General features: G+C 35.2%; 9 protein-coding genes across 13 annotated transcripts; 5 read left to right on the top strand and 4 right to left on the bottom strand.

Annotated features, from left to right (window-relative positions):
• Positions 1-16,536: 16,536 nt before the first annotated feature.
• On the top strand, positions 16,537-18,069 carry LOC141717371 (zinc finger CCCH domain-containing protein 40-like). 3 transcript variants are annotated; one of them, XM_074519435.1, is made up of 4 exons: positions 16,537-16,633; positions 16,728-16,856; positions 16,934-17,148; positions 17,295-18,069. In XM_074519435.1, exons 3-4 carry the CDS (start codon positions 16,946-16,948, stop codon positions 17,833-17,835), a joined length of 744 nt encoding a protein of 247 aa, XP_074375536.1. In that variant the 5' UTR covers positions 16,537-16,633; positions 16,728-16,856; positions 16,934-16,945; the 3' UTR covers positions 17,836-18,069. The 3 variants fall into 3 exon arrangements, with proteins under 3 accessions (XP_074375536.1, XP_074375535.1, XP_074375534.1); XM_074519434.1 differs by lacking the exon at positions 16,728-16,856; XM_074519433.1 differs by lacking the exons at positions 16,537-16,633; positions 16,728-16,856 and having other exon boundaries at positions 16,898-17,148; positions 17,295-18,068.
• A 504-nt stretch (positions 18,070-18,573) lies between these two features.
• Positions 18,574-19,482, bottom strand: LOC141720241 (uncharacterized). The gene has a single exon (XM_074522588.1). It carries the CDS (start codon positions 19,480-19,482, stop codon positions 18,574-18,576), a length of 909 nt encoding a protein of 302 aa, XP_074378689.1.
• Positions 19,483-19,999: 517 nt separating this feature from the next.
• LOC141720240 (zinc finger CCCH domain-containing protein 40-like) lies at positions 20,000-20,513 on the bottom strand. Its single transcript, XM_074522587.1, has 2 exons — positions 20,175-20,513; positions 20,000-20,068 (listed from the first exon to the last, which is right to left on the bottom strand). Exons 1-2 carry the CDS (start codon positions 20,511-20,513, stop codon positions 20,000-20,002), a joined length of 408 nt encoding a protein of 135 aa, XP_074378688.1.
• Positions 20,514-22,961: 2,448 nt separating this feature from the next.
• On the top strand, positions 22,962-25,902 carry LOC141721841 (uncharacterized). Its single transcript, XM_074524969.1, has 2 exons — positions 22,962-25,240; positions 25,570-25,902. Exons 1-2 carry the CDS (start codon positions 24,100-24,102, stop codon positions 25,602-25,604), a joined length of 1,176 nt encoding a protein of 391 aa, XP_074381070.1. The 5' UTR covers positions 22,962-24,099; the 3' UTR covers positions 25,605-25,902.
• A 7,274-nt stretch (positions 25,903-33,176) lies between these two features.
• On the top strand, positions 33,177-37,377 carry LOC141721840 (protein IQ-DOMAIN 24-like). Its single transcript, XM_074524968.1, has 4 exons — positions 33,177-33,865; positions 35,790-35,990; positions 36,123-36,194; positions 36,305-37,377. The coding sequence occupies exons 1-4, from the start codon at positions 33,536-33,538 to the stop codon at positions 37,088-37,090; spliced, it is 1,389 nt and encodes a 462-aa protein (XP_074381069.1). The 5' UTR covers positions 33,177-33,535; the 3' UTR covers positions 37,091-37,377.
• A 1,276-nt stretch (positions 37,378-38,653) lies between these two features.
• On the top strand, positions 38,654-44,031 carry LOC141721839 (E3 ubiquitin ligase BIG BROTHER-related-like). Of its 2 annotated transcripts, none has more exons than XM_074524967.1 (8): positions 38,654-38,791; positions 39,309-39,507; positions 39,611-39,839; positions 41,337-41,377; positions 41,459-41,515; positions 42,345-42,463; positions 43,159-43,267; positions 43,730-44,031. In XM_074524967.1, exons 2-8 carry the CDS (start codon positions 39,373-39,375, stop codon positions 43,790-43,792), a joined length of 753 nt encoding a protein of 250 aa, XP_074381068.1. In that variant the 5' UTR covers positions 38,654-38,791; positions 39,309-39,372; the 3' UTR covers positions 43,793-44,031. The 2 variants fall into 2 exon arrangements, with proteins under 2 accessions (XP_074381068.1, XP_074381067.1); XM_074524966.1 differs by having other exon boundaries at positions 41,319-41,377.
• A 613-nt stretch (positions 44,032-44,644) lies between these two features.
• LOC141721838 (putative transcriptional regulator SLK2) lies at positions 44,645-51,433 on the bottom strand. 2 transcript variants are annotated; one of them, XM_074524965.1, is made up of 11 exons: positions 51,300-51,433; positions 49,133-50,249; positions 48,821-48,952; positions 48,554-48,602; positions 47,688-47,902; positions 47,542-47,610; positions 46,933-47,033; positions 46,599-46,692; positions 46,439-46,508; positions 44,860-45,799; positions 44,645-44,670 (listed from the first exon to the last, which is right to left on the bottom strand). In XM_074524965.1, exons 2-10 carry the CDS (start codon positions 50,054-50,056, stop codon positions 44,889-44,891), a joined length of 2,565 nt encoding a protein of 854 aa, XP_074381066.1. In that variant the 5' UTR covers positions 50,057-50,249; positions 51,300-51,433; the 3' UTR covers positions 44,645-44,670; positions 44,860-44,888. The 2 variants fall into 2 exon arrangements, with proteins under 2 accessions (XP_074381066.1, XP_074381065.1); XM_074524964.1 differs by lacking the exon at positions 44,645-44,670 and having other exon boundaries at positions 44,685-45,799.
• Positions 51,434-56,729: 5,296 nt separating this feature from the next.
• On the bottom strand, positions 56,730-61,921 carry LOC141721836 (putative methyltransferase At2g41040, chloroplastic). The gene is made up of 8 exons (XM_074524963.1): positions 60,861-61,921; positions 60,005-60,105; positions 59,774-59,914; positions 59,484-59,565; positions 58,568-58,761; positions 58,303-58,414; positions 57,186-57,290; positions 56,730-57,067 (listed from the first exon to the last, which is right to left on the bottom strand). Exons 1-8 carry the CDS (start codon positions 61,350-61,352, stop codon positions 56,939-56,941), a joined length of 1,356 nt encoding a protein of 451 aa, XP_074381064.1. The 5' UTR covers positions 61,353-61,921; the 3' UTR covers positions 56,730-56,938.
• A 2,350-nt stretch (positions 61,922-64,271) lies between these two features.
• LOC141717370 (uncharacterized) lies at positions 64,272-65,784 on the top strand. The gene is made up of 5 exons (XM_074519432.1): positions 64,272-64,479; positions 64,590-64,642; positions 64,726-64,813; positions 65,329-65,396; positions 65,504-65,784. The coding sequence occupies exons 1-5, from the start codon at positions 64,416-64,418 to the stop codon at positions 65,639-65,641; spliced, it is 411 nt and encodes a 136-aa protein (XP_074375533.1). The 5' UTR covers positions 64,272-64,415; the 3' UTR covers positions 65,642-65,784.
• The last annotated feature ends 4,174 nt before the right edge of the window (positions 65,785-69,958 follow it).

The raw sequence follows: 69,958 nt of genomic DNA, 5'->3' as shown, positions 1-69,958 counted from the left end.
CACACTATGTAGGGGTTCTTTTATTGATATTCTGAGATCTTATTAGTACTCTATATGGTATATAAGTGTATGTCTAATCGTGAGAATCCAAATTCGAACATTTTGATTTTTCCCGAAAATCCACCTGATACAGAAAGAAATGAGTATAAGGTAACATGATTAAAAGGATTTAAATTCAAGGATTATAAGAGAGGGTCATAAAAGGAATATAATGTATTGAGAAAGGTTAAGGGAACCCAAGTAATAAGATCTCGGGTATGATCCCTCAAACGAAAAACGAGAACGAAAGTTAAACGAACCGTATAACAGATCAGCGGTCATTAGCCAAGTAATTAGGGGTTAATCAAAGAGGTTAATGGACGATGATGTCATCACACCAACAAGAGGAAGAAAAGTGTAACAAGATGACATAAGTGGATGACATAAGTATGACAAAAAGGGAAGGATTTGTTGGTTGATTGTAAGCCACACAATTTTTACCATGGTAACAATTTAATTAACAACAAAAGGAAACAACCAATTTAATTTTTACCATGGTATAAATCTTGGTAATCGCGTAAACATAGCCGTCGTAATGCCCGATTTACCTTAGACTGCTTTTGTTCTTAACATCAGGACTCGTGAACTCACTGTTAGGTTTTGACCATTGCCATGATTAGATATTTCATGTTACGAGCTTCGTTTTGATATGTGGTTCTCCTGAATCCGATGCACGGTTTAGGAGAAACCACCGTTTTAAGTAACGGCATTTCGCGAACGAACCATTACTCCTCACCTTAATTTGAAACCTTGGTTAAGGTCCTTAAATGACTAATTGGAGTATGAAACAATTTTGTAAAGTGGATTAGGCAGTTGGTAGGGTACTCGCGAAAGAATTGCCGTAAAATTCTTAATGGTTAATTTATTAAAAATGGTGGAGCCGAGGGTACTCGAGCGGCTTAAGTGAATCGTTAAGCGCAAAAACGAACGTTAGGGTCTAATTGGTTAAAGTATAGATTCTTAAGAGGCTTTGGTTTAATTTCAACTTATATGTTGTTTATAGGTTATCAGACTCGTCCCAGCCCTTTTATCACCCCCAGTTGCTCAGGCAAGTTTTCTACCTGTTCTACTGTTGTTGTGATGTATATATGTATATGCATTATCTTGTGATAAATGCATGATTGTTATTAGCAAATCTTGCGATATATTGGAGCATGCTGATATGGTATATATGCATGCCTGTTTCGTAATCTTGATATCTAATTGTTGATTCAAATGCTTATAAACTGCATAATACCTATGCTAGAGATAAGGAGTAGTTGCGTATACCCTTAGTATTGGAGACCCAAAGGTGAACATTTTCTAAACCGGGAGTCGATGTTCCCGAACCTAATATATATATAAATATATATATATAGATATAGTTTTCAAAACTATTAATCGAATAAGATTTATTCGATAACTTTATTTTATTTAATGAATATTAGTTGAATATTCATTCGAGGACTAATGACTCCGTTTATTTTATTTAATGAATATTAGTTGAATATTCATTCGAGGACTTATGACTCCGTTTATTTTATTTAATGAATATTAGTTGAATATTCATTCGAGGACTTATGACTCCGTTTATTTTATTTAATGAATATTAGTTGAATATTCATTCGAGGACTTATGACTCCGTTTATTTTATTTAATGAATATTATTTTAAATATTCATTCGAGGACTTATGATTCCGCTTATTTATTAAAGAATATTCTTTATTTTATTAAAAGAATAATGTTACAATATATCAAACTTATTTTCGATTATTCAAATAAAGATCGTACTTTCGTATAAGTATATCTTTTGTTATTTATTATTCGTTTCAAGTATGAGTTTTTAAAACTTCTACTTCAGTTATTTTTATAAGGATTATCCTGATGGGAATATTATTTAAATAATAATATTCAGATATTTTCTAATATATCGGGACTGATTTATTTCATTAAATCAGCATTACTCCAAAAATTCTTAAAAATGTTTTCGAGTCTTCAAAATGATTTTTAAAAGTTAGAGCGGATCCCAAAACTCATTTTTATATTTAAGATCTTCCTTTCGAAGGGGATTTCAATACTCGCTCAAAACCCGAGGGATCTGGTTCAGTGGTGTATTTTACATTCGCAACGAGGTTGCTGTTTTGAGAAAACATCTTGATTACTTGCCCATCATTTGGGAAGTATGTTCATCTATTTGAGTCGGCATAAGCAACATGGGCTCAGTGGGCGTCCATGAAAGTGTAAGTGGTTCAGTGGGAGTCCATCAATGCGTAAGTGGCTGAGTGGCAGTCCAGCATAGGTCCTAATGTGGCCAGGGTGATGACCAGTGGGGAATTCGTCCATCTACTACTAGAAAAGGTTACTTATTGGTATCTTTGCCTGATCAGCAAGATATCAGGTTTATGCCAAAGTTTCTTCCTTCCAAAATTCTTGGGAATGACAACTCTGCTTATAATTATCATAGCAGAAGAATGTATGGGAGATATATATGGATATATATATCGGGGCTTACTGAAGTATCTCGTAACTTCATTTCATTCAATAATATTTCAAATATTGAATCTATTCAAGTCTTGTGTTGTAGTCCCACCTATGTGATGAACTTCGAAAACTTATTATACTTTGAATGGTAGTAGTAGTTCAGGTAATTTTATAAAAAGATATAAGTATAGTGAAGTATTTGGTAACTTCATCTTCCTTTATGCTTATATCCAGTAAGTAATTATCTTACACTTGATAAAGGTTTTCAGTAAGTTATCTGTTTAGATACTTGCATTATTGATTACACTATATATTATCTTGTGAGCTGTAATGCTCACTCTTGCTTCATTTCTTCATCACACAATAACAGTTAGGGAAGATGGCCAGACTCAAGCAGACCCAGCGCAAGAGCGTGGGAAGCGTCCCGCGTCTTCCCGTTGATATCGTAGCTGTTATATCTGCAGAGGTAGATCTATTTGTAGATCAAACATTCTACTTTTGGGAATCAATTATGTATAATTATAACTTGTGGCAGATAATGGCAATTAACTGTAAACTTATCAAGTGATCATTTTGGGTTGTAATAACTTTTAAATTGTGGATTCAAGGACTTGTACTTATTTCAATTTCATCTCTGAGACTATAACGGGTTGTGGTGTGTATTATTGTGGGGTCACAGCATGAGGTTATTTATTTTCAATTAAGTTAAGTGATAATTATGGAATGAAAGACCGTGACGACCCGGATCCCCGAGCCCAGATCTGGGGGTGTTATAACTGAAGTATTATTTACAAATAGTTTATCTTGACTATTGAATAATACTTTTGTATATTGAACGAGATCGAAATAGTTCTTTCTTTTATTCTGACAATAAAGAAGAACTAAGATTCTACGATATTATAATTGCTTAGGTTCTTAATCCAGATATAGTGATTGACACTTGTATTTAATGCACATGCCTCGATACATACAATAAGTAATTTATTTTAAATTGCGAATTTATGTATTGGGAAATGACATTCTATACAGAGTGGGATATTGACTATAAAAGGAAACCGTGTCCGAAGATTATATTCGGGTGATGATGTCCTCTTGAAAGTTCACAAAGATAATTGTGCTTTACTCCTGCAGGCAGATTTGTTCGTGCACAATTATAAGTTTAAGTGGATGATCAAGGATAAAAGATGTTGATTAAATTAATTGTCAGAAATTAATTTAATTAATAGACATGCGATATCTTAAACATGGGGAATTTAATAAGCAAATAATATGGGAGCCAAATTAAATAAGTAATTTACGGAATTAGAAATGGTAGTGCAAATATTAATTCTTTAGTGGATTGAATTAATATTTAATGACATTGGGCTTGGCCCAGAATGTCATTGGGAGGCCCGACCTAATTATCCATGATCCCTACTATAGCCTATAAATATTCTAATTCTCCTGAAGCCGATAAGAAGGCGTGTGCGTGAGAACACAAAAACACAGAAACGAAAATAACATATTAGGGTTTGAGAGAGGCAAACGTTTTTCTCAAGGAGTCAGCTAGGGTATTGGATTTTTCGAGCTTTAAGGAGTGGTAAACCTTGGGAGATCGAAGCCCATACTTCTTCCAAGGAGAATCGATGAAAGATGTGGATTTGAATCGCTTGCACCGTAGAGATTAAGGTTAATGTTTTGTTTGAATTCTCAATAGAAATTTATATCGTAAAACGCAGGGCTGAGATCCGTTGTCCCAACAGTATTTACTCCTAATGTCTTATGTGATTCGTTCTATAAATTCAAACAAAGGAAAACATCAAGAGTAAAACTGAATCCTTAATTTTTGAACCATATCACTTACTACATATTGATCTCTTTGGACCAGTGAATGTAATGTTTATTACAAAGAAGAGGTATGCTCTTGTTATTGTTGATGAGTATACAAGATAGACATGGGTGTATTTTCTGCACACCAAGGATGAGACACCATTCATTCTTCTTGATCATGTAAGGGAACTGGAGAAAGGATCATCTCACAAAGTTAAGATCATTAGAAGTGTTAATAGAACTGAATTCAAGAACAACGCTATGGAAGAGTTCTACAAGTACAAGGGAATCAAATAGGAATTTTCTGCCCATGTAACTCCATAATAAAATAGAGTTGTTGAAAGAAAGAATAAAATACTTATAGAAGCTACAAGGACCATGCTTGAGGAAGCAAAATTGCCTACCTACTTTCTGGGATGAGGCTGTGCAAACTGCATGCTTCACACAAAATGCAACGTTGATCAACAAGCATGGTAAAATACCATTTGAGATGGTGAAAGGAAAGAAGCCAAATTTGAAGTACTTTTACATTTTTGGTTGCAAGTATTTCGTTCTCAAAACTCATCCTAAAGAGCTTACAAAATTTGATCTAAAAGCTGATGAAAGCATTTTTTTTTTGGATATCCATTGTCAACAAAAGCTTTCAGAGTTTATAATCTGAGAACAAGGGTGGTCATGGAATCTATTCATATATCTTTTGATGATAAGAGGATTACAGGTCTAGAGGATGCAGATGACCATGAAGAATTGAGATTTGAAAATGAAGTACTATATGCTGAATAGTTAAATCCTGATAGTCTGACAGATCCTGATAATCTGACAAATCCTAATACAACAAATCCTAAAATTACTCTAAACTCTGATGAGTCATATGACAGTGGCAACTCTGCAAGAACTGAAGCACATGTTAAGTGGGAGAAAAATGATTCACATCAAGGAACAAGTGATTCAAATCAAGACACATCAGTAGATACTCCATCAAACTCTAATTCATCAAAAACAGATAAAACGAATACTGATAGTACTGGAAATACTGATTCAGGGAGAACATCAGGAAATAATAGTGGTACAAGGAAAAATGAAACAAGAGACTTTATGGATCAAGGGGAGGTTCTATTTCAAGAAGTCAACTTCCTTCTGCAAGAAAATGGACTAAGTCACATACACCTAACTTAATCATTGGAAATCCTGATAGTGATGTCAAGACTAGAAGAGCCACTGAGAATGAATGTCTCGATCATTCTTTCTATCTCAAACTGAACCCTAAAAAGTTGAAGAATATCTATAAGATGCTAATTAGATCACAACAATGCAAGAGGAGCTAAATGAATTTGAAAGGAACAAAGTGTGGACTCTAGTACCAAGACCTAAGAACATATCAGTAGTTGGTAAAAGGTGGGTGTTCAGAAACAAAACTGATAGTGAGGGCATTGTTATAAGAAATAAAGCAAGGCTGGTTGCAAAAGGCTATTCACAGCAAGAAGGTATTGATTATGATGAGACTTTTGCTCCAGTTGCAATACTTGGGGCAATCAGAATTTTTCTGGCCTATGCTGCTCACATGAAATTCAAGGTGTTCCAAATGGATGTGAAGAGTGCATTTCTAAATGGTAAAATTGAAGAAGAAGTTCATGTTGAATAGCCTCCAGGGTTCATTGATCCAAAATATCCAGATCATGTCTTTTTACTAGATAAAGCACTCTATGGACTAAAGCAAGATCCAAGAGCCTGGTATGAAGCACTTGCTCAATTTCTGTTGGAAATTAGTTTCAAAAGAGGTACAATTGATAAAAATCTATTTTATAAGTACCATGGTAAGGACTTGTTGTTAGTACAGATATATGTTGATGAAATCATTTCTGGTTCTACTAATGATAAACTCTGTGAGAGATTTGCAAATCTAATGCAATCTAGATATCAGATGAGTATGATGGGAGAATTGAGTTATTTTTTGGGTTTACAAGTAAAGCAAATAGATGAAGGGATATTCATAAATCAAGCAAAATATACCAGATATCTGCTCAAAAGATTTGGAATGCAAGACTGTTCAGCTGCAACAACTCCCATGACCACTACAACCAAGTTAGATTTAAATATTGGTTCATCAATAGATATAACTAACTACAGAGGTATGATTGGCTCACTCCTATATTTGACTGCTAGTAGACCTGATATGATGTATGCTACCTGTCTCTGTGCAAGGTTCCAAGCTGATCTAAGGGCACCACATCTATTAGCTGTAGGCGCCATGAATCTTGGATTATGGTATCCTAGAGATTCAGACTTTAAGTTAATTGGATATTCAGATACTGGTTTTTCAGGATGCAAAAAAGATAGGAAAAACACCTATGGAAGTTGTCAATTTCTTGGTGGTAGATTGGTTTCTTGGTTTAGCGAGAAACAAAAGTCATCAACTGCTGAAGCTGAGTACATTGCTGCAGGAAGCTGTTGCGCTCAAATACTTTAGATGAAGAATCAGTTATTGGATTATGGGTTAGAATATTCTCAAATTCCTATATATTGTGATAATCAAAGTGCTATTGCAATGACAGGAAATCCAGTACAACATTCAATGACTAAACACATCAACATAAGGTACCATTTCATAAGGGAACATGTAATGGAAGGTACAGTGGAATTGCAATTTGTGCCTATAGATCAACATTTAGCAGACATCTTCGCCAAATCACTATGCGAAGCCACCTTTACCATATTGGTGAATGAATTGGGAATGATCTCAGGATAATTCTCGAACTCTGATGAGAAATTGTGATCTGGAGTTGTTAATTAGAGTGTGGTATCTCTATCTTATGTATCAGTATTTATTAAACCAGATATGCCATGTATTCATGCTATTTGTTATTAAATTATCAAGTCAAGTTTAAATCCTGATATTTAAACTTTGACAGCAGTTGCATGATAAACTCTAATTATGTGAATAAATACTGATATTGGTCAAAGTGAAGTTGACTGATAAATCCTGACAGTAGCTACTTAAATACTGATATTGGTCAAATCCTGATTGACCACTATGTTCTGATAATATTTTGAATTTATTCAAAATGCTTTTCGTCAGTATTTTAATTAGAATTGTGATGTAGTAGAATTAGTGGGAAAATTTAAATTGATTACAGTGTTAATTGATGGCGTGAGGATATGGAAAAATGATTGAGTTATCTACAAAACAATATTTTGTGTAACCGTGCACGTATTTATTGTATATTAAAACACGCACCATGATTGCTTTCCTAATGAATGATAACATGCCACGTGTCCCATTAAGTTGAATAGTCTGTGTGATTTAGAATACAGTGTTAAACAAAATCACTTTTTGATTTTCAATTATCACTTTATCAAATTCTAATCACTCTCTTACTCTCTAACTCTCTTTCTCTCTCGAGCCTAAACTCTGAAACCCTTTTCAATTTTAATCTTTTTACACATATCAATCATGTCTTCATCTTCTACATCGACAATGTTTGTTCATGGTGGTGCTAAGTTCATCACTAACAATTATGTTGCTATTCTGGAAAACAATGGGATCAATATTGATTTTCAAATCTTCCAGGATTTATTGAAAGCCAGTGAAGTGGGTTATGCTCTAACTGAACCCATGGTCATTTCTGGTGACCAGGTTCTCACTCTCTGGAGAAATGGCTTATACGATGATGGAGGAGAAGCAGGCACTCCAAACATCATCTTTGAGTTTGACAATCAGAGGAGGGTTGTCTCTCCTCAAACTGTTCGAGATGCTCTTCATCTTCCCGCTCACAATTCTTATGCAGCATTTGTTGGAGATGCTGAGATGAGAAGATTCTTCACTAAGATTGGCTATGACAAAGATATGAATAATCTTGGTCAATTAAAGAGGAATGGGTTAAGGAAAGAGAGGAACTTTTTTTTATTGCATAAAAAGCGCATTCAACAATAAGTGCACAAACTTTGATGCACTTCCTATCATGACTCAACAAATTGGGTACTCTATGATCCATGGTTCTCATTATGACTTTGGTAGATTAATTTTATGTTTTATAGGGGATAGATTAACTGCTGATAGAAATATAGTATATTATGCTAGATTTTGTCAGTTGATTTTTAATACTTGTTTCCCTCGTACCCCAATCCCTGCTAACCAAATTGTGTCAGTTTTTAAGCTCACCAAGAGAGATTTCTCTGATTTAATTTCTAAGGATAAGGAAAAGGTTGCTCTTGCACCTTTAAGGTTACCACTCTCTGCAAGGAAGTTGCTAATTGCAAGGTTTCATGTTTATGGATTGCAGAATCTTCAGAGTGCTAAGTTACAGGAAATAACAGTTGGGAACCCCCTGTAGCTAACCCAAGTACTACAACCTAAACACTTTCTCAAACACAATCCACCTCAGGTGCCTCCCAAAAGACACCTGTTGTAAAAAGGAAGAAACCAGCAAAAGCTGATGTCAGGATTATTGTTTCAATTGAGAAACTAGCAAAAGGGGTTCTGTACATGCTTCTCATTTTTCTAAGCCTTCAGACCTTGTTAATAGAAAGCTTGTACTAGCCGAGTCAGATCAGAGGATGAGGACAATGTTACCTTATCTTCTGAATTCAAGAAGTTAAATCCTGATTCTACTTAGAATCCAATTGTATTATCAACTGATGAGGGCAGTGATGCTATTCAAACTGATTCGAGCCCAAGACTAAGGATCAAGAAGAAGAAATTAGTCAAAGCCTACATTGCTCAAAGTATGATGCCGATCAAGAAAGAAATTGATGAGGAGAAACAGGATGCAACTACTAGTACTGCTCAGTGGACTATCCAAATTACTGATGCACCTATGATAATTACTGATTCTCAAGAAAAGAAGAAAAGAGTGAGGGAGATCATTCATGAGCAAGTGGAAGAATCTGTTAAGAGGCTGTAGAAACAAAGATTGTTTCCTGGATCAAGCACACAAGAACCTGTATCTCAAAGGGGTACAACAGCCACTACAGATCCTAATCCTGTCACACAAGAACCTTCACTTCAAAGTAGTGGAGTAGACTTTATTCAAGTGGAGCCTCTTGCTGAAAAGTCCATTCAAGAATGGCATGACGCGACAACTGCAAAGGTAACAGCTGAAGCTGCAAGAGTCAAACACATCTGTCAGTCTATAGAAAGGCATACTTCAAAGCATAGAGATGGTTTTCCCTTTGGAGCAGCTCGGGAGTTAGAAACTGAGGAGAGGAGTACACAAGCACCTGAATATCAAAGTCAACCAACAACTCCTGAATCTCCTGCCCCATAAGAACCACTACCTCAAAGTGGTAGTGAAGGCTTAACTCCTGGTCCAACTATATTAGCAGTTGATTCTGAAAAGAGAATACATTTAACACCTACATTAGTTGAACTTCTCTCTGTACAACCTCTCGATGTCTACAAAGAATTTGATCCTTCAAAAGCACAAGGTATAAATATTGATTTATCTTTATCATCATTTAATTTAAATACTGATTTTGTATTATCAATATTTACTTCTAGTATAAACCCTGATGTCATGAATGTGATTAGACCTTTATCAAGGAATACCTCTAATCATATGATCACATACAACTTTTCTCAGCAACCTCTTATTTCTGTAGGACAAACTTATCTGAGCCTTTCATGTGAGAATGAGAAAAAATATTTAGAGGAAAACAGAAATAAAGAGAGGCGGGTTCCTTACCTGGAAAAAAGAAAGGTAGGTGAGTGTTAGGATTTAGTTAATCCTTGTAAGGAAACTCTAACTATTAAAAGTCATGAGATGAGTGGTGTGAGAAGTAGTGAGACTAATTTAAAAGAATATACAGATTTAAGTATTTTTATTGAAAATTTTGTAGGTGCATTGAGTATTAAAGATACAGCTGCTGAACTAAAGTCTGTAGACCCTCGGATAAACTCTGATGTGCCAAATGCTGATATTCTCCCTCTAGGTCTAAGTACTGATACTTTCCTGCAGTCCACTCACATCTCTATGTCATCCACTACAACAATCCATGTTCTTGCTGAAGGACAGTCCACTTATTACATTATTCCGCCATCCATTATTCTCCATGTCACTGCTATTGATGTAGATGCAGGATAGTCCATTCAAGATGAACCTGTCATTGCAGAATCACCACAATACTCCACTGGTACTGAGGTCTTGTAGATAAATATTGAAGCTCCACCTCATATGGCCACTATTCTTGAAGATCTGGAGTTAAATGCTGATGACATGGCAGTTTCTGAAGTAGCTGATTCTCACACGGCTCCAATTCTTAATGATTTGCTAAATACTGATGATGGAGATGAAGTAGCTCATTTTATTTAGGAGCCAGTTGCTGATGAAGAATCTGTACATGAAAGTGAGTCTACTGATAGAGAAAATGTTAATGTAGCATTAGATCCCGACAAGGATCTTGATGAACTTTTCTTTCCTGAAGATATGCCTAAACATGAAAAATGAAGGAGATTTGCTGAGCTTGATGATAAACAGTAGAAAGTTTTCTGATGCAAAATGGAATGCTAATTGGAAGGATGCCTCATATCCTATCTCTGTTTCTAATGTTTCTCAACATCTGGAGAGAGCAGAGTAGAATATTGCAAATCCTGATATTTTGTCACGTCTCAAGGCTTCTACACTATCGATCAAATCAGTTCAGCATATTTAGTCTCAGGCTAATACTCAAATTGATAAACTTAAGGACTCTTTTCTTGAGACCAAGATGACCACAATGTTCGCACAAAACCACGCAAGCGTACGCGATCACAAATAGTATAAGATTAAGTTAAGTTCGATCCCACAGTGATTGGTTTAAACAGAATATGCACTTATGCAATAATGTATGGTTATTATTCACTGCTAAGACAAGTATCAATTTTTAGTTGATTAACTAATTAAAGTGATTATACTAGCATGCATTAACTAAGAGAATAACACGGATTTACTTATATGAGATAAAACATGGGATTATAACTTCATTGAATACTTCATTTAAAGTTTATGCCTTTAATCTTAGCATGTGATGGTGATGACAACTAATTAGATAACACAAAATTAGTATATGCTATCTTCCGATATATGTATACCCAACTACTAAACATCCACAAATAAGATAGAAGTTGAGTAGACACCAATTATGCTTACACCCCATATGTTTATAAGATTTGAAAACATAATGGTTTAATGAGCAAGTTATCTATTGAGATTACATAGGGCAGCGTAAGATGGTTAAAATTACAATACGAATCATGCCTGATAACATACATAAACCTATGCTAGCATGGCAAGTTCTAAACCTCTATATCCACTTTTGCTTCAATAAAGATTTACAAACGACTTAGATGTTAGCTACACATCTAAGAAGAATAAGTACAACCATACTAGGAAATCATAAATCACCACACACTCACGATTTAGAATAATCAACTATTGAAATTCATAAATAAATCTGCCAGAACCCCATGACAACGATTAGTTCATGATTGATCACATCCTCACCATGGGTTCCGATGAAAACATGATAATAAATAAGTTCTAAATACTACGAGATAATATAAAATACTAGGGTTTAGAACAAATCAAAAACAAGCATCCAAAAGTATCGCCTAAATCGAAGAATACAAAAGTGAAAACTAAATATTCTTCTCGTTAGCCGTCTTGTGTACTTTAGGTCTTCTCTATGTACTCCCTGGCTTCCTTCTCCTTTAAAAACATCTTCTTTTATTTATATTTATAGCCCTGGGTGACCTGGACTCTCGCAATAACCAAATTATAATCAAATCAGGATTCTGCAAAATTTGTCTGGCGTGGGCGCGCCTGCTTTCTTTAAAATTTCTGCAGCTTTCTTCTTTTTACGCTCCGACCTTCGTACAAACTTCCACGACTCCTTCCCTGATCTCTTATCAAAATATAATCATTTAAAAGCTCATTTCTACCTCTGACTAGTACCCTGCAACGACTCAACATAAAATACATCAAAAACATCAAATACTTGAGTCCAAAACACCAACTTAAGCCAATATGAAGCGTTCCAAGAAGATATAAAATCCACTTATCACACCCTCAAACTGGGTCCTCTATTTCCTAGAAAGGGATCACAACAAGTGATCCCCTCTCTCAGTATTTATTCTTATTGTGTGTTGAAGCGCTTTTCCGAGCCATTTGACAAGCGGAAGCAAATAACATCATTCATAGTAAGTCGCTCAGCTCCCTCGATAACACATTTGCTCTTTGCGGGTGACAGTTTTTTATTTTCGTGAGCTGACCAAAATGAAACTTGTATGGTCAAGGACATTCTGAACAACTATGAATCAATGTCTGATCAGGCTGTTAATTTCCAGTAATCTGGGATCTTTTTTAGTTCAAATGTCAGACGGGATAAGCTACAAGAAATCTGAGATATCCTTGGGGTGCATACTGATCTATCGACGAGCAATTATTTTGGTATACCTTCCTTAGTAGGGAGGTCGAAGAAATTGAACTTTAAATTTTTGAAGGATAGAATATGTAAGCGGGTTCATGGATGAAATGTAGAGCTGCTACACGGGGCTGAAAAGGATGTGTTTATTAAAAATGTTAAATCTGCAATTCCGTCATGCTGTATGTCATGTTTCCTCAGTTCTAAGTCTTTGTGTTAGGAGAATGAGCGCATCCTGAATCGATTATGGTGGAGTTCAAACTCGACTGATTCCAAAGATATTCACTGCTCTCTTGGAATAACATTAGTGGGTTTATGTGATCTATATGATTTTAATCTAGTTATGTTGGGGAAGCATGTCTGAAATTTTGCCCAGAAGCCATATACACTAGCTGCACACGTATTTAAAGCTAGGTATTATCCTAACTCTTATATTTTAGCAACAAAATATAGTGGAGGATGCAGTTTCATTTGGCCTGGCATTTTTGAAGCTAAGAGGAGGTTAAATGGGGTTTTAAGTAGGTTTGGGGAAATCAAAGTGATATTTGTGTTGGATCGGATCCATGGCTTAAGGGAAAAATAAATTTTATGCTTGATGGTAAATATGAGATTTCCAGAATTATGAAGGTGGTAAAACCGTTTCAGTAGAATTCAAAGGCCTGGGACGAAGGTAAAGTCACTAGTTTGTTTTCTGAGGGAGATGCTAGAGCCATATTGGACATTGTGATTCCACAGCACAACACAAGTGACAGAATTGCTTAGGTTAACACTAAGGATGGATACTATACGGTGAAATCTGGGTACCAAGTGTGGCAAGAATGTAACAATAATCAGGTGCCTAATGAGAATTCTGGTGGCTGGAGGAAACTATGAAAGCTGCAGGTCCCGACAAAAGTGAAGTATTTCTTATGGTATTTATGAAGGAATGATGTTCTTGTTCGAGCTGTATTGTTGGGAAAGAATATTACAATATCCCTCCTTCTTGTCCTATGTGTAACAATAAGGTTGAACACCTTGTGCATGTCTTTTTTGACTGCGTCTTTGCTGCTCGCAAAGTGATATATGTGGATGCATCTATCTATCAAGGTTCTTCCTGTTTTGCAGTAGGGATGGTGGCTAGAAATTAGGCTGGAACCTTTACTGGGGGCGTACTATGAAGTTGAGCATGTCTGTGTCTGTTCTTGAGGCTGAGTTGATCGGCATTGAGGAGGTTGTGTCCGGGATTATGTTTAGCAGAGATAAGAATATGATTGTTGAATCTGATTCCTTATTAGTAGTACCGGCTGTTATAGCCAAAATTTGGTATTGGATCATCTCAGGTCAAATACGGGTCAATTGGAATTGAATTGGGGCAAGAAGATGAATAATTAGGTTTTGGTCTGCATTGTATGAAGCGAAGACGCGCCCTGTATATGTAGGATGCGTCCATGATTATGTAGGCTCTACTTTGGGTTGTCATGTTAAGAGATGGGGAGGAAGATATTGAAAGGAGGAGGACGCGTCCAAGGCGCAGGACACACCCTGATAAGTAAAAATAATGGGATGAGTTGTACAGTTAATAAGGTTGTCATGCAAGGAGAATATGTGTATTTTACAAGGAGAGGACGCGTCTTGCCTCCTGGAGATGCACATTTTGGGATGATTGAGCTTGTTCTCATTCAAGACAAAGCAAATAGAGATACTTGGAAGATATAGCAATATGTGGAGTTCGTAGGGTCAGGACGCGCCCAATCATTCAGGACGCGTCCTATGTGTGAAGAATACATGATCAAGAGTAAGTTTAAAGCAAGGCAAGCGTGGAAGGAGCAATGGAGGATTATTTTTACTAACGTATTTGTTGCAGGTACTCTTTGAAGAATTCCCTCCTTGAGATGGTCAAGGAGGGGGATGTCCATGAAAAGCTTGAAGGCCTCCAGGGGTATGCCTGATGATTGAAGGTCTCCTCCTGTATTCAACGGGTGTCTTCGTTAGGGATGCGGGGTTAACTTTGGTGTGTGCTTTGGAAACTCTGTTCTTGTATTCAACGGGTGTCCTCGTTGGAGAACTTTGGAGTCATCCTACACTTTGCACGAAAGAGCTTGGGATCACCTGTCTAGCTATCTGGTGGGTTATCCTCATTCGGTGGACAGGGACGCGTCTGGAATTTGGGGTGAACCGTGGCTATACCTGCGTTTGTAATTCAAGGGAGATAGCTGTAGTGGAATGTTATCCTTACGCAGGGAGATGCATTATCCGTGAAGTCCTGCGATTACAAACGAGCCTTGGGCCTTCGCGGTTGGACCTCATAGTTGGACATTCCTAAAGCTAGCGGAAGATGGATTCTGGACCGGGTCTGGGAATAAGAAGTCTAAGCCCATTACATTTCTTGTTCCCTAAGAACTACGTGGGCTTGATTCCCTATAAATAGAGATACGTAGGCAAATTGTAAGGGGTCGGAAGCGAGAGCCATAAGGAGCCACCACCAACCCTAAGCAATCTCAGCCCCCAATTCATCACAACCACCACACTCCGCTCACTTTTCTGGCGAAGAACCACCATCGTAGATTTTGATTCCGGCGACGAATCTCAAACTTTGTTGAAACCAAATTCCTCCGTCAACACCGGCTATAAATAAAAATGTTAATTACCAGTTTGAAATTGGCCTTACCATTGATATTTGTAGACTAAAATGAGCTTCTAGGAATGATGTTAGAAAAAGGCATGTAAGAAGATTAGTAAATAGGGCAACCCACTTGATGGCTGGTGTCCCTTGCCCGCTGAATTGCTTTGCAAGCTTTACGTATTCTCCATGTTTTGTGTTGGATTCAGTGAAATATGATGTGAGTTTTTAGAAATGAAAGTCATTTATATTAAAAAAAACATTCAGATTTTTAATTCAGTTAGATCATTCAAAAAAATTAATGATTCAGGTATAAATCCTATTTGCCAAATGGCCCTAAGTCAATAAATTGAAAATAGTTCAAGGTCATTTCTGTTAAATTTAAATTTAAAAATATTTTATATTTGATTCTTGCAAAAGTTAAATATACAATATTTTATTTTTAAGATGTATTTTTATAATTTAAAATATTTAATAAAACATTAATTTATTTCAACATTTTCGTGTCATGTATCAAGAATAAAACTAAAAAATGATACTAAATTTATTGATCTAATTTCATATTCGTGTATTTTTATTTTGTTATACCAGAAAGGTAAATAAAAATACAAAAATTTCGATTTAATTATTATGTCGTGTAACTCCAAATAAAATTTAAATGAATTTGGGAATGGATTTGTTATTTGGGCTTGGGGCCATATATAAAGACTTTAAGGGGTGTATTCAATTCAGATTTTAGAGAATTTATAACAATTCATTGATTTTGAATGATTGCGGCTGATTTTGGCTGATTTTAATTGTGCGCGGATTTTAGCAGAGTTGTTGAATAAATCTCGTAAATCCTTACGGATTTAAGTAGTGATTTCTACAAATCCATCAAAATCTCTTGAATTTTTCTAAGATTTCTGAAAATATAAAATACACTAGCAAATTCATCAAAATCTACAATTTTATACATATATAAAAAAATCATGGACTTTTAAATACCACTAGATTTTAATGAAAATTTTAAAATCCAAATTGAATACTACCGGATTTTAATAGACTTTTTAAAATCTAAATTGAATATTCCAGATTTTAAAAAAAAATCAACCTTTATTAAATACCGTCATATTTTTTTAAAAAATTGAATTCAAATTGAATACCCTAAAATTTTCAAAATCCAAAAAAAATATTTAAAATCTCAGTTGAATATACCCTTCAGTTTGTGATATGTTATTTGGGTCCGGGGCCTTATAAAATGACTATGGAGGGAAACCGAAACCAGTTCCCTCGTGAGTATTAGGGATCCCATTCAGATTGCAGATTGCGCCTTATTTACAATTACAGGTTTGCAGATATTTGATATTTCTATTATTGTTAACTTTCTTCTGTTCCCTGATGCATTTTAATTGTTGTATGATTATGATTCCGATCGTTGCAGCTGTATCATATTAATTGAGGGAAGTTTCTTGTTTTAATCAAATTGTGCAATTAAATATTTACCACTCGTGTGTTCACATTAACAAGCGTTTGTATCTCACCAAAGTTAGGTGAGGACCACCAAAATTAGGTGAGCACGTACTTAGGACCACCAAGAGCGATGTTTTTTTCAGTTGTGAAATTGTTGACATGTTAATTTAATTTCAGGCAATTTAGATAATGGATCCTTATGTGAACAGTGACCGTTTACAAAGGTTGCTGAGGACAACACCTTATTACTCGAGGGTATCACGAAGTTGTATGTACAGAAGCAAGGAGGAATGCCCTAGAGGTGTTGACTGCGGTCTTCATGGAAACCCTTCTAAAGCCCGAGAAAATTTACTCAACATCATCAAAAAGAAAGAAGATCATGTTTATTACAAGTATGTCAATCTATCTAACATCCTCTGTTAGGCTAGTTCGGAACTAATTAACTAACATTCATTATTTTTTACGTATATTAATGATTTATGCAATATGTAATTATTGAAATTTTTATTTATATGGGGCCTTTTGTTTTATGAATTAGGAACTTGCATTGGCCGGTACTTATGAAGTCACCCTTATTAGGGCCTCCACATGATGACAGCATTAGAACCATCTACGTGAGTGGGCTTGATCAAAGAATTAATGAGCAGGACCTAAGAGTTAACTTCTTTGCACATGGTGAAATTGAGAGTTTAAAATTGGTGATTGCGCGAAAGTTTGCTTTGGTAACGTACAAGACCAGAGAAGGTGCAGTAAAGGCAGGTGAAGAGCTCTCGAAAAACCTGGGCATAAAAGGTCTGCTGCTAGAGCTGATGTGGTATAGGCCTCCAGCACCAAAGCCTGAATGCGTGGCATCTGATGAAGCAATGCAGCAAGCAGTGGGCGGCCAGAGGGGATTGCTGCCAGTACCTGTTATATTGCAACAGAAATATCGTGTTCCTCAGCCATCAGGCTTTAAAGACCTAGCCCCCCTGGAACTGCAGCCTCCGCAGCAAAGGGAATATTATCCTTCGCTGGATCCTCAAAGAACGGGAGCAATTATTTCGTCCCCAGAATCTTCTTGTGGATCAAATGACAACTAGAGTGAATTATGTCAAAAACTGATTAAGTTGTTAATTGTTTTCTCAACTTAATCTGGACTTACATATCAGTTCTATTAGATTTTGTAGATAGTATTTTGATTTAATCTATCATATAATCTGCGGCAACATCTGTTTGTTGCTCCAAAACTAGATGATCAGGAACTTGTTTCAGCGTGTTTGCGTGTTTGCTAAAAACTTATCGAGTTACTTAATGATCAAAATTATGTGGCCAATTGGTCCAGTAGTGAGTTGAGAAACCTGTAAATCGGTGATTTAATTGATGGTCTGTGTGAGAATAAAAAAGGGAATCGAATGTAAAACCGCAAAGATTTTGTTTTTGAAATCAAAGTAGATTTAAGCATGTTAATCGCTAGTAACATGTGAAGTTTGTGGTCAAATTCGAATACATAACCTTATTGGCAAGTATTTGGCATTGTTCCTCATGCATTAACAGTGATTTCTGTAAGAATATACAGATGTTGAGCAAAAAAGCATAGCATCGAAATGTCAAGATATGTATTCCACCATATAATATTGTTGTAACGAGCAGTACAAGGAAATTGAATTACTTAAAATATCAACTAATTTCGCTTAACGTAGACATGATAGTAGTTACCAAAACTCAACAAGAATCCGCAAAATCTTAATCTAGATATGATAAGCAAGCAATTAAGAGATAAAGGAATCTGCAAAATCTTTTCGAGCCTCTACTGCTGACTAGTTTTTGTTTCCAGAAGATTATTTGATGCTGTTTATAAAGAACTCATGATGTATCAATTGCTCGGATGTTGGCCTCATGTCTGGGTCTTGATGCAGGCAATCCTTTAAGAAACTTTGAAAATCTGCATTGGCAAATAAACCATGTTCCCACACAGCTGTTGCGCCTATGATCAATGTATTCAATTCATCTCGATTTTGCACCCAGAGTTTTCCCAAGGCCAACTCCAATGCGGTGATGCCCACCTGCCAAATATCTGAAGCACTCGTATGCAGATTATTTTCATAATACACCTCAGGAGCAGCAGCCCATGTACACGTATAATTTGAAGGTAAAAAATTTGGTTCAGCTTTCAATGCCTCCAAATCCTCGTAAACAGTTGCTCCAAATCCCAGCTTATTATCAAAAGGATGGTTTGTTTGCATGTATATGTGACCTAGGTCCACTTGGCCATGAACCAATTTGTTCTGATGAATCGAAACCAAAGCGTCTACGGTAATATATAGAGCGTAAGCCAACACTGGGAGAGTAGCTCCCTGGAGGTACATACCACGTAAAGAAGGACCTACGTATTCAAACACAAGCCACATTCGGCCTCTATCATTAACCTCTTCCTTTAAAGCTACTAGGTGTGGATTTCTTATTCGACGTTGTTTTTTATTTTGTATCACAAAATTGTAGTAATGTACTGGTTCAAGATTGACACGCCTATAAGCCACAGTAAGAACCTCAGAGCACCCGACTTGATGAAACTTACCCCTATATATGTTGGTTCCTTCTGCTGAGCCAATGATTGCTTCGGTTTGATACATATCAAGCTGGTTTGCTCCATAAATATACATAGGATCTTCATCTCCTTCGAAGTTAGCAGGGGTTGAACAAGAGGCTTGAGAAGTGTGTATCGACTCATCAGATTCATACGAGCTCATGTTCCTGGCTTTCGAGAGTTGTTCAAGGTCATGTGTCCTCCTAACATGTAGCAGGTATATATAGATTACTCTCGCTTTGGTTTGAAAATAAATTTGGTTTGGGATTGTATTTGTTTACTCCTTTGCACTTGCTCAATTTCGATTCAAATTTGTTAAAAATTAGTTCCAATTATTTTGGAAAGTTAGGAAAGTCTGAATAATTAAGGAGCACTAGAATGTTTAATAATTCAAATCAGATTTGATTTGTTTTATATGTACTATTTTAATGCATGACATTAATAAAATTTAAAATATTTGAGATGAATGTACATAATGAATAATATGGTTTGCTTAGGTAAGTTACAACTTGCAAGACCAGAGAAGGTGCAGCAAAGGCAGGTAAAGAGCTCTCAAACTAGCTGTTTTAAAAGGCTTGAGCTGATATGACATAGGCGTCCGGCACTAAAACCTTAATGCGAGGCCTCTGATGAAGCAATGCAGCAAGCAGTGGGACGGAACAGGTTGCTGCCAAGACCTGTTATATTGCAACAGTAAGATCTTGTTCTTCAGCAACTAGGCTTTGAAGACCAATCACCAGAACTGTCCCCTGACCACGACAGAAATGTTAATATGCAACTGCTTTTCTGCCAAGTCATGCTTGCTGCTTCTGAGAACCCCTAATGTTCTCATTTGAGCAGCTATGGGGTTCCTACCGCTTGCTGCTTCTGAGAACCCCTAATGCTCTCATTTGAGCCACTAAAAGTTCCTTCATAAGATGGAATACAAGCTCCTGTTCTTTGAGAATCCTGAGAAGGATAATATGCCCTCCCTTGCTGAGGCGCTAATGACAGGATTTTGAAATAAAGCAGTGCTGGATGTTGGTCTTGAATGCCCGGTGGCTGAAGAACATGATTTTTCAGTAATTCATCAGAGACTACGGATTCAAGTCTTGGTGCTTGAGCCCTGTCCCAGATCAGATTAAGGCTCAAACCTTTTATAACCAGTTTGTTTGAGAGTTCTTGAACTGCCTTTCCTGCAATTTTTTTAGTCATATACGTACCAAAAGCACAAGCTCGATCGCGAGTGAACCATTTTTATTGTCTCAGTTTCACCTTGAACACTGAAGTTGTCTCTTAGATCCAGCTCGTCGATTCTTTTATCAATCCACGTAGAGGTTCTGATGCTCTCGTCACTTGGAGCTTCTGGTACTTCTGGTAATTAGGGCATTTTGCCTGCCTCTTTCGATACGTTTTTACCTTCCGATATTGACCGATATGTCATTTTATTGTTAAAAGGTCTGACATCATGTTTTGGGGCTGACAGGTATAACGGCCCAATAAGCTCTTTGTTAATTTTATATAAAAAATAGGTTAAACTTATGTTTCACCCTAAAAATTAAGGGGTAGGGTTATGTTTGTGCAAGTCCCAAACTGAACAGTTAAGAAAAAAGATGAGGAACAAAAAGTTGAAAACATACATGGACCTGCTCCCAGATGAACTAAAACTCCAGATTATCAGTAATCTACCCGCTACAGATTTAGCAAACCTAGCACATGCATGAATTATGAATGGCGAAGATTGATTGTCAGTATTTGCGACAGCTAAGAATTTTGGAAAAACATGTGTCTTGCTAGTAATTCTTGGAGGAATAGGTGGAAGAAGATGGGCTTTAGCATTCATCACACCAGGCATAGCAACACCATTGATCATGGGTTTCGGTATGGCAGAAGATACGAAAAATTCGATTGGAGTTGGAAGGACTTGTATGCACTGTGGATTGCCTGCGGAGATGGATGCCTGTATCATTATCTTCTGTTTAAGCATGCCAAAGAAGGCTTGCATAACATCAAGGCCGCCTTCCAAATTCTCGGGTAAGTTGCTCAACTCCGATTCTTACATTTAGGGATGCATGGTGCGATAATATTGTTGAATTTTGATTAAGTAATAATCGTTAAAATAATAATCTCGTTAAAATAACATTTTTTCCGGTCCCAACACAGTGTATTTAATAAACTCTCTAAAGTAATTTTTTTCTCGGTCCCAAGCCTATTACTTTAAAAAGGTTTAACTATACTTTCATACTAATATAAGTTCTTTTGATTCTAATTTTTTGATATAATATTCAGATGGAAAAAATGCTTTAAGTACGTATTTAGGAGAGTTATATGAGTACCTAGTGCAAATTAATGTTGTAATCGTAATTAATAATATTCGCAAATATAAAATTTTAAGGTGTTAGACGAAGACCCCAATATAATCATATAGTTAACAGTAAACACTCCGGATATTTATCCTTCTTTTGACATCGCATTGATTACATCTGTGGCATGTGTGTCATATTAGTCTTTGATTATACGAATTCCTCTATTTTGTTAGATGTCTTGCTCCTGAGTTTTCTTCTAGCAATTATACATTAAGCCCGAACAACTATATTTGCTTTCCCATGTTTGTTATTCTTGTTAGTTACTACGGCCCAAAGGTACTGGAAAGCGATCGAATTGGATCTCGTTTGAATAATCCAGATTGTTTTACAATTATGCATGGTTTAAAAGAAAGCACCAGAAAAAAGGCTGGCTCAGACACCCTTATACTCGATTTATTCTATCTAATTCGATATTCTAAACAACTCATCCAAATCTAAAGCCTGGAAGCTTGTACTCAACTTTCCTGGTAGATCATATTCGCAAATTGGAAGGGCTGATTTGTTTGGCAGTTGATGTAATGCATGACATCTTTGATCTGGCAATCACCGACACGAAGGTTGCATTTATAATCTTTATAAAGCTTTTTTAGAGTTGTTGATAATGTTCTTATGCTGAAGTCGTTTTCTCGGCTAATTAATATTGGACTGATTACTTGTATAAGCATGAAAAGGGTATTTGTTAGTGTTGTAGGACTAGCTTTCTTTAATCAATTTCATCCTCTTCGTTTCTTTGCATAGTGTGCAGTTTTATCAGTGAAAATTTTTAAGACGAAGTTATGCAGGGTCTGAGAATCTGGTGTTGGTAGTTTCTTGAAGTAATAGGACTGGAATTTTTGGTTAGGTTGGGTAACAGATGTTCATCTCAAATGCGCCATGGTAAACTTAAAACTTCAACCTGAACAAATGAGGGAATCGGGGTACAGTTTAAGGTGTGTAATCTCTAGTGAAATGTTTGCAGCAATGGAAGTTTATTTATGCTAAGTAAACTCGGTAAACTAGCTCACCTAAGAATCGAACCTGTAACTTCCAAGGTGAAGATATCAACCACTGCACCAATTTTTTTACAGCCACAAGAGTTTCAGCAACCTAAAAAACTTTATTTAATTCTGACATATTAGTGTATCCCTGCCGTGTGCCCTGTCATGTTTTTGTGTGATTCTAGTCTATCAGAGTTGGGACCTTGGTAGATGTAATTTGAAAATGGGAATTTGACAAATATACCAACTTTTGGATATTAATTTACAAATATACTACCTTACTTAAAATCTTATAAATTTATTATCTTTTTAAACATACAAACAATTAAATTGCAAAAATAACATTTCTTCCTATTACTCTGCGGCCTTCGTTTTCAATGTATACAAAACAACACACAACTACACATACACACACATCTCCCTTTCGACAGCACCATCATCGCCTCCATCTAGCTACCCTATAACACTCATTACTGCCGCCTTCCATTGAACCTGTAATCCACTAATCGGCCACCATCGTGAAGGACACAACACACACATAATCGCACATCACTCTGACAACCCCTCTATATGTTTCCACCTCTACAATAACGTTTACACGGTGGGCCTCGCCTTGTCTCGGATTCCGGCGGTTATACCCACGCATCCGACCTCTATAAACCACCGCCCCGAATTTCTCTATTATGCCGATTACGGGCGAAATCGAAGGATTTGAGATTGAATAGTGTTGGAGTAACATAGAGTTGGCCTGCATCATACTGACATCATTCATACATCACAGCATCTAATTTATTCTAGAAGTTAGTTAGGATTTGTAACAAACTTGCTCTCTCTCACTTGTATATATGTAGAAAGTCTTGATAGATTAAAGACTAAGTATTGTAACACTAAAGCAAACACCGTGAATACACTTTTCAACTGGCTCATCATCTTCTACATTGTGTTCTTAGTTTAGAGTTAGTTTTCACAGGTTTCACATGGTATGAGAGCAGAATAGATTCATTTCTTAATGACGTAAATTGCAGATCTCATAGACTGTTCGATCGTGATCATCGATCGACATCTTCATCGTGATTTCTCATATTCATCGTGATTTTTCTTCAACTTCGGTTTGTTCTCTTGATCTACATTGTTTTACTGATCCACATCACGTTACTATGTTGTTGATGTAGTTACGTTTTCATTTCTCTTTGTGATTCATATCTGTTATGATATCTTTTATTGAACATCAATCAAGGTCTGCAATCTGTATCTCTGTGAATTTGCGATCTGCAATCTCTCTGAATCGTTCGTGTTCTTCCAGTTTTGTCTGTGTATTCTTGTTGATTCCGCAAGTAACTATGAAATTTGTTCAGTCATCATCTCTTTATCATCACTTTGATTGAACGTATTCTTGTTAAAATCTGTTGTTTAGCTCTTCAGATTATTCCTAATTTCATTGTCCTTGATATAATATCTATGAACACGAAATTCATGGATGAGTCCTCAAATACACACACACAAAATGATGAACAAACAAATTCTCTTCATAATTCACAAGATAATCCATATTACTTGCAAACATCTGACTCTCCTGGTATGAAGTTAGTCAGTGATCCGTTTGACGGTACTGGTATTGCAAAATGGAAAAGATCGATATCGATAGCCTTGTCTGCAAGAAATAAACTCGGTTTTTTGGACGGTTCGATAACGAAACCGCTGATTACTTCGACATTATTCAAAAGTTGGTCTCGATGTAATGATATGGTCATATCTTGGATTTTGGGAGCTTTATCCAAATCAATAGGCCGTAGTGTGATCTATTCGACAACTGTTCATGAAATGTGGAGTGAATTGGAAGAAAGGTATGGTGTGTCCAACGGAGCACAATTGTTTAGCTTGCACAAAGAAATTGCTGAAATCACACAAGGGAACTGCAATATGGCTGAATACTTCACCAAACTCAAGATGTTATGGGATGATGTTGATTCTCTATGTCTCATTCCTGCTTGTAGTTGTGGTTGTACCTATGGTGCATCTCAAAAGTTGTCAAAATTTCAACAAGATCAGCGTATGGTTCAATTCTTGATGGGTTTGAATGATTCATTTACTGCTATGAGGGGCTCCATTCTGATGAAGTCACCACTTCCTTCAATTGGACAAGTATATAGCTTGTTGTTACAGGAAGAAACACAAATAGAAATTCATGTCACTAATCATTTTAAGGTTGATTCTGTTTCCCTAGCTGTTAACTCTAACAGGCCTGGACAGTATGCAACTTATAATAAGAAGATCACTGATGGAAAGAAGGTACACTGTAACTGTTGCAAGAAGTCAGGCCACATAATTGATAAATGCTACAAGTTACATGGATTTTTACCATATTTTAAATTCAACAAGCCTTTTACTGGTCAGAGAAGGATGGCTGCTCAGGTGGAGATCTCTGATTCACCACAAGTTGGGACTGCTAATTCAGGCACCAACACTGGGACTTCTAATACTCATACTGGAAATACTACCATGACTCACAACATGTCATCTGACATTTACACACAGCTTGTCAATTTGTTAAAATCTCATCAGAATTCAGATTCCAATGTTAGAACTGCAAATTTTGCAGGTATTATCTCTATTTTGCCTTCATTTGTTTATTTATCTGATTCTCAAAAGGTGAACTGGATACTGGACAGTGGAGCCAGTGATCACATGTGCTCACAAAAAAACCTTTTCATTTCTTTGTCTCTCTTGTCACATCCAAGTCATATCACACTGCCAAATGGAGATTTGATCACAATTCAATATTCTGGAACAGTCCCTTTGATACATGATATCATATTAACTGATGTGTTATATGTCCCTCATTTCAAGTACAATTTATTATCCATCAGTAAATTGACTACTCATCTGAACTGTACCATTCAATTCACATCAGGTTCTTGTGTTTTATAGGGCCATTCTCTGAGGAAGCCACTGGAACTTGGTAATTCCCATAGAGGCCTCTATTTGTTGATTTCTTATGCTAAACACTGCTTGTCTCCTTCTGCTTGTACTCCTGTTTTTTCCAGTCATTTCAGTTGTAGTAAAAATAATGATTCTGCCTTAGTTTGGCATACTAGGTTAGGACACTTGCCTCTGTCAAAACTCAACTCTTTCTGTAATATTGATAAACAAAGTGCTAATATAATCTCAGTTTGTGATGTTTGTGCAAAAGCACGCCAATGTAGACTACCTTTTCCCAGAAGTACCATTCGCTCTACTGAGAAATTTCAATTAATTTATGTCGATCTATGGGGTCCTTATTCCACTCAAATCTATAATAAACATAGGTATTTTCTTACTTTTGTTGATGATTTCACTCGTACCACTTGGACTCATCTATTGAGTTGTAAAAGCAATGTATTTGAATTTATCAAGTATTTTGTTGCAATGGTTCAGAGTCAATTTCATTGTAAGGTTCAGTCTGTACGGACTGATAATTCCTTGGAGTTAGGCCTCGGTAAAGTCACCAGTGAATTTTTTCTCTCAAAAGGCATTTCACATCAGACGTCTTGTTCACACACACCACAACATAACGGTGTTGTGGAACGCAAACACAAACACTTGCTCGAAACTTCACGAGCTTTATTGTTTCTATCTAAACTACCTAAACAATACTGGGGGGGATTGTGTTTTAACTACCACTTACTTGATTAATCGCTTTCCCACAAAGCTTTTGTCTGGTCGTTGCCTTATGAACTCCTGTTTGGAAGAAAGCCTGACTATTCTAATATCAAATCTTTTGGTTGCTTGAGTTATGTGTGTATTACCAAGGCTGGTAGAGACAAGTTTTCTCCTCGAGCAATTCTTTGTATATTCTTGGGCTATCCGTATGGTACAAAGGCACATAAATTTCTTAGTCTTGAGAACAAAACCATTGTCATTTACAGAGATGCCATTTTTTATGAGAATATATTTCCTTACGTTTCTCATTCTTCATCAGACTTTATTCATTTGCATGTTGTTGACATGGTTTCGGAAACTTTTCCACCTCATTATTCGCCCATTCAAAATTCTTTGAGTTCTTCTCACATTCATAATCCTCACTTTCTTGATTCACCTGAAACAGAGAACACTAATATGGAATATACTGAAAGTTCATTACCACCACCTAGAAAATCGACAAGAAACGTTAAACTACCTAGTTATTTGACTGATTATGTGCATCCTTATGCCAATGCCAATCATACATGTCACAAAAATGCTTATTCTTGTACCGTGACTTCTCTTTCTGATGATATTGTTGTTTCACCTGGTACCAGCATTTGCTTATCTACTGTTGTGATATCTGTACCATATGTGACACCTCCGTCTGAACCCAGTTCTTATAATGAAGCTATTCAATATCCAGAGTGGCAAAAAGCCATTTCTGCAGAATTCTCAGCATTGAAGGCTAATCGAACTTGGTCGCTTGTTAAACTACCTGCAGGAAAGAAGCCCATTTCTTGCAAATGGGTGTTTAAAGTAAAACAAAACTCATATGGAACCATTGAACGTTACAAGGCCAGATTAGTTGTGAAAGGTTTTACACAGATTGAAGGTGTGGAATTTACAGAAATATTCTCACATGTTGTCAAAATGACTACAATAAGAAGTCTAGTGGCTACTGCAGTTAAGAAAGGATGGGATTTATTTCATCTAGATATCAATAAAGCTTTCTTATATGGTGATTTATTTGAAGATGTCTACATGACTGACCCACATGGTCTTCATCTTACTGATCCTACTCTGGTCTGTAAACTTGAAAAATCCTTGTACGGGTTGAGACAGACATCTAGGAATTGGAACACGAAATTAAAGACAACTTTACTTACCTAGGGTTACACAGCATTTGAGAATGACTCTTCTTTGTTCTATAAGAAAAATGGGACCTTGGTAGTTTACTTGGTTGTCTATGTCGACGATATTTTAGTAGGTTGAAATGATTATGAGGAGATATCTGCTATTAAGGCTTACTTAGATGTTGTCTTCAAGATCAAAGATCTTGGTAAACTTCACTATATTTTAGGACTGAAATTTGTTGAAGTCCCAAATGGAATGGTTATATCTCAAAGAAAGTTCACCATGGATTTGCTCAAAAAGTTTGATTGTACTGATAGTACACCTATTCTCACACCTTTTGAGTTAACCACAAAATTGTTTCCTGATCAAGGAACATTATTGTATGATGCTTCCCTGTATCGAAAATTGGTTGGCAAACTGAATTTTCTGACCAACACTCGTCCTGATCTTTCAATTTGCGTTCAACATCTTAGTCAATTTATGTCAGCTCTTAGGCAATCTCATTGGGATGTTGCTATTCAAGTTCTTCGATATCTCAAAAGTGTTCCAAGTCAAGGCTTATCGTTTACTAAGGATACTTCTTTCACTTTGGAAGCATATTGTGATGCAGACTGGGTAGCTTGCTCAAACTCCAGGAAGTCTGTTAGTGGATTTATCATTTTGCTAGGTGGTAGCCTTATTTCATGGAAATCAAAGAAACATCATACTATTTCTTTGTCCTCTGCAGAAGCAGAATAAGATCTTTGCAGATATTGACGTCTGAACTTGCCTGGTTGTCCCGTCTGTTACATGAACTAGAAGTGCCTGGTATTACTCTAATATCCGTTAAGTGTGATAACCAGGCAGCTATCTATATAGCCAAAAATGAGCTATACTGTCATTTGCACAAAGCTTGCTTCTGGTCTTATTTCCTTGTCTTATACACCTTCCAAAAATCATTTTGCTGATATCTGCACTAAACCTTTGTCGGGTTTTCAACACCATTTGTTGTTTAGCAAGTTGGGAGCGTCTGTTCCACCCTCCAACTTGTGGGGGGTGTTGGAATAACATAGAGTTGGCCTGCATCATACTGACATCATTCATACATCACAACATCTAATTTATTTTAGAAGAAGTTAGTTAGCATTTGTAACAAACTTGCTCTCTCTCACTTGTATAGATGTAGACAGTCTGGATAGATTAAAGACTAAGTATTGTAACACTAAAGCAAACACCGTGAATACACTTTTCAATTGGCTCATCATCTTCTACATTGTGTTCTTAGTTTAGAGTTAGTTTTCACAGCTTTCACAAATAGGATGTAGGGGAAGAGGTTTGGTATTAACGGGAAGAGGGAGATTGAAGAGGATGGATTTTGGTTACTTTTAGGTAATTTTTGCTTTGCTTTTAGTTGATTTCATGGTTACTTTTGTGATATTAGTATTGACCCCGCAGGACACTCATTTTTCGCCATTTGCAACCACTTGCAACTTATTTAGCAACTAAATGTAATTTTCAACAGATTTTTTTAAATTTGCATTTGTTGTTGCATATATGGTTGCTAGCAGTTGCAGGTATGGTTGCAAATGTAATCTCCGTATTTTTGCAAATATTTTTTGAAAGATAGTATTTTTGGCAATTTGTTTTAAAAAATGACAGCATTTTTACAAAAATTCTTTTCAACTTGGATATTTATGAAAAAAGCCCTTTGAAAATTGAGGGTCAATGTTTTAGGTTTTAACTAGGTTTTTAAAGGGATCGGAGCATTAGATTTATAAATTGGTCACCATAATTTATACTGTATTTTAAAAAATGTTTTTATTTTCATAAATTGATAAATATAAAATTAGAAAAACAACAATCTAACGTAGGAGTTAGTAAGTTAATATTTTTTAGTAGATAATAGTAAGTTCATGTTAACTTAAACTTACTTTGACATTATATTGTTAAATTTTAGGTGGTGTATTTCATTGATATATTACTGATTTTTTTTTGGTGAAAAATCAAAATACCCACCATTTTGGAGGCAAATACCCAAAATACAGTTTGGCGGGATGCGTTGACCAAAATACCCGCTGATTACGCATCTGGGGAATGCGTATACAGTTTTTAAAATTTTGTGAAGAACACACATGCGCATGTGAGACATGCGTGTTTCTTTTTTGTTTTCACTTGAATACGCATCGTATTCTTTGAAAATCAAAAAGAGAACACGCAAAAAAAATTTAAAACACGCATTCCCCAGATGCGTAATCAACAGGTATTTTGGGCGGAACGTACCGTCAATCAACATTTTGGGCAGTTGGAGCTGAAAAATGGTGTATTTTCGGCATTCTTTCATTTTTTTTTTGGATTTTAAAAATCTTAATGTATTCAATCTTATTATAAAAAATTATTTAAAATTTGATGGTATTCAACAAGAATTATAAAAAGTCTTTAAAATATAAGATATTCAATTCATATTTTAAAAAATCCGTTAAAATCTGGTAATATTCAAAAGTTGATAGATTTTTTTGTATTTGATAAAATGATTGATTTTAATGAATTTGATAGTATATTTTATGTTTTCTAAAATATTAGCAAAATTCATTATTGAGATATTTGTCGGAATCAACAACAATCATATAATATAAGTTCATGGATTATATTATAAATTCCTAAAATCCAAATCGAATACAATCCCTTTTATTTTATTATTTGTTTGAGGATATGATATTGATATAATATTATAATGTCTACAAAGAAATTCTAAAAACATAACTCAGGTATGCGATACAAGAATTTTATTTAAATATAATAGCTTAAATCCCGTGTTATGCACGGTTTTCGTTATTATTTAAAAATTTTATTTATCCCGTCATATTATAATTTTAAAACATGTGATCGTAGTTTAGTAGAATATGTCCAGTAATTTAAAAATTTAGTAGTTTGACAGATATATATCACTATTTATTTATTTTTTAATACTATGATAAGTTGTGATCGTAGTTTATTGCTATAAGTAGTCTAAGGCTCTGTTTGGGAGTGCGGTTGAAAACTGTTGTGCACTGAGAAAAAGTGTTGGTGGAAAAAGTGTTGTCAGACAAATTAGATGACTATTTGGTAATTTTTTTAATGTATACATATTTTGAGATATAATATATAAAAATAATATTTTTGGGAAGTTTTGATGGTGAAACTGATAGCTAATTTCTGCAAAAAGTGAAAACAGCTTTTTTCAAAAGTAGGGGAACATGTTTTTGCTAACAACAGTTTTTAGACCAGACAACTGCTTTTAGAATTTACCAAACACATTTTTAACAGCTTTTCAGCAAAAAACTGTTATAGCGAGTAGTTCAACAATCTAGTAGTTTAGCGAATATATAATACTATTTATTTACTTTTTTAATAATCAAAATTAGGAAATAATCGTTAAATCATATTATACCATATTGTACTTTGACAATTTTAAAAAAGTATCAAAACCTGATTCTTGAATATAGAGACTTGGATTTTATTTACAACAATGATATCTAAAAGATCTTCCATTATTTTCAATCACTACTATATAAGAAACATAATGTATCAATGTAACTAGACTCGGGTCTGCAAATACAAAATAAAAACAATGGCTAAAATTTTTACTTTCTTTTTCATCACTATTTTAGTACTACTGGGCACTCATATCTCAATTGCCCAATTTGCTAATGGAGGTATTTATTAGAGTTTAGTTTTAGCTTATCTCTTCAAATTATATAAATGAACCAAATTTCTGTGTTATGATGTTGTTATACTTGCTAATGCATATCTTGTATATTGTGATAGACATTTTTATACTCGCTAAATTCTCCGTTATAAAAATTGGTCGATTCTTTAAAATTGTCGATAATGACTAATAGGTCGGTCAAATACTTTTAAATCGTTGATAAATTCGATTTATTAAAAATTATCTCATAAATCAAAAATCGCTAACTTATTCGAATAAATTTGATTTTCAAAATCTGTAATTCTGACTAAATCGTCGAGAAATCCGATTTATCAAAAATTGCCTTATAAATCATAAATCGGTATTTTACTAGAATAGTTTAGATTTTCGAAATCTGTAACCATGACTAATTTGTATAAATGAATAATTTTTTTGTTAAATTTTATGATGTTGCTATAATGCAGGTGGAAGTGATATTGGTGAAAACTCCCAGCAAGTGAAGTCATGTGAAATTTGTATAAATTCTACAATCATAAAAAACTGCTCTCCTGGAAGCTGCAAGACGCTTTGCCAAGAGCAATATCGTGGACTCTATCTTGACTCGTGGTGTATGCCAGATGCTACCACATGTGATTGTACATATTGCTGCTAGTGCATTGCTTTTTTGTAACTTACAATTTTCATAAATGCTTTTCTTGTCCCGATTTATTTATTTATTTAGCTTGTTTAATTTTTTGATGTCAAACTGACCGAATTTTGACTTAAAATTTTACAAAGTACCTGTACATTTGAAATTATAATTTACTCCCTCCGTCCTGTTAGATAGTTTACGTTAATTTTTGCACGCATTTCGAGGTTTTTATAAAATATAGTTTCATAATGTTTCATACAAAATTTATTCAGAAAAAATATGAAAAAAAATATGAAATTATACTCTAAACGAGCATTGAAAAGCGTGCCGCAAAGTAACGTAAACAATCGAGTGAGACTGAGAGAGTATGTCATTAGAAAAATATATCTAACATACTTTAATATACATAATTTTTAATTTTTCAAAATAATGAAGGAATAATTTTTAATTTTTCAAAATAATGAAGGCATAATTTTTAATTTACGATCAAAATTGATTCAATTTGATCATAAAGTATTTAAAATAATGTATAAATCCACACAAAAGTAATTTTGATTTCTAAATAAAAATTTATAATGAATTTTTCAAAATACACACATTTATTCATATAAGGAGACATTTATTTAAACTAGCATCATCTTTTACCTAAATTAAACATATTCATTCATGACAAAAAAAAACATGTTCACTAAGTAGGCTTTTTGTATGGTGTTCGAGTTATCGGACCAAATATTCCATCGACTCCACCATATTTAGAATACTCATGTACATTTTCGATTGATCTGTGGAATGAGTTTCTTTGTTTGTGTAAATGCGTGATGTCAAATTTTTTTATAAATAGCTAATTACTTATTTAAAAGAACTTTGATTTAAATTACAAAATGAGTGAGCACGGTTGGATAACACAAGTATTTAAGAGTTTATCATGTGTCGTCCGATTCGATCATCGCTCACTCCGAGAAGATACTCATTTTTAAGGTTATAACTTATAAGCCATATTTATCAAAAAAAAATATAAAATAAGTATAATTAATAAATTAATTTTTATAATATAACTAATATAAATATGAAAAATGATAAAAATAGCCGATTTTTTAAAAATTTTAACAAAAATATCCATTCTGAAAAAAGTGGACAATTTTAGCCGATTGAATACTCCACTATCAGTTGAGTATCCCAATTTGTATAAGATACTTCACTGGCAGTTGGATATTTCATATATTGGGTATCTCATATAAAGTGAATAATCCACGCAGTTGGATATTTCATATATTGGGTATCTCATATAAAGTGAATAATCCACTGACAGTTGGGTATCCCATCGGTCAAATTGAAAAAATTTATAAAGTGGAGGGTATCTATATTTTTTGAAAAAATTGGGGAGAGTACAGACACCCTTGTAAGATGAGGGACAGCTAATATATTTTCAACTATCCTCCACCAGACCACAAATTCAAACACCCTCTCCTGTCTTGACCACGACCACTCTCCTCTCTCCCTCTCACTCTCAAATCTCTCTCTCTCTCTCTCTCTCTCTCTCTCACATACACACACACGCTTACTCCACTCTAACAGAGTCTCTATCTCTCTCTGTCTCTCTCTCTCTCTGTCGAGTCTCTCTCTCTCTCTCTCTCCCTTAGACACACACACGCTTTGCTCACTTCACTCTAACAGAGCCCCCCCTCTCTCTCTCTAATACAGTCTAACTCAAACCCAAGTACACAACACTCTCCCCCCATAATATTTTGTCTCTACTTAATTTATTTTTATAAAAACAAACAAACAAATGAAAGTGTCTCAATATGGGTAAAACAACACGGTGGCTGCGCTCTCTCTTCTCCAAGAAACCCTCACCGTCCTCCGGTGACACTCACCGGAACAATGGTGGTGGTAGATCTAGTAGTGGGCCCAGTTCATCAGCTATTGATGCTAATAAGCATGCTATTGCAGTAGCTGCTGCTACTGCTGCTGTTGCTGAGGCTGCTCTTGCGGCTGCTCAAGCTGCTGCTGAGGTTGTAAGATTGACTAGTGGTGGGACCAGTAATGGTAATGGTGGGACCAGCTATGGTGGGAGAGATAGAAGGAAGGAATGGGCTGCTGTTGTTATTCAATCAGCTTTTAGAGCTTATCTGGTCAGCACTCCCTCCCCCCCCCCCTCTCTCTCTCTCCCCCCCTTCTCTCTCTCTCTATCTCTCTCTCTCTCTCATGTTATTATTGAATTCTTATTTCTTAAATTGCCCTTTGAATTTATGGAATTATGCTATTAACTTATTATTGAATTCTTATATAGGCCTTTTTAATTTGTGGAATTTTTGTTTGGTTTTTATGTTAGTTGAATTCTTGGATAGCCCTTCGGAATTTGTGGAAATAAAGTTCAACTTGAAATCTGGCCCTTTTGATTTTATTCTATTTTTTGAATATAGCTTAGAAAGTGTGCTTTTTTATCTGGTTTATGTATGTACATGGTTCTGATTTTGGGTTGATTGTATAAATAATGGGGTTGTTAGTGATTGTGATTGGTAACTGTTTCTTGAATTGTGTGTTTGATGTTGTAATTGCAAACTTTAGGGAGTGTTTTTTGTGTTTATCTAGTAAAAGTTACATTTCAAGATTTGATCAATTTCATTCTTGAAAATCTAGGTTTTTACCGGTTACGATAAAGATCGTGGCTTCTGACATTTGAAAAGAATTGGCTTAGTAATTCAAGATTGATCATCCCTTGTTTAAAATGTGTATGAGCCAGGTTGTACCGTGAGGTTAGGGTAATGAAAGTAAGTATTGATGTTGATATGCCGGACTGAAAATGTATATGGTTGGAGAGGGTTAGTTATTAAGGCACATCCTAGTCAAGTGAGTTACCTTGTTTAATTCAGGATTGATCATCCCTTGTTTAAAACGTGTATGAGCCAGGTTGTACCGTGAGGTTAGGGTAATGAAAGTAAGTATTGATGTTGATATGCCAGACTGAAAATGTATATGGTTGGAGAGGGTTGGTTATTAAGGCACATCTTAGTCAAGTGAGTTACCTTGGTTTAGGGCAAAGGGCTTAAGACTTAAAGGTGCAATGCACCTAGAAGAAATTAGTGATATTGGGATACAAGTATGAATGATTGATCATATGCCAAATGGATTCTGGACATTTATGTGTCATTCTCATGTTTCTGGCTCGGACACAATATAACAAGTGTTTTATTTAAACATAACTGTAGGAGATAACATATATTTTTGATGAAATTCAAGTTTTTTACTTATGAAGACATTGTCTAGAAAAATGCAACAACTAGTAACAACCATGTCTTTTATATATTATTTGAAAGTATACACTTTATAGAAAGTATACTCCATTGCAAGTTATATGATGAAAGTAAATCATCCTTTTAGAATTCCTATATGGTGGATGGACTTGTAATTGGAGGTAGGTGGGCATAGTGATTATTGTATCCAAGTAAATGTCTACTAAATTTACAAAGCATGACTTTAGATATCTAAGGATACATGTGAAAACTCATTAAGCACCTTTATGACTTTTCATCAATTAGATTAATGACTAGGAATGATGAAAGACTTTCAAATCAGTTTATCATATACCTACTTTATTACATGTTCGATTAGTGGATGTAAAAAGGGACTAGATTACTTTTTTTACATTTATGTGCATGCCTTCTGTTATTTTATCACTACTTCACTTCTGTTTTTGCCTTTACATTATGTTGACGCCTTCCCAGTTTGGTCTTGAAACTGTGTCTTACTTTTGCAGTAATTTGCACTTCTTGAGCAAAGATTATGTAATGATCTCATACATCCACAAGCTGTGGTGAAAAACGTATATCTTAATGTATTTATATGATTGTATGCAACCTTTTTAATGTTTTAATGTCTGAACATGATGTACAACAAATTTAAATCCCTCTTGCAGTGTTGCCTATAATCTACCATTGCCTAAAAAATAACATAATTTATTCGATAATTTTTACTTTTTGTATGGCTGGTGTTCTTGCGTTGGTTGGTGCTGAGTCCTATATGCTGATTATGAGTTTGTTCATGGCTGTACTCTAGGCAAGAAGGGCATTGAAGGCACTAAAAGCATTGGTGAAACTCCAAGCACTGGTAAGAGGCCACATTGTGAGAAAGCAGAGTACACATATGCTCCAGCGGATGCAAGCGATGGCCAGAATCCAGGCTCGGGCATGTGCACATCGGGCTTACACTTCAGACTCACCATATTCTAGCAGCAAGTCATCTCACTCGCACCAAACTGTATGTCCAGTTTCTCATATAAACTTAAATGAAAGATATAATTATCTGAGAAGCTTTTGTTTCCTTGAGTATCTTCTCTTTCTTTAATTATGTTGTGAATGGACTTTGCTTCTAATTATGGATCACCGACAGGGAGTTGCACCTCATGAAACATTCAATCATCAGATCCGTTCATATGGTAAAAGAAACGAGTCACCTCTCAAGGTATGCAATTTATCTTCTGATATGATAACCGAATGCAGCTTTGATCTTGAAGTTCTATATTTGACTCTTAAATTTTGCCAGCCTATAATTTATATTGTAAAATCATGCAGAGAAATAGTTCAAAATCTGGTATCAAGGACAGTGTTAGACCAGAGGGGATAAATGTTGGCTCAAGTTGGCTAGACCAATGGATGGAAGAAAATTCGCGAAACAGACACAAGGACACCTTATCTAAAATCAGCCATGCTGATGATGAAAAGAGTGACAAAATTCTCGAAGTGGACACTTGGAAACCACGCATGAATCTCAGGCAAGGTGGCAAAGTCTTCCAAAATTCACAGCAGATTCCAGCATGGAATAAGAATGAAAACATGTTCATGCCTTTTGACTCTCTATCAAGGCTTTCAACACAATCACAGAGTTCAAACCCAGGTTCAGTTCGTCAGGAGATATTACATCTAAAATCACTGCAAATGCGTCATGAAATTGAACAAACAGCAGCATGGGCTGCTGAAAACAGCCCTGGAGCACGCTCAACATCATCTAGACCGGGGAGTAGTAGTAGTAGAAGAGGACCCGCAACCCCTGTTAGGAGTGAATTTTCACAGAACTACTTCAGCAGTTACATGGGTCACCCAAACTACATGGCCAATACAGAATCATATCAGGCTAAAGTTAGGTCCCAGAGTGCACCGAGACAGAGAATGGACTTTGAGAGACCTGCTTTAACCAAACGGTTTGGTGGTGGATATTTGGATGAAGAGACCAGCTCAGATAGGGGATGGCCTTTACATGGTAACTTAAACTTCAGGAGTAGAGTTCATCAAGATACTGGTCGCTCGCATATAACAGGAATGCAATACCAAGGTTATGATCCTTCATACGGTAATAGATGACAATACAGTGATTGCCCTAATTACTTCTGATTATGTTGGTTTGAAAGATGAGCTTTATGGTGGACACTATTAATAGTTCAAAATCAGAACTTCTTTGATTTGACAAATTGTGAATTGTGTTTGACCCTTTTTGTTTTGTTGATTGTTTCCACTGGGTGTTCAAACTCTAAATTATTTCATTGTAAAAATGCTATTGACATGGAAAAGATGGTTGTAGGAAGATGATGGTGTTGCTGTGTAAATTTGTCATACTGCATTTTGTTATAGAGATCAAGTTTTCTCATTTATCTTAGTTATCTATTGCAAGCAAATACTTTTGTGTATTGGTTACAAATCAACTAAATAAAAGCAGGTTAAAAGAGTTTTTACCAACTTTGAGATCTTAAGAAATTCAGATGTGTGAAAATTTTGAGTTCCAAAGGAATTATTTAAAGAAGGAGATTTTACTTTATACAGATTTTTTGAAAAGTAGATAAACATTGGTGTTCTTTATTTAGGTTTGATAACTGGAGCTTCATGCTAATAATCAGTTTAATTGTTTTTACTAATTAGACTTGTATGTCTTGTAAATGAGTAAATGTTTTAATAAATTTGAACGAGAATCGAATCAAGAATCTGGGATTACAAGAGATATTTTTACTAACTAAGCTTAAATGTGTTGTAAATGAGTATCAATTCTAATGAATTTTGGGAGTGAATGAGAATCGAATCAAGAATCTGGACCGCGAGAGATAAACTCTGGAATCCATGCATTGATGGATTTTACAATTGGTTTGGTCAGTTTTCTTTTTAGGTCAGCATTCTGATTGCATACTTTGCACTTTGGAGCATGTCCACAAAAATTCCCACTCTACATAAAGTCATTGTAACAAAATCATGTCATAATTTTTATTTGATTTTTTATTTTGTAAAATTTTGTTCATCAAATTATCCAACAATTTGTTTCATCAACCATAAAAAATTTTAACTAATAATTTTACTCACTACGAGGAAATAGGAACATACACGACTTATGACGGTCGAATTTGACGCGATAATAACCAAACCGAGAACGAACTCGTATAATTCCAACAATCTAATTTTATATTGATTTGAATCAAATTTAATATAAATCAAAAAGAAAAATATATCTTCGTCCTGAATTAAAAAAAAATACTTTTTGACAAAATCCGAATTCGAACCGAACCCGAAACCAGAGGCGGAGCTGAACGAAAAAATGACAAAAATAGCCGATTTTTGAAAAAATTTAACAAAAATAACCATTCTAAAAAAAGTGGTCAATTTTAGCCGATTTAATACTCCACTGTCAGTTGGGTATCCCAATTTGTATAAGATACTCCACTGGTAGTTGGGTATTTCATATATGGGATACTCTTATATAAAGTGGATACTCCACTGATAGTTGGGTATCTCATCGGCCAAAGTTGGCCAATTTTTCAGAAATTGATTATTTTTATCAATTTTGTATAAAAATAGGCTAAATTTGTCCTTCACCCAAACCCACTCAAGCAGACCGGATTACATAACACACGTGCGAGGCAGCACAACACAAGTGTAATCTTTAAAGAAAACAAGTCATCATCTACCACCTTGTTTTTCCACACAAGAATACAAGAAAGATGCTTCTTCTCATCTTCCAAAGGGGATCACTTCAACGCCTTGTTTTTTACCCATAACCCATCTCACTATCTTTCACTACAGGTACTCTCCTCATCTCCATTTTTACTGTAACCATTTTTAATGCTCATGCTATATTCTAGCTTCATTTTTACTAGTATTTTTGAAAATTTAAAGATTTTGGCCTTTTAATGCTTGTCATATCATTGTTTTTTTGTTATACCTGTACTGTTATTCATGTTAGTATTTAAAGAGCAGTGAAAGAGGTCTCGAAATGGATTCTAAATATTTACGCGATGAATTGTATGAATGCAAAGGCTATCTTAAGCATTTGGGATCCGTTTTGGGAACTCTGGCGTATTTTTAATGTAAATTTGAAGCATTTGCATATGTGGTTTTGAAGTTAATTTCACAATTTTGATCATGATCGTACATTGTAACTTTTTTATTAGGTACTTGTGTAGTTTAGATGTTATCTTTTTTTTTCTTATTTTGCTAAATGAATAGGAGTAGTTGATGACTTTATGCAATCTGAAACAATTATAGATTCTGCTTCATGTGACTTGATTGTCTTGTTATTGACTGATTTTTTGTTTATTAGGGGATAGTGAAGGTGATATTCATATCTGGTTACGGATATCTTCTACCATTTAACCAGAACAGAAATGTCGAGGAGCATAGAGTTAGAAGTTGAGAACCACTATTTGACTGAAAATATTCCTGCAGAAATTGTGGAGAACTGGGAAGATTTCTTTCCGGAACATGAGGACTTTAGTCGTGAAGAGGTCCTTTTCTTGCAGGTACTTTGAAATATGTATTGAGTATCTACTTGTTCAGCATCAACACTCAGTCACTTTTTTGCTCAAGCAATTTACTTGTTTTGATTTCTTTGTCGTTTTGCAGGAGAGTGTGTTGACATCGATTCAAGAAGATGGAAGGAATAGGGGAAGCACCTCTGTTCGTAGCCATAGCAGTGAAAAGAGTCATTCCGAGGAGCAAGAGGGTGAATCTTTGCATGATGGAAGTACTGACTCACAAGTGGCCCTGGATGAAGCTTTAGCTAGATCTTTGCAGGATCTAGAAGACGACTTTGAGGATTTCGATCTACATGAACACAGTGACACTGCGGCTGGTAAAAATAATGCATGTTTTTAATTTAATTACTTGAATTGGCTAATACAATTTCATATTGCTAGCTTGATGATCAAGCTTTTCTTATGTCATTGTATACAGCTGAGAGATATAGAGGAGAAGTTCGGTAATTAGTTGATCCTTTATATTAGCTTAGTTACTGGCCTTTTTCCAGAATACAAGTCAATAGTGTTAAAATATAATCAGTTAAATCATTAATTAGAGCTTAGAGGTGCTGATTAAATCAGGTATCACAAATAATGTTTTAGCTATTATATATTTGGAACATAAATGTCTGGAGCTGAATAGTAGGAGTGTGCAGAACTTGAGTGTAAAAAGATGCCAATCGTTTGCTGTACAACATGCTCTAAAAGTACATAGCAATCTTGATTTGATATGTATGCCTTTAGCTATGAATCATGTAGCATTACATTCTATGGCTGTCAACTGTTACATATTGAACAGCTTCTTAAAACCTGGAAAATATGAATATGTAGAAAAATGCAAACAATGAAGCTGCATGTTTAATTTGCTTTGATCATGTCATACATTATATATAATCTGCCCTTGCAGGCTCACAGCCTGCTTAACTTGCTAAAAGATAGCCATTGAAAACGAAGTGTTGTTACAAGAATTGCATGATTTAATAGTTTAGGAAATGTTGTTTCCACATGGTTTATTGGACAAGAATTCTATCCCATTAATGGGATGAGTCTCATTTTGTAGTATGAGTCTTGTAATATGAACATAGTAGTTCCTGCCTTCAGGATATAGTCAAATAAAAATGCCTTCATATGTGTTTACTTTTCTCGATACACACTTATACTCCTTATAGGTCTAATCGCTCAATCAAACTTTGACAATCCATCCTTTAACATAGGCTTGCTGACATGATTATGTTTATAAAAATGATTGCAAAAGGTGTACTACCATCTTGACTCTATCATTTCTTTATAAAACAATCAATATGCAATACATTGGATATATTGTTCTTTAGGGTGCCTTCTGAGTTCCAAGTAATACTTATATGTAGAAAAAATGTATATATATACAGAAAGAGAGGGGGAGGAGCGAGGGAGAGGGAAGGGGGTCTATTTGAGTTAGTTCTGGCCTTATGTAGGTCTGATTTTTACAAAGCGATCATACTATTATGACTAGGTGTGAACAACAAAGTCGTTCTTTAGGATTTTCCTTTCTAAAATCAAATTGCACGAGTTCATGTACAGTGGAGAAACCAACTACATGACTAGTGATACTCTTGTGATAATTACAACATCAGTTGCATAGTAAGAATTTTTCACGACTACTGCCCCTTCTACTAATGTAATCTATGACAGTATATGGGCGTACATAGTTTACAGTAAGATTCCTCATGAATACTACTTCACAAGGCTTCCAGTAATCTCAAAAACCTCTTTTACTATTGTGAAGTTTATCTACATTTCCGGTACAATAATGAGTTTGCATTATAATGCTGCAGAAGGTCAGACTAATGTAGAAGGTCAGACTGAAGTTGATTCTACTGAAAATCCAGAAAGGGTAAAACATAACTTCTTAAGCTTCCTTTACATTTTCAAATGGCACAGTATATCTGATATTCTTGATTCTATACATCTGCAGGATGTCACTGAAAATACGCCGCAAGATGATGTGGATCCTGATAGTATGACTTATGAGGTAAGAGACTGGAGTGCTGTCTTTAGCCATATCATGGTATAAAAGTTACATCGTAAACGTCTGATAATGCATATAATCTTGTAGCCCTTCCTGCCATTACAGTACAATTGTGAATGAACATGCAAGAAAAATATAGATGTCATTTTTTATTTTTATTAGATTTGGCATCATCGTGTAAACTATACTTTTAGCTAATATTTTATAAGATGTTTGCCAAGTAAAAATGTCCAAAAGAGTCGTAAAACAGTCTTTCTAGCTTCCGCGGAGCAGTAACATATCCGCTACTTGAAGCCATCCTGCTATTAGAGTTGTCTATGGGCTGCTTCTGATTGTTACGATCAGATAGTATTACTTAAATTTTTTCAAGAATTATATCACTTTTTTTATTAACAAGGTTAGTGAACAATATTGGTTATGGATAGTAAATTATCTTTCATACCATGCAGTTTGATATTCCTGATTCATAAGTGAATTCATTTCTTCAAGTAATATATTAATAATGTCAATCTTATCAGATGTTATCATTTTTTAGAATTTCAAGGAGATTCAATGGCAAAAAAATTATTTTCAAGTCTACTTTTTTAGTGTCAGAATGATTATCATGCAATTCGTACTTCTATTTTTTTGGTTTGTTCTAAAAATTTTGATCTAGAACCTCTGGTCTTTATAATATATAACAAATTAGAAAGAAAGAAATCCGGACCAATAATTGTTCAAGTGCTCCTGCAATGTTAATTTTTCATAGCATAGATTGCAACACTTGTTTCGTTCCATTTTGTATCTGCAGTTTCGTCCATCTAAGTAAATGTGTGTTGTTGCCCTTTGTTAGCAATTACAATCTCTAGGTGAAAGTGTTGGAAGTGAAAATAACGGACTGCCAGAAGAGCTCATCTCACGTTTACCAACTTTCAAGTATAATTCAAGAATCTTCTCTAAGAAAAAAGAAGAGTAAGAAATTAAACATATTTTACAGACTCGGTTCCGGGCTTCTCTAGTATTTTTTGGTGTGTGTACTGTATATGTTAAAACATACATGTATTTATTGTCAGTGACGAATACTTGTGACCTTATTCATCACTACCTCACCCTTGCCTCCTTTCTCCTTGTCCGTAGGGTTGGGTTTACGATTATGCTAATAATTTTATACAGCAACATGACCTACGCTAAGCACTGAATATGTTGATTTTGGCTAGAACTCTGGTAGCAGAATGTATTTTCGAATGTCTAACATGAGTGATAAGACAACCTTGGACTTTCCAGATTAGTTCATGTAACGAGAAAAATTCTTTATCAGTGATAAAACAGTCAATTAGTTGGATAACATGACTCTTCACATAAAATGACGAGATCTCTTCATTCTAGATGTGCTTTGTGCGTTCCTAGAAGGTTACAAGGGTTCAGTGAGCTGCTATTTCCACTATTATATACTACTATCAATTTCAGTTGGGGTGTCTATCTATGATTAAGCTAAAACTAGTTTTGCTCAAGTAATTTGGAACACTGGGAGTAAACAAAAGCACTGTAATTTTATCTGCAAGTTTTAAAAAAATTAAAATATTAACAACTACATGTCGCTATCTTCAGGAATATAATTTTGCCAAGATATGTCACATGGAGAAATCATGTATATTGTTGTTCTCCAGGTGTGTGATCTGTTGCATGGTGTACAGCAGTGGAGAAATGTTGATCAACTTGCCTTGTGCTCACCACTATCATTCCGAGTGCATTAAACGTTGGTTGTCACTAAAAAAGGTGCAGTTATCTCGCCTCATCATTTAACTTCATATGTCAAACTGCAGTGAACTTATATATGCTTTATTCCTGGAGTTGCAGTGATGCAGTAAGGTTTTTATAATTCAAGCATATTTAATTCTCTTGAAAAAATAGCTTATGTCTGACAGATGGTCGTGTTTACAATTGAACTGTACTATTATTACATATTTATTTGTCTTTGGAGCATATGACGCAAAATGACATAGAAGCAGAACTTAGAATGAAGGAAAGAAAATCAAGTATATCTGATCAGGCTAAGTGATCAATCTGTCCTGAAAAGGAGCCACATTTTATGTTTCAGCTTTATTTTTAAATGTTAAACTTCTACGGAGTCTGGAGAACTCGGAAAAGAGTTGGACAGTATTAGTACAAATTGCAGCAACATTACTTACCATTCGAAATTTGATAGTCTGATCTCATCCTTTAGTTTATGCACTGTAGCTATGCCCCGTCTGTCAGACGGAGGTGCAAGATGACTGTCAAACGGAGGTGCAGGATGAATGATCGAAGACTACTGTTGTGCAGTGAATGAAATTTGCCCGAGAATCTGAAAAGCATGTCAGTTGTTAGTTGCTGCTTACCATTTTGAAGCTTGTAGCATCCTTGTAAGGATTACAAAGTTTCTTTTGTGCTTATAATGTACGTTCAGTTGTGACTCTCCCGTGTAAAGTATCTGGCAGTTGGTATATACAAAGTATCCATAATCCATATAAAGTTTAGTTATAATTTTATTTTTACATTTACGCAGAAATAGTACATCTTAGCTGGAGTAGAAACTGCGCAATACCATCGTTAAGTAAAGGAAAATGTTAAATCCAGAGCTTGTTTTTAAGATCCCAAGCAAATGAGTTATGAAAAGACTAAACTGCCCTCCCCGAATGTACATAAACAATTTCAGGAAATTTTAATATGAGGGTAATATAGTCTTTTAACAGTATATTTGCTCTACAAATTGAAAAATAACTCTGGATTTCACATTTCCCCAAGTAAAACATGTATACATATTTCAGAGTAAATTTATAAATGGTCACACAATTATCCACTTGCTTTGATTCATTATCATAACAAAAACATAACTCATCAGAAACAAAAAGAGATTTTTAACATTGCTAATACAGCAGAAACAGAAATACAGATTCTCAGTCTTCTAGTCTTCCCTTGTAGCTGACAGCTCCTCAACAACCGTCTGGGACTTCCAAGTTGATTATGTCGGCAGCTATATCGTCAGACTGATGCAGATGCACATGTACCGAGTTCGAGCTGGAGATATCTCTCGTTACATGTTACCGATGAATTGGACTCACCTTATGTTGAGAAGAGGTTGAGGATTCAAAGCTTGGTGCAGACATGTTTGCATGAGTATTTAAAGTCTTGCACTTGACCTTTACCAAAAAAATTACAGTTGGAAGGGTTTTGTAACCATTAACATGAAAAAGCTGGGAACTAAACACTGTAAACAACCTCTTTCCTAACTATTTCATATTGTAACAAGTTTATGCCTGTTCTGCTTCAATAGGACTGACAGAAATACGCAACCTAATACAGTTAAACATGTACATAAAGAAACTGACCCAACAGAAGCCAATCACATGAGTTACAATCATGCCTTCCAGCCACCATAGGCCATGCTTTCTTCGAGATCACTGAAAAGACCATGTTCTGAAAATTCTTTCGCAATATCCTGCGCCAATTCATCTGATAACTGAAGATTTTGTGGTAGATCAGATGCTCTCTGGCTGCTCCCATTATTGCCACCGGCTGCAGAAGAATCGGTATTGGAAACTCCTTTAAAGCTATTGCTCCTAGTTGGCACAGGTTCGTTTGTAGTAGCTACACTATTAACCTGAGCTGCTAATCCCATAGACATGTTGCTGCCGTACCCATGACCATCACTTCCCCCACTAACAGTAGCACTCTTTCCAGCATGGGGTTGCTGCTGTGGCGGTACACCCCCTGTATTGTTGTTGCCGTTAATATCTTGTAGCAGCCGCTGGATCATTTGCTGTTGCAAAGCCTGGCTGTTGTGAGGAGATTGCAAATGGTTCTGTTGCAGAACCCCATTAACATTAGGAGAACGCTGGTGAGGTTGCAGGAGATAAGAATTTGAGAATCCACTGGCCTGAGGATTCTGCATGGTTCCTGACAGTACAGAAGCAGGCCCTTGAAAAGACGAAGATGCCTTCTGGTTCGCATTGCTCAAAGAAGAAGTTGCCTCTTGTTGAGTTAGGTTAGAATTAGAATTAGAATTAGAATTAAAAGAGTTTTGTCTCATCATCATATTTTGATAGTTTGCAAGAGCAGCTTGAGGCGACCCACTCAAGGCTGCTCTCCCAACCATTTGATTGTTACTGTTGATATGATTGTTAAGTCCAGGATTTTGTGCTACTAGCTTGTTGAGTGTTCCACGATCAGTTGGCAAACCATTAATACTAGCCAGTTGTTCCAATTCCTGCATCTTCTGCATCTGAACCTTGGCAGGACTGGCAAGTCGAGGAAATTTCTTAAGACTCTCTGCAAGACAGTAGCAGCAGAAGTGCTTAAAGCAGGGCCAATTTAAATTTATACAACTCAGATTTACAAGTGAAAGGTTTGAGAATTTTAATTTTGGGATTCTCAATTTTGGATATTGGTTAACAAGTCATATTAGAGTGTAATACGAAGATGATATTTAATACCCTCAATAACTAAATAGCAGCAAAAATATGTTCTATAACAAGAGTGCTTTTGTCTACATATAATATGTATACATATTCATGTCCAATCTTCAAAGATTGCTAGTTCAAGAATGTCGCATACTTATCCTAACTATTGGTTTATACATGCTTTGTTCGGCAAGGGACTGTAAAAAGGTAATTAAAATATTAATAGGATCATCATACCAGTTCCATAGGAAGTGATTATTTATAGACATATACGATATCAACAGTATGATAGTCCTACATACTGCCACTTCTATGATATTACATATTTACATTGGCTGAGGAAAAGAAATATCAATTTTTATTTCAAATGTGAACAATATAACTCGGATCTGCTCAAATGTCCTCGCAACCAAATTCAGGGGATTTTGAACCCTAAACAAAGGTGACTTGTACTTGGAATCGGAAATAATATGAATTGAAACTGGAACACAAGACAAAAAGTACTTACCAATTGGTCCATCTTTCTGGTCTCTGCAGAAATCCATAAGATCCTTCATGCTGTTGACAACCTCGGATATCTGTTCCAAGTAGCTCAACTTATTTTCAAAACTTCTAATTTATTTAACTTTTTCCCAAACTGTCACTTGAAATAATTCAAAAGAATCTACCTGTAAGCAGCGAACATATCTTTTGGAAAATCCCAAGTCATTCAAAGACTGTGACTCCAAACTCTTCGCGAATTGACGGGCAGCTGTCACCATCCTGTAAAATGGTTAGTTGTAAGAACACACCCGCTTCGACATAATAAATAAACATTAAATTGTTGATAATACATTACAATAGCTACCAACTAAACTGCATACAGAGAATCAACATATCTAAATTATCTCTATATTTGTCACTAGAAATAAAGCCGAACCTTAGAATCAAATGGTAAGAATATACCCCATTCTATTTGAAATATACCCTTAGACATGTATAGCATTAGAAATTGTAACTCACATATTGCTGCTGTTCTGCAAATCCTGCTGAGAAACCCCATCTGATCCACTATCAGTAATAGTGCTTTGGCATTTCTGTGCGACCTGTAACAGCTGATTCACCTGAAAGGAAAAATTCTTTTGAAATGAGTACACCACTTTTTTGTATACTTTGTAAAATTCTCCATTCTGCCAACAGCGGCATGCAACGTCTCCTGTTGTTTTTAAAATGAGTACACCACTTTTTTTTGTGCTAAAAAAATTCTGGTAAATAAAGAAATAAAGCGGTGAAAAGACGAGTACAAGGTAGCTCGGTCTCAATATTAATAAAGGGTGAGCACATATCATACAAAGTGTGCACATATCAGCTCCCAAAGTAAAGCCTAAATCATTGGCCTCTGCTTCCTATCTCTATTAGTTCAAACGTTTAGAGGGACTGCTTCCAATGTATTATTTAGGTAAAACACAAACCACTAGCAAAAAAAATCCTAGAAAATATATCTTGCTGCTGCCATCTGCACTGTGCAATCTGTTGAGTGAATACCCAAAGCAGAAGCACATATTAATGGATGAAAATTTTACAAAGTACATATTAAACTAGTACAGTCACTTCTTAAAGACAATGCCTAACCTGTGGTGCAACCAACCTACGGGGAAGAAGTTCTTCATGGTGCCGTGCACAAAATTCCCAAGATAATATCTGAAACAATGGTAAAAGGTTCAGAAAAAAAAAAGAGTGCAACTCTACAGCATCTGAAACGAGATAAAAACATTGACCTTTAGGTCTGGGGTAAATATGACACGCAGCTGACCCTCACGAACCACCCGCAGTTGTTCATAGACACTTTCCTGAACTGCTTTTCCATATTCCAACATCATTACTCCAGAAGAAAGCCTACATTCACGCGGCAAGTCTAGAAACAAAAGCTCGTCAATGACTCCGCTACCAAATTTAATTTCATTGAGCCGAGGAAGTACTTCGAAAGTTGCCTCTGTTAAAATCAACAGTAAATAGGAAACAGTAAGAAAATTTGACCAAGTATTTAACTTATACAATTGCCAATTAACGAACACCCCTGCAACCCACAGATATCTTCATAAGTAACTTCAAAACACAATATAGCTTATGTAATACGTGGAAGCAAGTCAGAAATGCTGACAATGTCCTACTTGTCAAATTGATGGTAGGCAAGTTATACATGAAATGGTAAAAATCCATCATTACATATGCGTACATGCATAATAAGAAGAACTAATAAATATATACATGTGTAATAAGAAGAAACAATTTATATATAGATACATACATACATATTATATATATATATATATATTATTTCTTCGTTCAAGAGCTTGTGGCTATGCCACCCACACTCAGCAGAGATTACATCCGAAATAAAATACGAATCTACTCAAAATCTGAACATACCACAGAGGATCCTATTCGGGTGTACTACAGTTGAAAAAATAAAAAAAAAATCATCTGTGGTGTAGCTAAGTTCGAGGTAATAATCTTTTTTTCAAAGAAGTATGTCAACTGTTCTTTAAATAGGGAGGGGGTTTGAGGAATTGAAACCATAACATTCGTATGGGAGAGGAATTGAAACAGTTAAATTATGATCCTACTACAGATTAACACTCACCAAATCCCCTTCCTGATTTTGAACCACAAATATCGCATTGCCAAGCATCCTTCCAAGAAAAGAATAATTAGTTAGTACAATGCTAACCAAAATCAAACAACACAGTAAAGACAAATTATAGGCTCATCTTATATTATTATTTATCCGAGTTAACACTCATCTCGGTATGTTGATGATTAGTTTATTCACATCAGCTGATAGATTCTGACATGGTACAATGTTACTTGCCAAATTTGCAGTAAAATAATATTCAAACAAATAGCTAACCATGGCTGCCTGAGGAAATACACCTAAAGAGTGGATCCCAACATTATCATATAAAGACAAGCACCATCTTTTCTTTGCCCGTGGGGAATAGTACTCGGCCACAAATTTCCTCCAATAGGTAAAAGTATTGTCCTGTTTTGGGAAGTGAGTGTGATTACAATTAACGCATTGAAACACAGCAGAACAGACACAGGGAATAGACTAATAAGTAGTCTAACAAGGCAAAAATTATCAAAGATTCAGAAACAAGGATGACTTAATTTAAACCATACATGGATACTCTAAACGAAATAGTTCACAATATATACATACTGGGGGCCGCTGCCTCTGATGATATAGGTACTGCATTAGTCTACGAGAACAAACACCACCATCATAAGGTCGCTTCACACCAGAAGCAGGCTGCTGCACCCCATGTTGAAGCTGCTGCCTCAACTGCTGCTGCTGCTGCTGTTGCTGCAGCAAATGAGCTCGCTGCATTTGTGGCATAGACTGCAGTAGCTGTTGCTGCTGCTGCTGCTGCTGCCTAAGTCGCTGTTGCTGAATTAAAGCTTGCAACTGAGGATTAGGATTCTGCAACTGCATAGGATCTTGTCTTTGCAGCATCTGCTGTATAGCCTGTTGTTGCTGAATGTCTTCCTGTTTAACATCCAATCGAGGTTTCTTCTGCAAGTGCGAGATAGTGGAGGGATCCTGAATGAAAGATCCAGGAATTCTAGGGCCAGAAGGAAGTGAAACTTGCCCCCCTCGCCCTGCGTGAAATGATGTAGCACTAGATGCTCCTTGATGTTGTTGACTCTGATAGCAATTAGGGTCTTTATTAGAGCCCTGCTGCACTACAGATGACCCGTCCAGGACTGATGAAGCTGAAATGCTTATGTTATTGGACGAAAATGACATGGGTGAGGCTGGTAACCGCATATACGAGTCTGTATTAAAGCTAGCGCTCCTCTGGAGATTCGGGCCTACAGAAAGTCCCGAATTTGCATCAGTAACCAATGAGCTTGCTCCAACACTAGGCCCAGAGGCCGCCACACTGTTTAATAAGGTATTACTTACATCCCCAGAATTTGGCCCCATGTTGGAGCGCAAGTTTCCAGAATTTGAATTTATTGAGTTTCCAAAAGAACTTAAGTGTGAGTTTCCCACAACATGAGACTGTCGATCTCCTTGGAAAAAGATACCAGAATTTGCAGAAGTATTCGTTAATCCTCCAACCACCCGAGAAGGCACCATTGACTGCCCTGCTGCCTGGTGGCTGTTATCCAAGTAGGTATCCAGCTTCTCCCCTTTCAGCTTTCGAATTCAATATCCACTCAAAGTATTACCCTCTCAAAATTCCCCATTCAATATCCAATCTCTCGATGCAGACAAGAGCAAGAATAGCTCCTTTTTTGGTAGTTCAAGAATATCCCTTTGCTTACTTCAACTAAAAAAGAAAAGACTGACATCAGAAAGATTACTTTCCAGTTTATGTCAACAAGTAAACTAGAGATCAGCGGCAGAAAGCCAGAAACACATAAAACAAAGCAGCAAATATAAACACGCAAAGCAGATAATATTTTCAACAAACATCCAAGTGTCGCACATAATATTTCCTTTTGATTCTAATAAAAGAAATGAAAATGCAGATTTCAAATCCAATCTCACAACGAACACAATAACTGTATAACTAGCCCTCTTCTATAACTAACTCTGAACTTGATGAAAACATAACAAGAAACAACGATCATCTTTCAGCTTTCTTGAACTAGCAACTAGTTAGTCAGCACCCAAAATACCTCCCATTTTTTTAAAAAAAATTCAAGAAAACCCCCATTCTCGTCATTCTCGTAACTAAAAGCAAGTACCTCCCTATTACAAACACCAACCCAACAGCCCTTATTTTGCACAACACCACTTTTAGATTACAAGATTACAATTCAAAACATATAATCGCATCATTATACGCAAAAAAACATAAAGATTATTGCTCCATATGTTTCACAAAATAAATTTCCGCGAAACAAACACAATCAGGTTATATTTTCCGCGAAACAAACAGAGACTACATTCCAGCCTACTCACTCAATAAAACACGAACCAACTCTAAAAACAAACTCCCATAACAGAAAAACTTTCAAGAATCTCCCCTAAAAATTCCCAAAACAAAACCCTAATTCTATATAACAACATTTTAACACCACCACCATTATTAATAACAACCAAAAAACCATAAAACTAACTAAACAAATTAATCACAATCCACTATAACTCAATTACAATCAACATCAATTAAAATTAACAAAAATAAATAATTAAACAATGAAATGAAAAATGATTAAACTACCTAAACAAATTAATCACAATTTACTACAACACAATTACAATCAACACAAATTTAACAACTAGTAAGTTGTAACATAACATCATCAATTAGAATTAACAAAAAGAAATAATTAAATTAAACAATAAAATAAAAAAATAAAAAAATACTTACAACATTTGTATGTAACTAGAGAGATGAGTTGAGTTGAGTTGAGTTGATGTTTGTCAAGTGAAACTAAAGTAACTGGTTGTGTTGGATCGTGTTTTTATACCCAGCGGGAATTGCAGAGATCGATGACCGGCTTAGCCGGTAACTGACTGCATGTTACCGGTTGTAGCCGGTTGAAATCAGACACGTGTTTTGATGATGGGTTATGTTTATGTCGGTGATTGATCATGTGGTGGTGAGATGAGGTTGTAGGGTGGTATGGTGTACGTGAGGGTATTGGATGTTTGCTCTGGATTATTATCGCCTTGGTTTATTTGGTGGGGCCTTGTTGTTGTTAGAAACCATATAATAGTGTTCCCATGGATTTATACATTTTAATGGATTTCTCGTTTTGATTTACTATTTCTGTGGATTATTCGTGATTATACATTTCAAAAATCAGAACTATTTGATTCTGTTACCGATTTGTGAATTATCGATTAATTTTTAAAAAATTGATAGTTTATCAAAATTGATCAAATCGTACAAATATTTTTGACCAGTTTTTTTAGTGATTTGTCGACAATTTTTGAAAAATTAATTATTTTTTATAATCATAGAATTATTACATTTTTATGGATTTCTTTCAATGATCCTAAACATGTTCTCAAAGATATTATTTTATTATTTTATTTGTGTTATCATATTAATGACCGCTATGTTTATTAAGTTAATTAGTAAATAATTAATAGTACGATAACAACTTAATATTTAGAGTCCATGTCATTTTTCATTTTAATGATGTGTTTCGGTCAAGTGAATTGTTAATGACTGTAAATTATTACTCGTATAAAGCAATTGTTATGGTTATAATTTATCACGATACATGTATATTGAAATTATTAAAATAAATATATAGTGATTTATTTTATCTACTCATTTTTCCCCTCTGCAATAGACTTGTTGCCTTATTCCAACCCCTCGTGATTTTATGAGTGGGTTACTCAATGTAATATCAAACATTTTCGGCTGAAGAGAAGTTCGACTTCATGTCATCTTCAATATTAGCACAATTTAATGTGAACACAAAAGGTAATTTATGTCTATAGATGGGCGACTGTATATCACTTTTCAACCAATTAATGGGCTCTCGACTCATAAATGGGCTTTTCAGTGAGGAAAAGTCTTGAAAATAAGAAAATGGTGAGATTTTTCTCATACGGTTTAAAGTTTTAGATAAGCTGATTATTTAGCACAATATCCCATTCAATAAAAAAAATATTATTGTTTATCTGTCGAACTCAATATAATCTAATTGTGTTTGTTTCTTAGAAAATACTTTGTAGATCGTAAATTATCAAGTAACTAAAATGTAAAATTATCTCTTTTTAATTGGAGATTTGTTTTAGTAGAGAAATCAAATCAATTTTTACTTCTAATTTTTTTCAAACAATTTACGAGGGTCCACATATTGGATTAAGATAATGTAGAATATTATATGAGAAACAATGTGCGTACGAGTGCACGAAATGAACATGGACCGTGTGATCGCACGTGAGATATAATCCCTAGAATAGAATACCACGTGTGAACCCTGCCAGCACACCTAATAATAAATCCCACTCCAACTAAACGTAACTAATCGGAATTAAATTTTTAAAATGAATTAAAACCAATAAGCGTAAATTTAACATTTTCGCGAAAATTTTTCGTATTAAATCAAAAGATTAAGTGTAAATAGAGTAATGTGACTCTCTGCATTCATATGAATTTCTTGTATTAAATATATTTTCATCTTTTAATCGTATATATTCCTCAATTGCTCAGTTCTGAATATATCCAATAAAGAATATAAACTATTTCCACTAACTAATGAAAGAAAATGTATTTTAAGATGAGTAGTTCTACAAAATAACTCCCAAAATAAAAATGTTATATTTTAATTAGGGGACTTATGTTAACACGGGTGAAATCCTTTACATTCATGAGAAAATTAATTAAAAAGGGAATTGTAGAGATCTCAGGGGTCGTTTGGTTCAAGATGTGATATCGGGTTAGAGTGGTACATGGATCAAATATTATATCTGATATCATGTATTTGGTTGAGTGTTGTAATAAATATTTTTAATTTTAAATATGTTAATTTAATAATTTTAATTTAATTAAATATATAAATTTTGTTATTATTTTAATATTTTTTTAAGTTCATAAATTTATTTTAATATTAAATATTTATACTTAATTGCTTAAATAAAAATTAAAATAGTGAAATAAAAATTGATACTCATACCTCTCGGCCCTCCCTCATACCCATCTTCGTACTTAAGTATGAAAAATACATATCGGGTTTGAGGAATGAGTGAAATTTTATTTTTATGAACCAAACATCAGGTATTTGGTTGGAATGACTGAAACTAATACGTGATTCCAGAATGTGGCGAACCAAACGACCCGTCAAAGTTTTTTTCCTAAATTTTTCCCAAATATGATATGTCACATATGTAATGAGCAATTTTTTTAATAATAATACGGGATCCACCGTGCTTACATATGCATCAACAAAACTAAAATTACTCAAGTGTCAGTCATGTTGTTTGATAAATATTTTGGAGAAAAATTTTGAGATATCTAAAAATAGAACTCTAAAAGCAGACCACTCGTGTCTTGAAAATGTTTTTGAATTTTTATTTTTGCAAAAATTATTCTTCTCTTCTATATATAATAGCACAATAAGGGGATAATATTTTGAGATTAAAAAGTCTTATTGAAAAGACTAAACTACCCTGTTTTTAATATTTATATTAAAATTATGTTTTGTGGAAATCAAATTCTAGTTGCTTCATTATTCTATACAATCTCATACCACTACATCATATTGTTACATGTGCTTTTTATCATACACATAATATGTAAGTGTGCTAAAGAAATATTTTATTTAACTTTAAAGATAGCTACTTGAATTCCGCAAAAAAAATGACAGTTACTTGAATATTTGTACAATTAATTTTAAATAATTGAAATCCAGATATAAAGGTAGGTATAGTACATAAATGGATTATTATCTTATTTATTATTATTTTTAGTTTGAAAATATATCTCACATATTTTTAAAATATTTTTTATTATGAAAAGTAATTAAAATGAACATATATAATTTTTAAAGAAAATTTTGAAAATATATAAATAATCTAGATTGATATTAAATATTTAGATAAGTTCGAATTATAATGAGTCAATGAATTTTAGTTTATTTTGAATTTGAAATCAGAATTTGGCCCATTGTTCAAAAAATACTCGAAATTTGACTACATGACTAGCCGAAAAACATTGTCACATTCTACGTTTAGTAAATTTAAATTATAAGTTCGACGAGAATATCTTAATAATGTGAATTTTTTTGATATCTTATATTAATATAAATTAATGTGTTTGAGATATTTATAGTATCAAGTCAATTGATTATTTGTATTAAAATTACTAACTTCACTGGTAGCGCAATAGTGTTTTGGGACTTGACCCGATTTTAAAAATATTTGAAATTTGATATGAGATATCACGAGATTTGTTAAAACTACGATGATATATTAAATCGATTTATTTTTTATTTTTCACTTTAAAAAAACTAGCATTTTAAAAAGAATTCTTTTAGATAAACAATATTTATTGATCAATATAATATTGTACAAATATTTTAAATTATTTTAATATTTTGAATTATTCAAATAAAAGTTATATCTATAATATATTTTAACATTTGATTCAGTATATTTTATACTATTTTAAAAAAATATATATTGTTCAATAATTTGAAGGAATTAACGAGTTCAACAAATATTTATAAAACTTTATCGAATTGAAAAATATTTAATTTTAGGAGAATAGTATACAATATTATCAAATGATTATATGAAGAAATATTAGAGTTGTAATGAAATAAACTTAAAAATAGTTTAAATAATAATATAATTACAATTTTTCCTTCAAATTCTTGAAAAAAATCATGAACATCAATAATAAGTCTTACAATATATAATTTATTTTTATGTTACATGATTGATATTCGGTCGCGTAAAAAACAGATATGGATTGTTTGTCCGTGATAATGTGAATACCATATATAAATTATTGCAATTTATTTATTACATAATTTTAGTTTTTGAATAATTATAAATACATGTTATTTAAGTAATCAATTGCCTCACTAGATATTAATAATGATTATACATATACATAAATCAGATATTTAACATATAAATAATTGAAACCATCGTAATTTCCTAAGAAATGTAACATACGATAATTTACATGCTAACATAGACACATATAACTTAATCTTATTTTGTTAAGAGTAGTTTAAAAAAACTAACATTTTTCCAAACATACATACGTTAAATTTTAAAAACTAACATTTTTCATTAAAATCAACTTTTATATTAACAATAGTGTAAATTTTATATTATTTTATAATATGATTGCAAGTAATTCTGAATTCAGTTATTCATTTTTTATCTTTTTAAATTGAGTAAATTAATTGTAAGTTAGTAGAGAACTCAATAATAATATAAACAAGATATATAGTTTATTTAAATAAAATTCAAAATTTTTGGTCAACTTTGTATTCAACATACTCCCTCTGTCCCTCCCATTTGTTTACACTTTCCTTTTTGGGATGTCCCATCCAATTGTTTACATTTCAAAACTTTCCAAAAATAGTAAAATTTTTATAATTTTTAAATTAAGTACATCCACTACTTTCCTCCACTATAACCACTTTATACATATAATATTAATCGGTCCCACTACTTTACTAATTTTTTCAACTTTTCTCCGCTACTTTATCATTTTTCTTAAACTCCGCGCCCCACCCAAATGTAAACATTTGGGAGGGACGGAGGAAGTATATGTTAATTTTTAATTTTTTCTTTGTAAACATACCAACGACATTCTACATATTAAGTTTATTTGTTTCATTTTAAACTTTAAACGTACACTGACTATTCTGTTTATATTCATTCATTAAATACAATTATATAACACAAACAAGAATATATATATTTTTCTTAATGAGAAACGTACAACATTTACAAATAAGAATATAAATAAAAAAAATTATAATTACATACATAAAAAACTCTAGAAAATAATCGTGTCTAGCTAGACACGAGTTATTATGCTAGTTAATATTACGAAAAGATTGACTCGGTGTTTTACATGTACAATAATATTTCACTTCATACAGAAGGTCAACACATCTTTTCCTCATTATATCCGTGTTTTGGTCTAATCTTCTTGCACTCACACTATGATACTAATTTATTCAGATTCACCGCACACTTACATTATTTATTAGCAACTAGCAGTCAACTGAAAAAGAATTGTCACGTTTCTCGTTCGTATGCGGCAGTTAGTCGTGTAGATTGTAAGGATTCTCAAATTCTCTTACACATTGCACAATACTCCCAAAATCTCGTACGAGATGAGCATCTTTCATTAAGAAGCAAAAGTTGTGATATATAATGTTTATCTTTGTGGTATACATCTTGCAGAAACTATTATCATTGTTCTAGGAAATTTACTTACAAACTTCTCAGAGAAGGAATTGTACAATATATAAAAATGAGAATTAAAATTTATCAGTAATGTTTATAGGATCAAACTCAGTTTTAAGCCTTCTGTGCAGAGAACATAATAAAGGACTGTTGAATGTTGCATGAGTAGTTGATAAGACCACATGATGTGCATAAATCTTCGATTTCCTCAGCTGTCAAATTGACGTAGTTCTGCGATAAGCTCTGGAAAACAAACAGCAGACTAGACTAAGATGACAGCATTGATAAAAGGTTCACAGATGATATTAATGTGCATAAATCAGAGTATGAGAAGAAGAGTGAATAAAGCAAGAAGAATCACCCGTCCAAAAGGCCTCAGAAACGAAGGAGTCGATGGAGTGAGTCGAAGAAAGGTAGTTCCCACAAATACACCACCACTTCGCAGTATACGATTGATTTCAGCAATCTGATGCATACAAGTCAGCAGAGTTAGTCCATCTCAGTAGGACTATGGAGGAGGGTATTATATATAGATTAGAGAAATGTCACAATTTGGAACAGGAGCAAAAAGCTGAGCTGTGACATAATTAGCTGCTACAACTAACAAGTACAAACATCAGAAAGCTAGAAAATTATATTATTAGCTATAAATTGGTGCTTAGATGATGTGCCTTCTCAAATGACTTGGCGGATAGCATTTACTCTTGGAGTCCGTCAGTCAGTTCAGGCAAGGTCGTACAGAAGGTTTACCAAATTATTGCTGCAAATCTTCGGATAGTACTGCTTAATTACAATTTATGAAATAACAAACCGCCTTGATCTTCTATAAAGATATACTTTTGCAGTTTGTTGCAATTCTCTTACCTTGTACACTATAACTGATTTTCCAGTATTGATGTATTCTTGATCTGAAGCAATAACAGTTTCAGAATCTATTACTTGATGATTGTGGCTTTCTTTCTACGCGTTACCTGATTTGATACTAGAGATAATAGATTAGATAAATAACTACTGTCAACCTAATGTCAAAATGATATCTACAAACCTGAAACAAATTCTGAAGTCCCCTAATTCGGACAATATGTTTCAGAGATCCCGTAATCCCACAAATTTCAGTCCCGATTTATATATTACCCTTTCGCCCCAACTGATATATTTCACCCTAGAACTGTTACATGTTTCTGTTTTGGCACTGTTTCATCACCGTATTCTTTTAAATTTGTTTAGAATTTAGGAAGGAATGAAGGTACTGTAAGATAACATTATGGAAACAACTGAGAACTTCAGTACACCATTTGGAAAAACATCAAATAATCAAGAAATAAATCTCATTTACTTGAGACTATAAAAACTATCAACCTGGAACCATCTATTATTAATAATAAGGAACATACAAATGGATGTAAAAAATATTAGTAAAGTAGACAGATGATGATATAGTAAATAAACATTGAGAAGACTTTATAAGTGACGCTTACTGCGTTTGACGGAGATGGCCAGCAATGTAGAGCTGCACCTGCATGAACAGCATCAATTGAACCAGAGGGAAAAGGAAGCCTGGACACATCAGCCCTCACAAGAGCAAGATTGCTGCAAATTAAAAACGGACCATAACTCAAGTTAGTCATCTTGTTGCGGTTTTATACAAGTAGCCTGATCCTAAAGAACGTTAAACAATAGTGGCATTTATTATTTTAAATGTAGCAGATAAATATAGTTTTTCAGGGGAGGGAAGAAACTTACTATTGTAAAATTGAATCATCATCTTTCATGAAATCATAAGACTGGCGAAGCATATTTTCAGAAAAATCAAGTGCAATAACTTTTGAATAGGTTTCAGATTTGGCAAATTTACGGGAAAATAGACCACTTCCACAACTAACATCTACTAGAATACCACCTTCTGCTGGTCTGAAAAAGTCCTGTGCCATCTTAAACTGCAAAATCAAGGTCACTTTTAAATCTCACAGTAGTGTTCATCCATCTATAGGAATGGGTCATGCATTGTCTTAATAAAGCCGCGACCTGTGGACTAGGCAGTTCTTATAAACTTGGTACAGACATACCATAAGCCATGAATCAATATATTTAGGAAGTATAGTATTCATATTTTGTACATGTAAAAATGTATATTCATGTTACATAGTACTATAACAATAGAACATTAAATTCACAAGTTTATTTTGACAAATTAACAGAAATTTAAGTAAAATTGTCTTTCCCAATCACACAAGTGGAAACTTTGACATGGAATATATGCTCAGATATTTCCAGACAGCATTGTGTCAATGATTTCAGTAAGAAAAAAGTAATAATTCTATTAAAATTATGAGCTCTAGATTTATTATGGAAAAAACTTGAAAAAACTGACTGCATTTACTAAAACATGTCAATGAGCAGAACTGCAGCTTTTGGTCAAGGTAAAAGCTTAAAAGGCTTGAACAAGCATACTTGATTCCTACAGTTAATTTTTTTCGGAGTAAAAATCTGTAGAATCTTTCACATGTAAATTAGCTTATTTTATCGATAAATTGGTTGTTATTTTTGCGGACCAGATGACAAAATTCTACTCACACTGCAGGTAAATTTAGGTCAACTCCGCAGAATTATCATACATACAACTGCATCCCTGTTTAAAACATTAACAACCCAGATTTACCTCTTCATCAGGACCAGGAAAACCAGCACGGTTAAAATTCTGACGCCATCCTCTTTCATACAAGAATGAAACCAGTGGACTCCTAATAAAAGGGGAGATTAGAATTAAATTTAGGCATGATCTTATTTTTGCTTTTCTAAAAAGAAATAACTCTATTTTGCAACTGAACAGTCGAAAGTCAATTTAATTTTATCATGTGTTTAACTGATAAAGCAAAAAGAAGTTCATATACTATAACTACTGATATGACATGCCATGGAGAAGAAGTGAAGAACTCAGCGTGTTCGTACCTAAACAGCTCAGTCCTAGATGGCTTGGATTCAGAATAAACCTTTGTTCCAGCAGTAACAGTGAGATCCAGATAGGTGTTTTTGCTTGTATATGTCTTGTTGCACTTTGAACATTTAAATCCAGACCGATATATAGCAGGCCTGCAGAATCCAGGATTCTAAAGTTAATTTATACATGAATTACAACTGCAAGTTATCATAAGTCATAACCACCATTTATATCGAACTTACAAGTTGAAGCCACGAGGACCTTTTCTTATTAGTGGTTCATAACATATTGGGCATGCAAACAAGTCATCCTTTAAATCATCTTCAGACGTAATGCTTGAAACCTGCAAAAGCAATCCCTCATTATTCACAATATTCCACTTTAAAATTGTTCTTCATAGTGTACAAATATACTTGGCTGATAATAATTCACACTGATTACGGTTATTAGGAGTCCTAGGCACATCTAATTAAGTTTAAAATTTCTAAAGCAAAGGTCATACACAATACATTCTGCTCCACAGAATTTAGTTGTTTCCCGTGCTAATGAACTCGAATGCTTACCAAAAATTAATTTTTTCCCTAATTACTGTAAAAAACATAATATCGATTGAGTGACTACTTCCAAGTTCCAACACCTAAACTAATGAAAAAACTGGTAATCTAACACTGTATCAAAGCTCCTATTTAGAGGTCTCAAAATCGAACACTTCAATCCTCAATATTCGCAAGTTGTGGAATGTTGACAAATGTGTTTGTGTGTTACTCCTTGGTTAAATTGGAGTTGGGATAGTTATAATGGTCAACTCATCTAAGTAAGGTAACAATCAAACAATTACAAGTTACACAAGAAATTTCTTTTTGTTGTTCTTTTTGTGCTGAGCTCATCATTGGTAACATAGTACTATAGTAGCATCCTTCTAAAAAGTCGACAAGAACTATATACAAACATCTTAAACTAGATTACACATTATCATAGCTCATTTTCTTGTTACTAATCAACAACTCAATTGAAGCAAAATAAAGAAGCTAATTTGTTCTTTGCAGGCAAACAAATACATGACATATAAATATATTGGCAGACGAAAGGGGGATATACCGGGTCTAAAGCGACAGCTGAGCTTGCACAGATTCTGAACGGAAGCTGCTGTTTACGAGGAAGACGAAACCGGATAACACCTGACAGAGATGGGTACTTCAGGAATAAAGAATTTTGCTGCTGCTGCAGAGGACAAAGTGTGGATGAAGAAGAAGCAGAAGCCATAAGAGTCCCTTGTTTCTTTTTTCTTACTCCAAAAGAAAAATGTATTAGGCACATAACACAACTATATACGTAACCATATTGGTGGCCTCTTGTTATGATTGGTGGACACATTAAACAACACCAAGATTTCTGAAGTGACTTTATCAACAAAACAGATATTTTCTGCAATGAAAATTCATCATTTCTTTGATAAGAAAAAAATATGTACAATTTTTTTTTAATCATAGTTAAGTAGATAAAACTGGAATCTAGTGACAATGAATATATTAAGCAAAAACAGAACCACATAGCTTGTTCTTGTTCATCTTGGCCTCTGTAATGCCACATCTCTCCGAACCCGAAGCCACTAATGTTTTTCGATGAATCTATGATTAATCTGTCTTCTTTGAGTCTCTAAGCATTTTTATCGAATTTCTTGTCATTTTTAGTGAATCCAACAAAGGCTTCTTAGCAAAAGGCTAATAGCCACCATCATGGTTCACTCCAACTGCTAAGAATTTACGCGAATCTCTATCAGTCTCCTCGAATTTTCCAACCTGCAGAAAAGCACCACACTGGGAGCTATAGCATCCACTATCAGAAATTTATTCCTTTTTACAGAATTGAGTGTCACGAGTCGATCAAGATACAAGTGCCTAATTGCACATCAATTGTATAGAACGATTAGTAAGGCAACTTTGTGTGTCGCATAACTAGACCTTCGCTCTTGAAGTATAACAATAAAGAGATTCGTTATACATTCTACACCTTGCTTCCTCTGACACCTTAAGGTTTTAGACGGACTGGTTACTTAACATTAAATAAAATTTGAAATAAACTACTCTGAGTCGTCGTTGTATTGGCCTCTGTACACCAACAAGCATCGTTAGGCTGATACTTAGTGCTGTATGAAGTGGCTAATGGTCCTCCAAAGAGTGGAAAGTACTAAATAATTATTTTACTATTTGCAGATCCACATACTGATTTCATACATGGTCCTTAATTCATATGGTCCCTATGAGTGAGCTTCCCATATCATCGATTTTCATATCGACTGCTCTAGGACTAGTGATAAGTAACAGAACATCGCTAGCTACGTCACCAGTTGTAACAAGTACCATATAAACGCACACAGTTCATGCACGTTAGAAAGGAGTGCTGTCTCACTGTCTCAGTGTCATCCTTCTTCGTCGTCGTCGATATGTTGATAATGAAGATGATCATTTAGGACTATGACTGCTTTGGTATGTTATTGAACTAGTCCAAATGTAAAAGAAAATTAGACTTATAAAGGGAATTACTGGATTGATTTATTTGAGCGTTTGTCCACAACAATCAATTGTTCATCTGTCCGCAAAAAAAATTAGCGGATAGGCAGAATTCTAAAACTGAAAAATTAAGTGGGGATAGAGATCGACTTGCCCCTCTGCATTCACATAAATTTTCCGTATTAAAACTTTTGGCAAAAAATTTCCGTTGACAAATGGTTGCTACAATCGCTTGTCAGGCACCGGGATCCGATTTATTTATTTGAAATGAGATAATTCGGATAGTAATCTAGAATAATATTTAGGATCAAATTAGATACAATGATTTATGAGTGGACTTCCACACGAATTTAAGAAGGTACTTAATCAAGATTAACCCCTTGCTCCCGAGTTTAAAAAGGGTGGAAAGTGAAAGGTAAGTAAAATAGTTTCACTTTCATTCCTAATCGTGCTTCCGAGTTTTTAAAAGGAACGAAAGAATTTAGCAAAAAAAAAAAGAAAAAGGAACGAAAGCAAGTGGTGATGAACGTAAATTTTAAATAATTTACCAACAAAACTTTCATCCCAGAAATTGGATGAAAGTATTTTACCTCCTTATCACTTACTTCCTTCCCTAGTAAAAACTAGGGAGCAAAGCCTAGCTAATTCGACAATTGGATACGTGGTGGACTCGAGGCATGCTATAGAAATGTACGTCGGTACGATTAACATACACCAGCATTGGTTTCTGAGATCAGAGTCTTATCTCTTCACTCGAAATGAAGTATGAACTGTTTGGTCTGGTATAGACAAGACCATCACAAAACATGCAGTTATGGTGAAAAGCTAGTGGGCATGAAAGGCATGGCCGCTTAGTTAATAACACTTGCCCGGGGTCATTGTCCTAATTAATCTATTCAGATCCAATGCACAACAGTATTTAATGTCTCGTTGTCGGCTTAATTCTCTATTACTATAATTAAGCAAACTAATTAAAGTACAATCTGTTTATAAACTATAGTTCTGTTTAAGTACTTTATCTAACATTCTTTGATATATCTCAGATTCCTTTAAACCTTAAGTGTCTCATCATTTCGAAAGTGCTCTGGAGTTGACAAGATTCAACTATAGGTCTGCAGAACAACACTTCATTGTGCACCAAATTGAAGTATCATAGAAATGGAGAGGTTAATGATTACTTATGAGATGTCCCTTAAAGTAAAATAGCTAAAATAGGTAAAATTCATATAATTTTACATATCTAGCTGCAGCATTGACACTTCAATCAGACAATACAGATACTTGACACACATGGTCATGATAATAGGTAAAATTCATATAATTTTACATATCTAGCTGCAGCATTGGCACTGTTAAGTAAGGGTGGGAGGACTTGAACCCGAGTCCCTCCTTAAACCGAACTCTGATACCATGTTAAGTAACCAGTCCGTCTAAAACCTTAAGGTGGTAGAGGAAGGCCCAAACATGATCTTATACTTATCAACAATGATTACTAATGAAGGTGAGACAAAAGCATAGAGATTTCCCTGAAATATTTAACCTATCCTTAATAAGGCGTAATCATGATTATTGAACCTCGCGTTTAGATTTTAGTAGAGTTGGTCAGTATAGGGAAGTACTTAACACGGTACCAGAACTCTTTTAACCAAAAATTTAACGATATCACTGAAGTCGAATATACCGCGGAGATCATAGACTAATCATTCTCGCCTCTAAGGGGACACCCTAGTTTAAATTGATAGAGAATTCGAGTAAAGTGACAAACCATATCTACTTGTTTGCACTTAATTATTTCCAGCATTATGCGCGGTTTTGAATATAATTTTTTAGTGATCTCAACATCAAGAAAATGGAATCCCCACTTTTTGTGAGATGAGTGTCTAGTTTTGTCCCATCTCTCTCTATCAATGAGTAGTCTTTATGGAATGTTAATTAGTATTAAGTAATAAGCTTCTGCAAAGTTCAAACTATTTTTTTAATCACTAAGCTAGACCTTTGTCAGGCTGTATAAATAAGAGCAGAGCTCACTATGTTAACAGACCATACATTAACAGATCCTATAAGTTACAAGAGAAAGTTGAACTACACAGTGTAGCTGAACAATTTAGTTTCTCTTTTATTATCGACTAGTTCTCGAGGAGCAATGAAGATTTTTGTCGTAGTTATCTCTGTTCTGGTTCTGTCCTCTTTCCTTTATGAAGTTCAAGGTATTCCATGTGCATGCCAACACGCGCAAAAAATAAATTAAATCATTATTGCTGTTAAAATTTTACTTGTATAATCCACTCTGATTCAAACATTTGAAATGTATTTGAAGGTATTCGGTTAGGGAAAAGCTCAATATCAGAAAGGCATGATCAGAAGCTTCTGGTGAGTACTACTGGTCTTTTTTCGCTTACCAGGTTCTAAATAATCTTGGTCTGTTCTGACTGTTTGGATTATGCTTTATGCAGGATAAGAGTAGTGACATGACTGAAAATCTTGACAGCAGTGTTAATAATGAAGCAGTTGTCTGCAAAGGTGCTCGTTGTTCATCAGCAGGTACGAAGAAGGCCAGATTTTCGAGAGCAGTAAACAAAGAACCTCACCACTGGTTGCCAACAATACATGAAGATTACTATGGACCCAAGAGTCACAATCCTAGGCACCACTAATTTCCACTAATTAGAAACATTTTTAACTAGATAGCACAACTATTCAATTGAGCCTACACAATATAACACCTGCTTGTAGACTGGAAACCAGTTTAACTACAACTACTTTTGTTTGTCTTGTTAGATTGATATAAGTTAGGTGACAATGTTGTAATCTTTAGCTGCAAATCAACAAATGATTAATTTTGAAAACTGAAAATTGTCGAAAATCTTAATATTTCTAGAAACTCTGTCTACTGACTTCAACTTCTTGATAACAGGCATGTAGTTAGGAGATCTGCTGAGTTAAGATGTATCAACAAAAGATTGATGAACAAATATTTTACAAGAACTAATGCATGCACTTAGTATTTAACTTTTCGCTTCAACGCAGATTGTAATATCAGTTTCATGAATTTGCAGATATGAATAGAAAACTTATGACAGAAACAACACATGCTACTTTTTCCATAAGCAGTACTAGATCAAAGGTCAGGCAAACTCCATTTTCTAATCTTGAAAAAAAAACTACTAATAGTTTTATTATTTTCGAATGTTTTTAAATTCGAATGCTGATCAGCTGATATTGTACAAACAGAAACAGGAAGGGAAAACTAGTAGCAATGCTGGGAGAGATCATGTTAGAGTTGTGAAATCACCAGTTTACGACGAAGATTTAGATATAACCGAAATGGATTATGCTCCTGAAACTAGAAAACCTCCTATACACAACTGAGCTGTTATTAGTAGATTTGGTGATTAAGAAAATTTTGAACTTAAGTTGGACAACAATACAGAAATGCAGCAGGTTTTCAAGGTTACAAAGATTATGTACATAGTTTATATTCATCTGTAACTACTCCACAATTATTGTTCCTTTTATTTTAATTCTTGGAATGTTTAAGTATTTGCTTTTACTTGAAAATCTTGTTTACTGAAATATCAAATCATTTTTTCACTCGAATCTCGTTGTTATTGCTTCAAGTTAAAGTATGCTATTATCGAAGAATAAAGTAAATCTTCTGCCTTTTAAAACTTGTTCAAATGCAAATTGAATTTGTGCTTTATTAGTTTTGTAAACGGATTAAGTTTCAACGAGTTCTCTAATACCCCAGATCAGGGTGTTGGATTTCCAAAGGTTGTTGAGGGAGGACCATGGAGTTTCGAACAGAGCCCATTAATTTGTCATAAGCCGGAAACTATGGAAGATGCTAATGTTGTACCATTGAATAAAATGGAGATTTGGGTACAAGTGCATGATATATTGTTGGACCAGGACAAGACGGCTCAAAGGAACTATAGTTAGAATAATCACAATACATTATGTAAAGCCCAAGAAGGCCCACATTGTAAGGATTGAGCCCATTTGGGACTTAGTATAAATAAAGGACAACAATCTCATTTGAGGGGGTTGGCTAATTAAGCAAAGAAGATCATCTCCTAAAACTATAGACTAATAATAATATTATTGGTACATCATTTGGCGCTAGAAGGAGCTTTGCTTTAACAAGATCCAACCAGAAGATGATTGTAGAAGAGCTTGATCCGGGAACCGCCGGACCAACTCAGGTAAAGGAGTTGACGGCAGAAGTTGCCGCCGACCCCTCGACCCACGATGATCGCGAGCTTCCAAAACAACCGGCATTGAAGCCGAAGTGTTTGTTCCCTCCACCTGAGGCTCCTCCAGAAGATCAATTTCTAGGATTGAAGGACTCACTCCAAAGGGACAGAAAAAGAAAAGCTGTGTCAGACCAGCGTTTTAGAGTTCAAACATCTAAAGGAAAAAAAGTTCTCTCGAGCGACGTTCGACTACATTTGGAAAAGAAAGAAAGGCTAAAAGCCCAAAACCAAGGAAATCCAAAAGATTCGCTTGATTCAGATGAAGAACTCGAGTTTCTAGAGCGCGAAGCTCAGAGATTGCAGGCTAAACTTGAGCGAAAACGCGAGATTCACCGTCTCCGTCGAGAGCTCCAACAAACTACAATTCAAAATGAAGGACAAGATGATGAATTTTATGATGAGGATGATGCGGAGTACGAATATGAGCCCTCGGCGGAGTCAACATATTCGCAACCTCGCGAACGTCGACAGAGGACGGTGTCATCTGCCGATGTCTCACATCAGACAGAATCCACAGAATCTATATCTCACGAGGAGTTCGCTAAAATGCAGGAGGAAATCGCCCAGATGCGTACCTTGATGAGAAATCAGGCAGGGTTTGAAACCGTTTCTGAGAGCCCCCTATCATTAGTGCTTGAGAAGGCGCGCATCGACAGGACGTTGAAAACGCCTGCTCTCAATCATTTCGACGGATCCTCGGACCCGTTAGCATTTCTAAATACATTTGACGGTCGCATGGCTTTCTTCGGCCACTCGGAGATCGCTAGGTGTCAGTTCTTCTCTACTTGCCTTCAAGGCACGGCTCTCCGATGGTACAGTAACTTGCCACCTCGGTCAATCGACTCGTGGACAACTCTGAAAAGCAAGTTTCAAGCCCGATTTTCCAGCAACTACAAAGGAATCAAAGTTACTGCATCCTTGATGACAATGCATCAACGCTCCGGCGAAAGTCTCAGGAGTTTTCTAACCCGGTTCAGAGAAGAGATAGCAGAAATTCCAGACTTAATAGAACAGATGGCAGTCAATTTCCTGACAGCGGGCATCGATAAGTCTAGGCATGGCCTCCTTTTAGAAGAGATCTTTGAAAAAAGGCCGAAAACACTACAGGCTGCGTTCCAGATTATAGAACACCGCATGATGCTTCAAGAAGCGGTAAGCTGTATACAATCTCCACGGAGGTCGTTAAAGTACGAACGACGCCGAAGCTACAGTCCACGATCCCCTGTGAGGGAAAGGCGCCGAGAGCGACGTAGGTCGCCCCCGCCTCGCACATCGGACCTTCCCCCGAGGGATAGAAGAGAAAGGGATTGGCAGCCCCACAATCGATCTGAAAAAGAGTTCACTAAACTCAACACTGAGAAAACGACAATTTTAGCGGTGTCGAAAACGGAACCGGACTATCGCCCTCCAAGACCCATGAAACCAGGAAGACCCCCAAGCTCCAGATATTGTGAATATCATGAAGACACCGGCCATACAACAGAGCAATGTTTTCAACTTAGCAATCTCATCGAAGGAAAAATTCGTCGAGGGCAACTAGTCCACTATGTGCAACACGATGATGAACCCAGACGTCACCATCGAGGCGAAAACGACCGTGTAATCGACGTTATTTTTGGCGGCGTAGCCGCCGGGGGCCTCTCCCACAACTCTCGCAAGATTTATGCTCGAGAAGTCTTTAATGTCAATCCCTCGACAGCTAAACGCCCTCGAGTGAATCCCTCCCCCGTCATCTCTTTCTCTGATGACGATTATCGTCCCGGTCTCATCGAAGGCCATCAAGATGCTCTCGTCATCACAACACGTGTAAGAAACAATACGGTTAAGAAAATGTTGGTCGATAATGGTAGCTCCGTCGACGTGTTATATCACCATGCTTTTTTCCGAATGGACATAGGAGATTGAAGACTCGAAAACTCCCGAACCCCGCTATACGGGTTCACAGGCAATGAGGTTCACGTTGTAGGAACCATCGATATGCCAGTGCTTTTCGGTTCCCCTCCCTGTCAGATTTGGAAAATGGTCAAATTCCATGTGATTAGCGCTTCCTCAAGCTTCAACGCCATTTTGGGACGAACAACGATCACCGCGCTCCGAGCTATAACATCTATCTCCCACTTGAAAATGAAGTTTCCCACAGATTTCGGCGTGGGAGAAATGATTGGGGATCAAGTAACAGCAAGACAATGCTACCTAACCACCGTTTCTCCAAGAAAAAAGACAGAGGAAGAGCTAGAAGTCAATCAAGTACTAGATATCGACCCAAGAGAATTGATTGACTCATCCACAACCAATTCATGCTCCCCTCTCGAAGAAACAGAAGATATAGAAGTATTTGAAGGAAACCCAGATAAAACAACAAGAATTGGCAAAAACCTCTCATCAGATCTCAAAAGAGATATCACAAACCTCATTCGGGAATTCTCCGACATTTTCGCTTGGGTCCCGAGGGACATGCCTTGCATCCCAGAGACCACTGCTCGACATTCGCTGCACATCAGTAAAGACACCAGGCCTGTGCGACAGAAACAACGCATATTCTCGGCCGAGAAAAGAGCAGCCATCGACCAAGAGGTCGACAGACTCCTCGACGCCGGCTTCATCGAGCCCGTGCAATTCCCCACATGGATATCAAACGTAGTTCTGGTTAAGAAAAGCAATGGGAAGTGGAGAATGTGCATTGATTATTCAGATGTGAATAGGGCGTGCCCTAAAGATTTTTACCCTTTGCCCAATATCGACCAACTCATCGACGCCACAGCGGGAAACGAACTCCTGTCCTTTATGGACGCCTTTTCGGGGTATAATCAAATTAAGATGGATTCCCATGACTGGCAACAAACTGCTTTCATCACTCATAGAGGGGTCTTTGGATACAAAGTAATGTCCTTCGGATTAATCAATGCGGGTGCTACTTTTCAGCAGACAATGGATAAAATATTCTCTTCGCAGATAGGAAGAAACATGCTAATATACGTCGATGACATGATCACAAAGTCAAAAGCTACCTCCGACCACGTGACAGACCTTCGAGAAACGTTCACCAATGCAAGGGCAAATAACATGCGACTGAACCCGGCAAAGTGTTCATTCGGCCTTACTGCAGGTAAATTTTTGGGGTTCCTTGTTACCCAGAAAGGCATCGAGGCCGATCCAGCTCAAACAAAAGCTATTCTAGAAATGAGCAAACCAAGATCCATTAAAGACTTACAAAAACTCACAGGGTGTATAGCCGCACTTCGAAGGTTCATTCCTCAATCTTCAAAGAGATGCCTCCCATTTTTCTCTGCAATGAAAAAAGCTTCCAGATCATCGCAGTTTGAATGGAACGAAGACTGTGAAAAGAATTTCACGGAGTTAAAGATGTTTTTGACAAATCCTCCAGTTTTAACACGACCCTTAACAGGTGAGCCGCTACGGGTATATCTCTCAG

This window comes from Apium graveolens, chromosome 4, assembly GCF_009905375.1.
Source record: "Apium graveolens cultivar Ventura chromosome 4, ASM990537v1, whole genome shotgun sequence".
In the NCBI taxonomy this organism is placed as follows: domain Eukaryota; kingdom Viridiplantae; phylum Streptophyta; class Magnoliopsida; order Apiales; family Apiaceae; genus Apium; species Apium graveolens.
The sequence above is the reverse complement of the archived record's forward strand: the minus strand, read 5'-3'. Positions and strand labels throughout refer to the sequence as shown.

What these genes read in the sequence shown, in the direction of transcription:
- LOC141717371 (XM_074519434.1), top strand. Translation starts at nt 16,946, where the DNA reads ATGGATCCTTATGTGAACAGTGACCGTTTACAAAGGTTGCTGAGGACA. An exon ending in GAAGATCATGTTTATTACAA is followed by an intron (nt 17,149 to 17,294) that starts GTATGTCAATCT and finishes TTTATGAATTAG; the next exon opens with GAACTTGCATTGGCCGGTAC.
- LOC141720241 (XM_074522588.1), bottom strand. Translation starts at nt 19,482, where the DNA reads ATGAGCTCGTATGAATCTGATGAGTCGATACACACTTCTCAAGCCTCT.
- LOC141720240 (XM_074522587.1), bottom strand. Translation starts at nt 20,513, where the DNA reads ATGACTAAAAAAATTGCAGGAAAGGCAGTTCAAGAACTCTCAAACAAA. An exon ending in GTTCTCAGAAGCAGCAAGCG is followed by an intron (nt 20,069 to 20,174) that starts GTAGGAACCCCA and finishes TGTCGTGGTCAG; the next exon opens with GGGACAGTTCTGGTGATTGG.
- LOC141721841 (XM_074524969.1), top strand. Translation starts at nt 24,100, where the DNA reads ATGAACACGAAATTCATGGATGAGTCCTCAAATACACACACACAAAAT. An exon ending in TAGAACTGCAAATTTTGCAG is followed by an intron (nt 25,241 to 25,569) that starts GTATTATCTCTA and finishes TGTGTTTTATAG; the next exon opens with GGCCATTCTCTGAGGAAGCC.
- LOC141721840 (XM_074524968.1), top strand. Translation starts at nt 33,536, where the DNA reads ATGGGTAAAACAACACGGTGGCTGCGCTCTCTCTTCTCCAAGAAACCC. An exon ending in CAGCTTTTAGAGCTTATCTG is followed by an intron (nt 33,866 to 35,789) that starts GTCAGCACTCCC and finishes GCTGTACTCTAG; the next exon opens with GCAAGAAGGGCATTGAAGGC. An exon ending in CATCTCACTCGCACCAAACT is followed by an intron (nt 35,991 to 36,122) that starts GTATGTCCAGTT and finishes GATCACCGACAG; the next exon opens with GGAGTTGCACCTCATGAAAC.
- LOC141721839 (XM_074524966.1), top strand. Translation starts at nt 39,373, where the DNA reads ATGTCGAGGAGCATAGAGTTAGAAGTTGAGAACCACTATTTGACTGAA. An exon ending in AAGAGGTCCTTTTCTTGCAG is followed by an intron (nt 39,508 to 39,610) that starts GTACTTTGAAAT and finishes GTCGTTTTGCAG; the next exon opens with GAGAGTGTGTTGACATCGAT. An exon ending in GTTGGTTGTCACTAAAAAAG is followed by an intron (nt 43,268 to 43,729) that starts GTGCAGTTATCT and finishes TATGCACTGTAG; the next exon opens with CTATGCCCCGTCTGTCAGAC.
- LOC141721838 (XM_074524965.1), bottom strand. Translation starts at nt 50,056, where the DNA reads ATGGTGCCTTCTCGGGTGGTTGGAGGATTAACGAATACTTCTGCAAAT. An exon ending in GTAGGTTGGTTGCACCACAG is followed by an intron (nt 47,034 to 47,541) that starts GTTAGGCATTGT and finishes TTTTCCTTTCAG; the next exon opens with GTGAATCAGCTGTTACAGGT. An exon ending in GATATGTTCGCTGCTTACAG is followed by an intron (nt 46,509 to 46,598) that starts GTAGATTCTTTT and finishes TACTTGGAACAG; the next exon opens with ATATCCGAGGTTGTCAACAG.
- LOC141721836 (XM_074524963.1), bottom strand. Translation starts at nt 61,352, where the DNA reads ATGTGGCATTACAGAGGCCAAGATGAACAAGAACAAGCTATGTGGTTC. An exon ending in GGTCCTCGTGGCTTCAACTT is followed by an intron (nt 59,915 to 60,004) that starts GTAAGTTCGATA and finishes TGGATTCTGCAG; the next exon opens with GCCTGCTATATATCGGTCTG. An exon ending in TCTAGGACTGAGCTGTTTAG is followed by an intron (nt 59,566 to 59,773) that starts GTACGAACACGC and finishes CCCTTTTATTAG; the next exon opens with GAGTCCACTGGTTTCATTCT.
- LOC141717370 (XM_074519432.1), top strand. Translation starts at nt 64,416, where the DNA reads ATGAAGATTTTTGTCGTAGTTATCTCTGTTCTGGTTCTGTCCTCTTTC. An exon ending in TTTCCTTTATGAAGTTCAAG is followed by an intron (nt 64,480 to 64,589) that starts GTATTCCATGTG and finishes ATGTATTTGAAG; the next exon opens with GTATTCGGTTAGGGAAAAGC. An exon ending in TAAGCAGTACTAGATCAAAG is followed by an intron (nt 65,397 to 65,503) that starts GTCAGGCAAACT and finishes TTGTACAAACAG; the next exon opens with AAACAGGAAGGGAAAACTAG.